We start from the raw sequence: 70,777 nt of genomic DNA, 5'->3' as shown, positions 1-70,777 counted from the left end.
CTTTGTCCAGCCTCGTGGGACGTCACCAACCCCGTGCTGGGGCGTGTTCACCCCGAGACCCCAGGGGACGTGTGTGCAGATTCTTGGAGCTGCTTTAACCACTTCGGGACCAGAGGCGACTACAGTCGACAGCCACAGATGAACGCACACAGCGACTGTAGCCGACAGCCACAGATGAACGCACGCAGCGACTGTAGCCAACAGCCGTGATGTGACTTTTCTAATTTTTCATTTATCAAAATAAAATTGCGAACATTTAAAAATAACGTCATGAAAACATATATGTGTATGTTGCCTGTTCTGATACTTACATGACAGGTAAAGCTGCCTGTAAAGTAATACAAGCTCTCAGTGCTTTCAAGCTTTCCTCGTCACACAAGAGCAAAACGGACGCCTCGTCAATGCGCAGCGCAGACCGCCGTGCGGACCGTGGGTGCCGGCTGTGGGCGAGGGTTCCCGGCCGGTGAGTGCCGGACCGAAGTGGTTAACCGTGTTGTTCTCCCCTCCCCCCAGCCCTCGGCTGTCCAGGTGTCTGGGGACTCCGACCTCCGTCCCCTGGCCCAGCAGGACTGCGGGGCACTGCCGGGTCCCCTCCCCTCACTGCGCCCCGGACAGAAAGCCAGGGAGACCCGAGCACGCGCCGTGCCTGCTGCTGTCCTTTCTGATGCCACAGTCCCCAGTGCTCGCTGCGCAGTGCCCGAAAACAAGGACTGCGTTTACATCACACACTGTGTTCCGTCTTCCAGATTTTTGCTGTGGGAGAACAAACCCAGGGCCGGTTCCTGTGATGTGGCTGGAAGCAGACATGGCTCGCTCACACATGCAGGTGCACTTATCGGAGCTTTCCTTGTCACGTCCTGTGTGTCGTGCACAGAAAATCCTTTATGTTTACTCATGTTTTCTGGCAGTACTGTCATGGTTTCATGCTATTGACACTGAACTCTTGAGGCCATGTAGCATTTATTTCAGTGAAAGATGCAAGGCCTTGGTCTAGCCTTTCACAAGTGGTTTTAGCCAATCGTGCCGACCCAAGTCACTAAATAAACCGTCCTTCCCCGAGAGGCAAAAGACGCCTCTTTTATCTGCCTGGATTCGCACGCCATCGCATGTATGCCTTGACTCTGTTCTGCGCAGATGAACCGTCCATTGCTGAAGCAGCGTAGGAAGGTTTCTCCGAGTGCGGAAATGCCGGCTCACACATTGGTTGTCACGGCGCTCCGCGGGGAAGGGGCGTCCCCCGGGACAGAGACGGGTCCGCAGGCGAGGGGCTCTGCCAGCCTCTCTGCTCTGCCACCTACCCCGTTGCACACGGCGCTCAGCCACCAGCCACGGCTCCTTCAGGAATGACACGGGACACGCATTTTCCTATTTCTACTTTTCTTTTTTTTTTTGAGACAGAGTCTCACTCTGTCGCCCAGGCTAGAGTGAGTGCCGTGGCGTCAGCCTCGCTCACAGCAACCTCCAACTCCTAGGCTCAAGCGATCCTCCTGCCTCAGCCTCCCGAGTAGCTGGGACTACAGGCATGCACCACCACAGTCCAGCTAATTTTTTCTTTATATATTTAGTTGTCGAGCTAATTTCTTTCTATTTTTTAGTAGAGACGGGGTCTTGCTCTTGCTCAGGCTGGTCTCGAACTCCCGAACTCAAAGGATCCTCCCGCCTCGGCCTCCCAGAGTGCCGGGATGACAGGCGTGAGCCGCCGCGCCCGGCCTGTCTCTCCTCTTAAAGCTCCATATTCCAGCAGGACAGAGCTGGGTCCTCCTGAAACACTGCTTCCCTTCACAGGTCCCCACGCACAGCCCGCAGCGTTTTCTCTGTCTGAAACGGCTTTCCGGTTTGCTCTTGGCGGACTCCCATTCACCCTGCACGAAACAGTTCCCTGTCTCCCTGGAGCCACATAAACCGCTCGTCTCCCTGCGGCTCACCCTGCTGCAGCGGTTTCCATTGCACGTGTAGCTCCTGTGGAGGACCGTGAACTCCCGGGAAGACAGAAATCACTTTTTTCTATCATCCTCTGATCACCGGGCAGGTGGCAGGGGCGCGGGAGGCGTGGGCTGAGCAGGCAGGTGGAGGAACGGACGTTCCGTGCGGGTGCCGGGCGGGTGAAGGGCTTGGCCATCGGCGTCCCGCTCCGCCCTGGGGCAGCCCACGCCAGTCAAGGCTTTGCCTCTGTGTCCCAGTCCCCTTCTTCTCTTCTCCTTCCGGACGACGGAATCCCACCGTGTTTCCCCGAAGATAAGACGGGGTCCTCTATTTATTTTCCCTCGAGAAGACACCAGCCTAGGGCTTATTCTCAGGGGATGTGTCATTTTCCCCTCAGAGCCTCAGCTTGCAGCACGCACAGGGCGGCCGGGACCCGACGGGGGGAGCCGCCCTTGCTGGTGGGGCTGCCCGCACCTTTCCGGTCACCTCTGGGATAGCAGCTGTCACGATGGGGCGGATGAGAAGGGCTGCTCGTGTTCTTTCCCGCTCTGAGACGACACGCACGGGTTGTGCAGACGCGCTGCGCAGCCACGCCCGCCACTAGGGCTGATTTTCGGGGTGGGGCTTCTATGGCGCAAATGCTTAGAAACCCTGCTAGGGCTTATTTTATGGGTAGGGCTTATTTTCGGGGAAACACGGTAGTAGATCCAGACCCGACTCGTGTCCTGGGTTCCTGGGGTCTACACTGATGATCCTACTCGACAGGCTAAGGTGGGAGGAAACAAACGACCCACACGGAAAGCCCGACAGGAACCAGCAGAGGTGAGCATGGTCCACATGGCTCACTCATCCCAGGCAGCTGCACGCCCGCCCGCCCGGGGCAAATTGGTCTTTCCCACGGGGTCTCCTTTCCTTTCCTGCGTTGCACCCACTGCTGATTGAAATCATTTCACGTGTTTTTCTCACTTGATGGTTAACTGTGCACCCACTAGAACTGAGGTTCCAAGACAGCAAATCTAAATAACACTTTCATTCGTCCAACCAATACTACGAGGCATCTAGTACGTGCAGGACATTGTTGGTTCTGGGGCGCAGCAGGCAGCACTATTGCAGCACCAAACCCCTGCCTTGCATGCTCTGGTCGCTCAATAAATATCAGCTGGCTCAATAAATAAATGAATAAACCAAAGGGTAGGACAGAGGTTGAGCCAGAAAGACGTACATGGGTCACACACACACACGTTGCTGACGATAAAACTGAACTCACTACTGGGCAGCTACCCAGAAGAACAAAGGACAATCTACAATAAAGACACCTGCACTCAAATTTTTTTTGTTTTGTTTTTTTTGTTTGTTTTTTTTTTTTTTTGAGGCAGAGTCTCACTTTTGTTGTCCGGGCTAGAGTGAGTGCTGTGGCGTCAGCCTAGCTCACAGCAACCTCAGACTCCTGGGCTCAAGCAATCCTTCTGTCTCAGCCTCCCAAGTAGCTAGGACTACAGGCATGCGCCACCATGCCCAGTTATATATATATATGTTCGGTTGGCTAATTAATTTCTTTCTATTTATAATAGAGACGGGGGTCTCGCTCTTGCTCAGTTTGGTCTCGAACTACTAACCTTGAGCAATCCACCCTCCTCGGCCTCCCAGAGTGCTAGGGTTACAGGAGTGAGCCACTGTGCCCGGCCCTGCACTCGAATGTTTACAGCAGCACAATTCACTATCACAAAGATGTGGAAACAACCCAAGTGCCCATCAATTCATGAGTGGATTAATAAAATGTGGTATATGTATACCATGGAGTACTATTTAGCTATAAGAAACAATGGTGATACAGCACCTCTTGTATTTTCCTGGATGGAGCTGGAACCCATTCTACTAAGTGAAGTATCCCAAGAATGGAAAAACAAGCACCACATGTACTCACCAGCAAACTGGTATTAACTGAGCAGCACCTGAGCGGACACACAGGAATTACATTTATCAGGTGTTGGGCTGGTGGGGGCGGGAGGGGATGGGTATATACGTACATAATGAGTGAGATGTGCACTGCCTGGGGGATGGTCACGCTTGAAGCTCTGATTTGAAGGGGGAGGGGGAGCATGGGCAATATACGTAATCTTAAAATTTGTACCCCCATAATAAGCTGAAAAAAAAAACCGAACTTACTAAGACAGCAGCAAAGTGCTGACTCAGACAGGCTGGGGCGTCCTGGGCAAACCGCACTGGCGCAGAGAAAAGGGGCCAGGGAAGGCCCCTCGCTGGGACTGCTGAACCCAGGCAAGAACCGTGAAAATGCTCGAGCACAGCTGTGCGCGCCCAGCGAGAAAATGCCACGTGCATTTCTTCTGCGAGCAGGGTGACCGACCACTCAGTAACTTGCCCGGCGGAGTTGATGTCAAGTGCTTTCCTTGACAGATAAACGAAAGGAAACCGGATTTGCAATGGACCACACCTGCACTGCTGATTCCTAGCAGTGGTTTTGTGTCCGGGATTTAAGGACTCTTCCCGGGACTTTTACAAACAGCTAGGAGTCGAAGTCAATCTCAAAGACAGCAAAGCGACGGTGTTTGTCAGAGGCCTTGTTGCGAGGGCTGAAATGCATTTCCTGGTGCTCCTGCCCTCTTTGCAGATGCTAATCTGATTTTTGGGGGAGGTAGTGTCAGTTCTGCAGGAAGTTCCCGTGACCTCTTCCTCCTCCTTCACCTCACGAGGACTAATGAAGATATAAACCAAATCCAGGTGGAGCAAAAACCTCGATGACTCAGGCTAACTATGGACCAAATCCGTGGTAGCTATCGCAAACCCTGGATTCTAGAGCCCTGGGATACGGTGTGGGTGTTTTTAAAAAAGCATGTTCGATAATGTAAAGTAAGTAAACCTGGTATTGAATTTTGCGAGTACCTGAGGGGAGGAAGCTAAATTAATGGCAGATTAAAACGCCTTGCAGAAGCATATTCATATCGATTTATCCGCTTAGGAAGGATAAACATTTTTTTTTCCTACAACATTACTTATACATTATTTTCTTCATTAGCTTTTCTCAGAGCACTTAGGCAGAATTCAGCCTGGGTCCAGCCCAGGCTAAATGCCAACATTGGCTTTGTGGGTCTTTTTTTTTTTTTTTTTTGTGAGACAGAGTCTCACTCTGTTGCCCGGGCCGGAGTGCTGTGGCGTCAGCCTAGCTCACAGCGACCTCCAACTCCTGGGCTCAAGCAATCCTCCTGCCTCAGCCTCCCGAGTGGCTGGGACTACAGCTTCCCAAGTAGCCATGCACCACCCCTGCCCGGCTAATTTTTTTTCTATATATTGTTAGTTGGCCAATTAATTTCTTTCTATTTTTAGTAGAGACGGGGTCTCGCTCTTACTCAGGCGGGTTTCGAGCTTTTGACCTTGACAGATCTGCCCGCCTCGGCCTCCCAGAGTGCTAGGATTACGGGCGTGAGCCACCGCGCCCCCGGCCGGCTTTGTGGGCCTTAATTAATATTGCATGGTAAGCTTTGAAAGCATCCGTTCAGCTAGCGTCGTGTGGTGGCCCCAACGTTCTCCAAGACCCTGTCAGAGACTTCTTGCCGTGTTCAGGCGTTAAGGTATTCATTGCTTTTTGCACTGTGCACCTCGCGCTTGAAGCAGTCACTTTTCTCTGACGACGGGAAGGGAAGCCAGTGGCATCTGTGAGCCGTAGAAGGGGCAAAAGGAGCCAGATGCCTTCTCTCTTCTTCTGCCTCCGTGCTGAGATTCCGCACACAGGACAGGCACTAAAGCTCAAGTCGGCGACTGTTCATTTTCCCATGGTTGAGGGACGTCTTCATGCACCTGGGATGGGAAGGATTACGCTGATGCGCGTACACAAGGAAAAGATAAACAGGTTAACGGAGCAGAATAAAAAGCCAGGAAACCGTGCAGCCCTGTGTTATGTCTCAGGGGGAAAGTGATCTTTGTTAATAAATGGTGCAGGTCGATGAATATCCAAACGGGGGACAGACATATCTTAACCGCTACTTCACCCCAGGTACTCTAGGAGGAGTACGGGTTTAGCTGTGAAAACTAATGTTTCTGGAAGAAAACATGCAGCGTCTTCATGACCTTACAGTGTATAAGGACTCCTTAAACAGGACCCGAATTCTCAATCGTAATAGGGAAAAAAAATGATAAATTTGTATATTAGTTCAAGAACTTTTCCATTCATCCAAAAGACACCATCAAGAGTGTAAAAGGGTTCAACTCACAGAGTAGAAAAAAACATTTGCGATAGATAGCCGACAAAGAACTTATTTCCATACTTATATAAAGAATTTCTAGGGATCAATAAGAAAAACACACACACAACTTAAAATGAAACTGGGCAAAAATGTAAACAGGCGCTTCACAAAATAGGATGTCCAACTGTCCAACACACATACAAAAAGGCAGCAAATCTTGCTAGTCATCAGGGAAATGCAAATTAAAAACACAAGGAGACACCATCCACACACCCAGCGGAATGGCTCACGTGAAAGACAGGCACTACCAACTGTTGAATGGGAGGTGGAGAGACTGGAACCCTCGTCCACACCCCTGGTGAGAGTGTGTATTGGTAGAACCACAAATAAAAAAGTTACTGGCAGGCCGGGTGCGGTGGCTCACGCCTGTCATCCCAGCACTCTGGGAGGCCGAGGCTGGAGGATCGCTCGAGGTCAGGAGTTCAAGACCAGCCTGAGCAAGAGCGAGACCCCGTCTCTACTAAAAATGGAAAGAAATTAGCTAGACAACTAAAAAATATATACATATATATATAAAAAATTAGCCGGGCATGGTGGCGCATGCCGGTAGTCCCAGCTACTCGGGAGGCTGAGGCAGGAGGATCGCTTGAGCCCAGGAGTTTGAGGTTGCTGTGAGCCAGGCTGACGCCACGGCACTCACTCTAGCCTGGGCAACAGAGCGAGACTCTGTCTCAATAAAGAAAAAAAAAAAGTTACTGGCAGCGTCTGCTCAGGCAGAGCAGGAGCGTATCTTGTGACCCAGCAGTGTCACCCCCGAGGGGACACATGACAGAAATGCACACACACGCTTACTAACAGACACACGAGGATATTCACAGCTCCAAACCGGAAGCTGCCTGAACGTCCGTCCGTTCGGTGGTGGAAGGTGTGAGTGAGTAGTAGCATGTTGCAACGAGTCGGTGAAATTTGAGTGAGAAGACCACAGCCAGCTTGGAAAACTCCCACGAAGCTCATTCTGAACGACAGCAGCCAGCCCGAGAGGGGACATTTACATAGATCCCCAAAACGGGCAAAACTAACCTGCAGCGGAGACCAAAGAGGTCGGGATGGTGGTTTCTCTTTGCAGGGATTCGACGGGAAGGGGCGTGAGGGAGGCCGCCGGGTGCTGGAACGTTCCGCGTTTCTGTTCCCTTGTCTCTCCCTTTCCGCTCTAAGTGCCGAGGACGTGGAGATTCCGATTTGCGAAAAGCCATCAAGCCCGGACAGCCATCATTTGTGCGCAGAACCGAACACTTACCGGTGTACGCTTAAAATGAAATCTCACTGCAAGATAGTTTATATTTTCCGGTTTATTTTTGATTATATCTGGAGAGGCAGATTTTACACGACAGCTTCAGACCCACCATTGTACGTTAACCGAGTTTTACACAGGCCGTTTGAAAAAAAGATCTAAAAATGTGCTTCGTCATTGGTTTATATAACATGTATCAAGCACCAAGGCTATGCTGAGAACTGTACAACAAACATAGAAAGACACAGTTCTTGCCTCCAAAATACCCTTCCCCTGGGGTCCCCCACGTAAGGCTTCTGCACCCGGCAGTCCACACTCTTCTATTCATAAGGCATAAATAAGGAGTTTTGTTGCATTTCTCATTATTACTTAATAAATAGATATCTAATACCCTTTCCCCCAGTTATAGCAATTACGAATTATCTTTGCCTTTAAATGCAAATGTTCGTAGTACAGTGTGCAGTATGTATTGATTTGGTGTTCACACGACTGACGACAATACCCTCGCAGGTTGGTTACATGAATAATACGAAGCATGTTGAATTCCAACACCCACAAATTTTTATGCCACTTAATGGAATCGTTCCTTGTTGGCAGAGCTTTTTCTGGTTTGTTTGTTTTTTTTTAAACAAAAAAACAAACAAACAGGGTGCCACTGCTGTTGTCTGAATAAATCGTAAACAAAACCAGCGCTGCCTTGATTCCAACGGGGATATCGGAACCACTGCACAGACTCTCGGAACGGCGGTTTGAGCACGTCTACTAAGCTAGCCTTGCAGGTTGCAACCCCGTAGCCGCACGCCCTGAAGTGCTAACAGTTTGGGGTCAGCTACGAATAGAGGATGCAAGCATGACTCCCTGTATTTGCAGGTTGAAGAAGGGAGTACTGGTGTCAAATGTCTGAAATCTGGGAGCCAGGAAACTTTATTATTATTATTATTATTTTTGTTTTTCTTGCAAGGCTGTATTCGAAACGAATTCAGATTAGGAAAGAAGATGAAGCGATTCTGAACTTCATGATTGGCTAGGGGCGTTTTATTCTAAAACAATCCCTTAAATAAGGACATCCGATTGTTTGTTTTTAGAATTCGGGGAAAGCAAAGGGAGTCCTGACAGTGCAGGGACTTCAGACCCGGGGGGATCCACAGGCGGGAGCTGCTCGCCGTGGGGGGATGGGAGGCAAGTTCTAGAGGGACAACGGACGGGTGTTCCCCTCCCAGCCCGACTCCGTCTCGGCTCTTGGGAAAGCCTGGAGTGAGCTTGGGGGGCCCGAGGCAAGAAAGGCAAGAAAGGACCCCGAGACGCCCAGGCGTCACGGAGACCCACGACCTCAGCCCCGGACTCGGCTCGGTCCGGCTGAGCACGGCGCCTTCCAGAGAAAACCACGCCCCCTTTGGCCCTCGCCGTCCAGCTCCCCCCGGGCACTGCCAGGTCTGGACCTTCCCAGGGTGTGACAATGGCCCCCTCGAGTTGGGTTTTAAAGCTACCCTGGGCTTGGGGGCAAGACCGGGTTTCTGGGGCTGCCTCGCCAGGTGTGAAAAGGGCGGAGGGAAATCTCACTGCCACGTGGGTGGCGGGGCCGCGAGTCGTCCCAGCCCATTTGCAGCCCGCTCACCCCGGGGCAGTGGCAGAAGTGGTGTGGTTTGGTCCGGCCCCCCAGGACCCTGCCTGTCAAAAGCAGGAGTCAGGGTCGGATCTGACAAGGTTGTCCTTGTCCCAGGTGCATGCCTCTCCTGCAAACCGCAGAGCAACAGGGGTTGGGGACCGCCCAGCTCTGACGCTGGGCAGGTTAGTGAACCGCGACAACAGGGAGGATGGCGGGGTCGGGACCTGGCACACAAGAGTCTGTCGGTTCGGGGGGCTGAGGCGAGACAGGGCAGCTCCCAAGGGGGGGGCCTAGTGTCCTCTTTGGGATGAGAGAAACAACCTTATTTAATGTGCCCAACCCAAAACGGAGCACCGAAAGACTAAAATTCTGACGACGGACAGTGAGATATATATATGTGTGTGTGTGTGTGTAATTTTTTTTTCCATTTTCAATGATAAACCCTCAGTGTTCCATGCTAAGGCTTAAGTTTCCGGTCACCTAGTTGAAAATCCGCACGCAAACGTGGCGACACAGACAGGCAGCGTGAAGACCTCCATGAGCAAAGGTGCACCACAGGTGAAAACACCCACCCCTCGTTGGCTAACGGCATAAAAATTTACCGGCTGCTCCTCAAGGGTGGACGAGAGAACTAGACACAGCAAGCTAAGCGTTATCTGGATTTTTTTTTTTAAGAACGGATGCTGGACTCCTAGTGCCTTAAAAATTGAGGTGCTTTCCCCAAACCTCTCCTGTAGGAATTTAGCACGTCACCCAGAGCGACTGTTCTTACGGACAAAACTTTTTTTAAAATCCCACCTTGTTATCAAAAAAAAAAACCTGTTAAGGTGGCTAGTTTCCGCCGATCCCATTTTCCTCTGACCCGTAACCACACGCTAGAACCGGACGCCTGCAAGAACCCTCCCTGTGCCGTTCTCCTCCAAGCACCACTCGGCAGGCGGGAACCGAGATCGAATTCTGGTGGAACTGCAACAGCCTCCTGCACACTGGAGAGACGTTGCCCTGGGGTTGTTGAACAGAGACGACACTAAATGGACACCAGGTGCTTAGATAGACATGTGGATAGATACACGGTTAGATAGATAGTATTTTTTTTGCACTGCTGACAAGTATCCGAGACTCTGCGATCGGTGCGGGGTGGCAGAGAAGACCTTGGTGCGTCCGTCCCGTTACTGAACGAGCTTGCCAGGTCTCTCCGAAGCCCCCCGAACGTGGCCCGTGTCAGGGGTGCAGGAAGGCCACAGCTCGAAGAAGAGGTGTCCAGGCGTGGCCGCCGTCTCCGGTCTCCAAGGCACGAGGACGGACGAGTTCCAAAGTCCTCTCCGGCCCACGCCCGAGGAGCCAGCCGTCCGGCTCTCCCGAGAGACAGAGAGCCACGGAAGTGAGCCCCTCACTGCCAGGCAGGGACGGGAGGGGTGGCCGTGACCTCCCGGCGTTGGCAGGCGGCGTCGGGGGCTGGGGGCGGGAGGGTCCCCGGCCGGAACGCGGAGGCCCGCTGGGCGGCCAGAGCTCGCTCCACGCCGGCGCTGGTGGCCGGCCCCTCCCACCCTGCAGTGCGCAAAGAGCGAGGTCCGGGACATTCCCGCGGAGATCCCTGACGGGGTGGACGTCCCTGTCGTGTCGGCGGCGAAAGGTGGGTAGCCCTTGGTAAAAAGTCGGTGGAGGAGGGACAGCACCCTCCACGACGGCACACACCTGCTGTTTCCCCGGCGACGGTCTGTCAACACCGAGGAAAAGGGAACCCACGCCTGCTACTCTCGCCTCTCCCTGCCCCCCTCGGCAACTCCCAAGGAGGCATGCATTAAACACCCTCTGCATACCTTACTCCCCGCCACGAAAAACCACCCAAACGGAAAGGATCCGAGCAATCCTCCTTTCTGATTTTTTTTTTTTTTTTGTGGCTTGGCATATTCGATCCGCACTTCCCGACAGCCCGCTGCATCCCGTTGGTAGGAAAAGGGACGCTGCACGTGCACAGACGCACCGCGTGTGGTTAAGCCGCGGCTGGCACGGGCAGGCAGGTTGCCGCCGCCGGGGCGTGTCCTTCTGGAAGACCGCCGTCCGCGCCGGCGGGGGAAGCCGCCATGACTACCTCATCTCCGCTTCAGCAGCCGGTCGCCGCGTTGCCGAGACAGCGCAGGTGCAGGGGGGGCTCCGCGGTGGCGGTGGCCTGGCCGCGCCGCCGCTCAGGACTTCATTGTGCAGATGGGCACCACGATGACCAGGACCACCGTGCAGGCGGCCGCCGCGATGAGGGCCGCCATCTTGCAGACCTTGGCGCGCCTGAACTCGGCCTCCTTGCGTTTGAGCAGAGAGTCGTAGCCCGGGGTGTAGATGTCCTCCATCCAGTACTCCAGGTTGTTGGGGTTCAGGGACTCCTGCGTCTGCGAGCGGAGAGAGGGCGTTAGAGTCACGGCGAATGCCTGGGGCCACGCTGAGGGCACCCCGACAGTCGCCGCTCCCGAGCCACCACCCGGGACCTGTCTGCCGCCCGGCTGGGGGGGACGGGGTCGCCGGACGCGGCCCCACGGACCTCCCCCCTGCCACCCGCAGACCACACCGGCCACCCCCTCCCCGGAAAGGCCGCGTTGGTTGGGACGCACGGACACCCAGGGCCGTCCACCTACGGGGCCGGGACACCGAGACTCTAGGTCCCAGGGGTGCGCAGGGCAGACGAGGAAACCACTAGAAACATTCTCTGCCCACAGGCGCTAACAACCCGCGTGCTTGGAGTGGGGCCGTCCCATCACTCTGCGTCCGTTCTCTCTTCTCGGATAAAAACTTCACTGAAAATCAAAGCCACCTCCACCATCAGCAGTCCGCACAAAACGCCAACCGTTTCAGCTTCCGGCGTCTGTCGGGGCAGGCCGGGGCGCTGCTCGCGGCCGAGGTCGGCAGACCTGTGGCCGGGGGTCCGGTCCCGCCCGGGCCGCCGCCGTGGTGATGAGTCTGGACTCTGGGGGGTGACGGGGGGGGGTCCCCAGGAAAGGCCGCCACGGACGTTTGTTTCCTGGTCTCCCTGAGCTTCTCGAACCGTTTGCAGGAGAAACATCACATCTAACCCGTGCTGCCTGCCCGGGAGCCCAGCCCACGGGCGTTGATGGCTAGAATCCGTCTCGGAGAGGGGAGGCGGCGGCTCGTGTCACGGCAAACGTGTGACAGCGTGTCACGTGAAAGCAAGGACACGCTGCGACTCCCAGGGAGGCCACTGGGATCCCCAAGCATAAACGAGACAGCCACTTCGAAGACCTGCTTACGTTGGTTAACACTATCGGCATGCACACGTTAGAAATCACACGCACACACACATGCGCGCGCACGTATACAAGCACAGGCTTAAAAAGCAAATCCTTTAGAACTCAAAAAACAGAAAGTCTGGTTGCAGGTGTTACTGGCGGAACGGCGATTCTCCGCCTGCCCTTCCAGGTCCGCTCTCCGGTCTCTCCCGCCGGGACGTCCCCCAGGACGGGGACCCCAGGAACACACGGCAGGGGCGCCCACCCTCTGGCCCCACGCGGCTCAGGCAGGGGGCGGGCAGGGCGGGGCTGGGGTCTCATTTCTGGGCTGCACGGCGGCCACCGTCACCGGCACTGCTGTCCTCGTCCAAGGACGGCCACCAGGCTGGTCCGGGTGCCTGTCCGGCTCCTGGGGGCCCCCCGGCCCTGCACTCGCCGTGGCCAGCCCTCACTGTCTGGCCTGGAGCACTCACTGTCTGCCCTGGAGCACTCACTGTCTGCCCTGGAGCACTCACTGTCTGCCCTGGAGCACTGGAGCACTCACTGTCTGGCCTGGAGCACTCACTATCTATCTGGCCTGGAGCACTCACTGTCTGGCCTGGAGCACTGGAGCACTCACTGTCTGGCCTGGAGCACTCACTGGCCTGGAGCACTCACTGTCTGGCCTGGAGCACTCACTGGCCTGGAGCACTCACTGTCTGGCCTGGATCACTCACTGTCTGGCCTGGAGCACTCACTGTCTGGCCTGGAGCACTCACTGGCCTGGAGCACTCACTGTCTGGCCTGGATCACTCACTGTCTGGCCTGGAGCACTCACTGTCTGGCCTGGAGCACTCATTGGCCTGGAGCACTCACCGTCTAATCTGGAGCACTCACCCTCTGGCCTGGAGCACTCACTGTCTGGCCTAGAGCACTCACCGTCTGGCCTGGAGCACTCACCGTCTGGCCTGGAGCACTCACTGGCCTGGAGCACTCACCGTCTGGCCTGGAGCACTCACTGGCCTGGAGCACTCACTGTCTGGCCTGGAGCACTCACTGGCCTGGAGCACTCACTGTCTGGCCTGGAGCACTCACTGGCCTGGAGCACTCACCGTCTGGCCTGGAGCACTTACTGTCTGGCCTGGAGCACTCACCGTCTGGCCTGGAGCACTCACCGTCTGGCCTGGAGCACTCACTGTCTGGCCTGGAGCACTCACCCTCTGGCCTGGAGCACTCACTGTCTGGCCTGGAGCACTCACTGGCCTGCAGCACTCACCCTCTGGCCTGGAGCACTCACCGTCTGGCCTGGAGCACTCACTGTCTGGCCTGGAGCACTCACCGTCTGGCCTGGAGCACTCACCCTCTGGCCTGGAGCACTCACTGGCCTAGAGCACTTACCGTCTGGCCTGGAGCACTCACTGTCTGGTCTGGAGCACTCACTGTCTGGCCTGGAGCACTCACCCTCTGGCCTGGAGCACTCACCCTCTGGCCTGGAGCACTCACCCTCTGGCCTGGAGCACTCACTGGCCTAGAGCACTTACCGTCTGGTCTGGAGCACTCACTGTCTGGTCTGGAGCACTCACTGTCTGGCCTGGAGCACTCGCCCTCTGGCCTGGAGCACTCACCATCTGGCCTGGAACACTCACCGTCTGGCCTGGAGCACTCGCTATCTACCTGGCCCTTCCCAGAGAGCAAGTCTGCGGCCCCTGTCCTAGTGCCTGCCATTCCCCACGGCACATGGAAAGCGAAGGGACCTAGGGGTCTCTGGAACTCTCCCAGCCCTCTCCCCCACCGAGGCATCACGTCTAAGGGCTGGTGTTGAATTTTCAGGCTATCTGGCGGGTAGAAGGTTTCGGCCACTCAGAACGCCCATGATGGAAACAAGACATCTCAACCTGGGAGAGGTCCTTAGCGTGCGGGGTGCTCGGTCCAGCCCTTCAGCCTCTGCAACAGACTCCTGCTGCAACATCCTCTGGGGGGCCCAGGAGCCTCTCCCCGCCCTGCCGGGCAGTTCCACCCCGTCCAGCCTGGCTGCGGAACGGACGTCTGCCCTTCTGCTCAACCGCGGCCCTCCCCACGAAGCTCTGCCCGGCGCGGGCACTTGGGGCCGGTCTGCCGTCCTGGGCGTGAAAGCTCTTTGGCAGCTCACCGACACGCTGGCAGGGCGAGGTGGACGCGAGCTGGCGTGCTTGGCTGGGAGACGGGGGCCCAGGGCGGGTGCCGTGGCCCCCAAGGCTGAGCCGGCGGTGCTCTCTGCCCCCCGCCCGCCCCGAAGCTACCGCTCTCCTCCCCGGTCTCCCCAGGGCCGGCGCAGGAGGTAACCGTGCGTGAACCACACACGCCAGATTTCCCCCCCGGCTCAGAGAGAAGGAAACTGGCTTCCTGTCGTAGCTGTACACACTCTACTGGGGACTGGGATTCAGCCAGCGAAATAAACTGTTTTTAATTAGTTTCTTCCATAACTGCGAGATCTAACGGCACCGAGCAGCAGAGAGCTAATAGTGAGGTTTCGGGGGACACGGAAGGTGCCTGAAGATGGTCCCCCAGTCCCTGCAAAGAGATGGAAGCAAACCCTGGTCTGGCCTCCCCACCTGCCGGAAGGTGCCGGAAGGGGAGGGGCCTGGAAGGACGGGGACTGCACACACATGAGGACCCCCCATGCATGAGTAAGGGGCGGGGAGGGGCTCAGAGCCGCACCCACTAACGCCCTGTCCGGAGCCGCCCTGTCCCATAACTATTGCCACGTAAGGGCCCACGATAAAGGAATGGCGCTGAGGCCACTGTCTGTGACATGGAGCCCGCGATGTTTATCAGAAGAGAAGTGAACCCGCGTGGAGGTAACAGAACATGGGCCTTACTGTCAACGGTCCGGCAGGAATTCAGACTTGTCTGACCTGGGGCGAGTGGCTGAGCCTCCCCGGGTTCTGATTTGCAGACAGAAGTTGGTCGTAGACACCCCTGCCCTGCGGGACGCACACCTGCTCCCAGGAGGCCACTGTGGGAAGCCACAGGACGCTGGCCGGGTCCAGCACCACCCACCAGCCCGCGAGTGCCATCTTTCTCAGCCCGGGCCCAGTGCCAGCCACGTTATATACCGTGTTTCCCCGAAAATAAGCCCTATCCATAAAATAAGCCCCAGCGGTTTTTCTAAGCATTTGCACAATAGAAGCCCCACCCCGAAAATAAGACCTACCCATAAAATAAGCCCCAGTGGGATTTCTAAGCATTTGCCCCATAGAAGCCCTACCCCGAAAATAAGCCCTAGTGACGGGCGTGGCTACGCAGCACATCTGCACAACCCGTGCGTGTCGTCGCGGAGCGGGAAAGAACACAAGCAGCCCTTCCCATCCGCCCCATGAGAGCTCTAGTGCTCCACAGGAGAGATCGGGGCCGGTGGTTCTAAAGGAAACAGAGTCGCAAGACATTCAGGATGGGATTCGGGGTCTGGAGAGTGATGATGATGTTCCAGAAGAAGACGACTTCACTCTATTTGAATCAATGAGGATGGTTGTACCATACTTAAAAAAAATAACATATCCCCTGAAAATAAGCCCTAGGGCGTCTTCTTGAGGAAACATAAATATAAGACCCTGTCTTACTTTCGGGGAAACACGGAGCGTCATTTGCAATGCTCATGGTGACCCTGTGAGCTGGACGCCACGCCCAGGACGCAGGTGCAGGACGGGCCCTCACTGGGGCAGAGCGGAGGCCGCAGGCCACGCGGCAGAGCCCTGGGTCAGATACCGGAGCCGCCAGGACCCCACGTCCTTCCTCTGCCCCACAAGGCAGCTCCCGCTGTCCTAGAGAAAGGCTGTTTCGGGGATCCCTGACACACTGACCGCCCCCCCAGGCAGTTCCACCACCTGTGCTTCCTGCCCGTGGTCATTCCAGGGCCTGGCTGTGGCCGGCACCCTCAGGCTACGTGGGGCTGCACCAGCCCGCAGGTGGGGACAGGGCGCTTCCCTCGCTCCTGCGGGGACGGGGAGACAGAGCTACTCGGAGCTGCTCCCCAGAAATAAAAGCCCTGCCTGTGGGTGAACAGAGAACACTCCCTCTAGCCACACCTGCACTCCCAGAGCTCCGGGACGGCGGCTCTTACCTGGGGCTGCTCCGTACGGAAACACAATCCTGAGCTCAGCCCTCTGTAGGGGACTGACATATATTTTCCTAGTTTAAGAATTAAAGTTAGTGAGTAATGTATGTGTCCTGCCCAGAGTGTTTGAAAGCAATGTGTTCCGGACAGGCTCCCTGTGATAAACAAGGCTGCTGCCTAGAGGCAAAACAAAGGACCTGAGCTGCAAGTAAGCAAGCTGAGCTGCCCCGCCCCACGGCATTGGGGGTCTGGAGGCCACACGATAAACACATTGTTCCTGTGATTGCTGCGTACACCCCATAAGATGGCTGGTTAGTCAATGACGGGTGAGACCCCTCAAGGGAGGGGTGACCTAAGCCAGGCACAGCTGCCGGGGTTCAGCCGAAGATCTTAGGGGGTCACCCTAAGAGAAGCTGGGGATGAGAAACGCCCCCTGTGGCTCACCTTGCCCATCCTTGCTAATCTCCGCCCTTTATCTACGCCTGGTGCCTAGAGCAACCACCTGGACACTCTGAGTCAGGGGACGTCTGCTTCCCTAAGGCTATTCCGGAATTTATGGCCATCGCTGCAATGCCTGGGCGGTTACGTACAAGGAACTAACTTTAATCTTCTACAGTATAAAAATAAAACGGACCTGGTGTATTATTACTGGAGTCAACCGTCTGTACGTGTGTCTGTGTTTTTCTTTGTGTTCTGCGTTTGTGTTTTGTGTTCTGTGTTCATCCTCCGTCCTGCAAACGGGCCACGGCAGCTCCCCACAGACATGCTTAGCCCACGCTCTACACACGGAAGGAGAAATCGGCCTGTGTCTCATAGATCAGTTCGGCCCAGGCCTCGTGAGCGAGTAACAGAATCTGCCCTGGGCACGGAGGCTCAAATGCACCGTTAGCAAGTCAGGCGGCCGGTAAATGAACAGGTGAGGCAGTAAGCAAGCAGGGCTTTCGCGCTGTTCAATGTCTACAGACAGGCAGAGCCACAGTTCCCTGTTTTAAAAGGTCTCTTCTGCTCTCTGATGGATGAGAGTTCGGGACTCCGCGGCAGGACCCAGGGTGGGGGGGAGAGAAGCCGGTCTGCACCATCGGTGACCCGTCCCTGCATTTGTTTGTCCGGCCCCTGGCCGGGCTCTCCCCCTCCCCCCGCCCTGCCCCGGGGCAGCGGGAGGCTCACCTGTAGGTCCAGGGCCGCCAGCTTGGCCTTGTCGCCCGTGTTCCGGGCGTACTCCTCGAGGGTCCAGGACGGCTGGCCCCGCTTGACCTCGGCCAGGTCCGTCAGCCGCATGTCCGTGTACAGGGGGTTGCTCTTCACGTGAGCCTTGAGGGGCCCCGGGTAGGGGTGCGGGCTGAACACCTGCTCCACCAGGAAGCCGTCCTTGGGCTGCTTGGGCAGCCGGTGCTGGGGGTGGGGGTCGTACTGCCGCTCCGCCTGCAGAAGGGCACAGAGAAGGCCGGGCCAGTGGCACGGCCGGGCGGCCGGGCGGCCAGCAGCTTTTGGACACCAGGCCCTGAGGACATGCGGGCCACAAAACGCAGTTATTGGCAAATAGGAAGTATGGAAACCATGCACCCCTGGTGGGGAGGAATTCTGCAAGAGAAGCTTGTGATAATGACAGCACCAATAGGAGCTTTTGTTTCTGCCCCAGGAGGAATTCATTTAACCCAATCCTTACGCTGTCGATACTGTGATGAGCTCCCATTGTGCAGGCAGGTAAGTAGAGTCAGAAGGACTCAGCGGACTGCTCAGAGCGCCCAGCCGGCAGGGCAGGACCTGGGGGTTAAACCCACCGCCCGGCTTCAGAGAGTCTGTGCTCAACTAGTGATCCCAGCGCCCAGCCGGGGTGGGGTGGGGACCGGGTGGCAGCCGCTGCCAGCATCATCACAACTAGCCGGGGCTGATGTCGTGTCCACCGCTGCCCAGTGCTGGACACGCAGTGCCTCCCCTCACCTTCTCATGAGCACGCCCAGGTCACGGCTGTCACTGTCCCCGGTGTGGACATGAAGGCTCAGGCCAGAGGGCCTGAAACACTGACCCACTGTCGGCAGTGAATGGCAGAGCCAGGATTTGAATCTGCTCTCTCTCGGAAGATGGAAAGTTAATCGCTGCCCACACCTGTCCTATCTAACACTGAGGAGTCGGGTTCTAACTACCGTGTTTCCCAGACAACAAGACGGGGTCTTATGTTTGTTTTTCCTCAAGAAGACACCCTAGGGCTTATTTTCAGGGGATGTGTTATTTTTTTTTTTTTTTAAGTACAGTACAACCATCTACATTTATTCAAATAGAGTGAAGTCGTCTTCTGGAACATCATCCTCACTCTCCAGACCCCGAATCCCATCCTGAATGTCTTGCAACTCTGTTTCCTTTAGAACCACCGGCCCCGATCTCTCCTGTGGAGCCACAGAGCTCTCACGGGGCGGATGAGAAGGGCTGCTCGTGTTCTTTCCCGCTCCGCGACGACACGCACGGGTTGTGCAGACGCGCTGCGCAGCCACACCCGTCACTAGGGCTGATTTTGGGGTAGGGGCTTCTATTGCACAAATGCCTAGAAATCCTGCTAGGGCTTATTTTATAAGTGGGTCTTATTTTGGAGGAAGCATGGTAGGCAGGAACCCAATATTTATACGCAACATATATTTTAATGCAAGTTTGTGTCCACTACATCTGAACAAAGAGGACTACAGGCAGATCAGCAATAATCCCCAGGAAAAGACCCCAGAGACATATGAATTCAGAGACCCTGAGGGGAACTTGGGACTGGGGTCCACGCAGAAGAGGTGGCCCAGACGGTCCTGGTGGAAGAATGGGGAAGAGAAGTCTGACAGTGGAACAGGGTCTGGCTATAACAGGTGCTCAACTAGCATGTACCGAATGAGAGACTGAATGCATCACCATGGCTGCTGACGTCTTGAGTGAGGACAGGTGGACCCGTCAGGGCAGAGCGGGACCCAGCCGGGGGTACAGAGCCTCCCACGTGGGGAGAGGTACGTGGACTTCACAGGGGCCCCGAAGGCCTGGCTGAGAATGTTGGAACTTCTTTCTGTGCACAGGGAAGAGTTGAACATAGAAGGCTCTGCAGACCCGCGACCCACGGAGCGTGGAGTTCCAGGAACGTGGATGCAGCCGTGGCCAGTGAGGGGACAGGGAAGGTGGCCGGTGGCCCAAACATCCCAGGTGGGCCGTCCTGAGAGCTTGGACCTGGGGGACAAACCCACAGGGTCTGGGAGCTACCCTGGACAGGAGGGAGCCAAAGAGGGATGTCAGGGTGGGAGGGGAATTGCTGGAACGGCAGCCCCTCTGCACAAGCGTAGTAGACGTCGTGATAAGTAGCAGAGGAGTCCGGTTTGGGGACGCTGGGTTTTGACACGCAGACAAGACTTTCGGGGGGGCCAGCCTTTGGCAGTCGAGCCGTGGGACCGAAGCCCAGAAGGTGGGCCTGGGCCGGTCACCACCACGGGAATCTCAGCCCGGAGCTGGGAGAGCCACAGGCCGGGAGGGAGAAATGGGGTCACAGGAGGGGGACAAGATTAGGAGGGCTTGTGGCACACAGAAGGCACTTTTGCCAGGCATGTCGGGCAGATGTCACTTGAGCTTGCGAGTCTTCCTTCAGGTTCCATGAGGCTCTGACACTTTGCAGGCGGTAGGTGCGGTCCGTTCAGCGTGACCCGACATTTCCACAGAAGCACCTGCCCATCTGCACCTGCTAAACGCTACCTGAGACCCAGGGCCCCAGACACCTGGCAGCTGAGAGACAACAGCCATGGAGCCAGAGGCCGGGGACCGCGTGGAGCATGTTGTCGGCGTGGCGGCACGTGCCGGGCTGGCTCCACCCTATGAGTGGCCGCAGAGAGACACAGTGCTGCAAGGCCAGGTGCTGGAGCTTTCTCTGGGGTCAGAAAAAAGACACGGCTTCTTCTCTTTTCCCTGAAACTTTCTTAGAACCCGGTTTCCCAAGGGTTCCCTTCCCAGCACCAGGCGAGGAGCTCGGCCTCCTTCCTCCTCTGGCTTTGCGGTTTCTGCAGCCCGCACCGCTGCCGTCACCCTGCCCGCTGCCAGCCCCGACCTTGGAGACCTCAGGAGGCCCTGTGGCCTGTCCGGTGGCCTTGAGACGCAGGGGAGGGAACCTAGCTGAGCGACAGACTGACACTGCCCGCCTTGGCCGGGGCCGGCTCCCCGCAGCCTGTTGGGAACGGACAGGGGCAGCCGCAGCCACAGGCAAACGAATCGTCCCTGCTACAAGGGACACGAGAAAGACAGCATTTGAGTGTGTGTGCGTGCAACGCTGGTTCTGGAACCGGCACGGTGACGTCCGCTGCAACCGTGCAAGTCACTCGCGCCCGCGGGCAAAGAGCACACAGCACACGCCGGTGCAGGGGAAACACTAAAAACGAAAGGAAGACACCACAGCAAGAGGTGCTGCTGCCTTGGTTAGTAGAACCACAAATAATTTCCTCATTTGTCTTCTTTCCTTGCCGTGTGTCCCCCAAAATAAGCCCTACCCATAAAATAAGCCCTGGCAGGATTTCTAAGCATTTGTGCACCATAGAAGCCCCACCCCGAAAATCAGCCCTGGTGACGGGGGCGTGGCTGCGCAGCGTCTGCACAACCCGTGCGTGTCGTCGCGGAGCGGGAGAGAACATGAGCAGCCCTTCCCATCCGCCCGTGAGAGCTCTGTGGCTCCACAGGAGAGATCGGGGCCGGTGGTTCTAAAGGAAACAGAGTCGCAAGACATTCAGGATGGGATTCGGGGTCTGGAGAGTGAGGATGATGTTCCAGAAGAAGATGACTTCACTCTATTTGAATAAATGTAGATGGCTGTGCCGTACTTAAAAAAATAATAATAACACATCCCCTGAAAATCAGCCCTAGGGTGTCTTCTTGAGGAAAAATAAATATAAGACCCTGTCTTATTTTTCGGGGAAACACGGTACTAATCATCGATTTATCTTATAATAATAATAATAATAATAAAACTCATGCTTGTACAGGGGAACACCATGCATCCAGTGGAGCGCTGGAAAGGGGCTCAGGGCCAGCACTCTTCCAGTCGTCTCCCCGACTGCGCGGCCTGCGCCTGCCTGTCAGAGAGGCCGGGGAGCCGCCGTCCCTGCTGGGACAGAGTCCCCTTCTGCACTTCTGCGCGGGACACTCTGCTTTCCCACCACCCGCGCAGTGCGTCCCCGCGCCCCCGCGCCCAGCACGCGCCCTGGCTGATTGACGGCAGCTCCGCGGAGCGCAGCCGGCCCAGTCCCGTCCCCCCAGCGCGGAGAGCCCGCCCCGTCTACACAGCCCGGGCCTTCTGTTCTCTTTAACGCAACCTTCTAGGCTCTGAAACTGCGCCAGGGCTGGGATGGCAAGCCGGGCACCCGGCTGCGTGACCCGAAACGCGAGTTACCTCTTTGGGTTTCCGCGGCCAGTCCTTGTCGTCCGCGGGGCCCTTGACCTCCTCGGCGAGGCCCGCGCGGCCGGCGGCGTAGGGCACCGTGCGCCAGTCCCGGGGCGAGTTGGAGGTGCTGGCGATTTTGGACTCGGTGGCGCTGTTCTCCTCCGTCAGGGACCGCGAGGACGGCCTGGCCAAGAGGCTCTTCTTCAGGGCCTTGACGCGCAGGCTCGCGCTGTTGCTGCCGCTGGCGTCCGAGCAGCCCCAGTCGCTGCCGCCGCCGCCGTCCAGCCTGGGCGCGCAGGGTCCGTGCGCGCGGCACGGCCGGGGCGAGGCGCTGTCCTCGTCCTCGTCGGACGCCGCCTCGCTGGTGGAGGAGTTGGGGTCGGCCCGCGCGCGCCCCTGGTCCGCCGGCGGCTGCTGCATCCGCTGGTCCAGCCGGCTCAGCTTGCCCAGCACCTGCGAGATCTCCTCGCGCACGCCCGACAGCGACTCCAGCTTCCGCTCGATCTCGCCGATCCTCAGCACCAGCCGGCACACGCTGGTCTTCAGCTCCTCCTCGGCGCGCTGGCTGCCCTTCTCGCCTGGGCCGCCGGGGGCCCCGCCGGCCACCGAGCCCACGCTGCGCTCCGGGGAGCTGTCGCAGTCCGACTTGGGAAGCTGGGACAGGGACCCCGTGCTGTCGTAGCAGGACGACTGCACCACGCCCGTGGAGCCACTGACGCTCATGTCGTCCAGAAAGCGGAAGATGTCGCTGATGTCGTCGCTGACCACCCCCTCCGAGTCGTCGTCCGAGTGCTTCAGGGCCAGCCTGTCGCTGTACTTGCCCCGCGCCGGCGGCGCGCACACGTCCCTGCGCGCCCGGGGCTCGAGCGCGCGCGGCTCCGTCTGGGTCCCCACGCTGCTCGTGTCCGAGCTCAGCTGCTGCCCGCCGCCGCCGCTGCAGCCGGTGCTCTTGTCCTTGAACTTTTTGGCGGGCTCGTGCTTCTCCAGGTCGACCGGGGACGCGATGTCTTTAGCTTTGAGCCCGCTTGGCTTCGCGGCGTAGCCCGCGGGCAGCAGCGGCCGTGGGTCTTGGGGCGCGAGGTACGCGGGGCGCCGGTCGGGGGCCGGGAAGCCGGGGCTCTGGGCGCCGGGGCTCGGGTAGCGGAGCTTCTCCTCCGAGGGGTTCCTGTGGAAGAAGGACCGCTCGAAGTCGGGCACCTCCTCCGTGTTCAGGCTCCAGCTCTTGGCGGGCCACGGGGTCTGCTTGCCGGGCCTCCCCGCGCAGCGCCGCGCTTCCTGGGCGCCCGGCACGGGGGTGGGCCCGAAGTACGTGGACGCCTGCAGGTCGTCCAGGCTCTCGTGCTTCGCCCGCCTCTTGTCGGGGGCCGGCGCGTAGCCGGGGCTCAGGTACTGGCTGTGGTAGGGCATCTCGAAGCTGTGGTTGAAGAACGGGGACTTGCGCTGCTCCTTGCGCCCCGTGGGCTCCCCGCGCTCGCCCTCGGCCTGGCCGGCGGGGCCGGGGGACACGGCCATCAGGTTGTGGAAGTCCTCTTTGAAGATGGTCCTTTTCTGGACGCAGGACGGCACGGCGAACGGCTCCTCGCTGGAGGCGAAGCCGTCGCCGAGGCCCTGCGCGGGCAGGGAGTCCTGGTCCGAGCCCGCCTCGCCGCCCGCGCTCATGGGGAAGTAGGTGCGCTGCATCTCGCAGGGCGGGGGCCCGGCCGCGGGGTAGGGGTCCGGGGGCTGCAGCCGGTCCAGCGATGCCGCGCGGCTCTGCGCGCCCTCGCCGACGCCCAGCAGGAAGCCGGGCTCGCAGGCGGGCACGAACTGCTGCGGCCGGTCCCTGGCGTCCACCGCCTGCCGGCACCGGGGCCGCGCGGGGCAGCCCCTGCCGAAGGGCCTCGCGCCCGGCTCGCACGCGCCGTCGCAGCCCGCGGGGCCGCAGGCGTCGGAGGGGTCCGGCGCGCGCGCCTTGGCGCGGCCCGCGGGCGGCTTCTCCCTGGCGGCGGCGGCCCCGCTCACCTGGAGCAGGTTGAACATGGTCACGATGTCCGCCGCCACCATGAGCTTCTTGGACTGCGGGCCGCCCGCGCTGCACTGCGTCTTGTCCCTGAACAGCGCGGCCGGGAAGCCCGGGTCCAGGCAGGCCGTGTGGAAGAGCGCGCTCCGCAGCCGCGCCAGCTGCGCCAGGTCCAGCCGCGCGCACAGCGACTTGCACAGGTCCTGGTAGGAAGAGGCGCTCGGCCCGCCGTCCAGCTCTTCCAGGAGCCTGGCCAGGAGCAGCGCCGCCTCCGGGCCGGCCTCCATGATTGCGCCGTGCCCCCGAGCCTACGGTGACAACATGGGAAAAGAGAAGAAGAGGGTTATTAATGAACACCCAGTGGACACATAGGAATAACATTCATCGGGTGTCGGGCGGGTGGGAGGGGGAGGAGGGGAGGGGTGTATACAAACGCAAGGAGTGAGATGTGCAACGCTTGGGGGATGGTCACACTTGAGGCTCTGACTCGAGGGGGGAGGGGGGCATGGGCAATATAGGTAACCGTAACACTTGGGCCCCCATAATACGCTAAAATAAAATAAAAATGAAAAACACCCAGGGGAATTTAAGTCACACCTGTTACGAACCACATTACAAATACAAGGAAGAACCTTGATGATTAAAAATGCATTAAGGTCATTGAAAATATTCATAATGTTTGACCTAGTAATTCTCTTCCCGGGAATCGACCTTAAAGCCACTTCAGTCCGGCGCTCACAGGCCGCGACCCCTCGCCCACAGCCGCACTCACGGTCCACACGGCAGTCTGTGCTGCGCATTGACGACGAATCCGTCTTGCTCTTGTGTGATGAGGAAAGCTTGAAAGCCCTGGAAGCTTGTTTGACTTTACAGGCAGCTTTGCTTGTCATGTGAATCGGAATAGCTAACATATACATGTATGTTTTCTTTATGTTATTTTTAAATGTTCACAATTTTATTTTGATAAATGAAAAATTAGAAAAGTCGTATCACGGCTGTCGGCTAAAGTCGCTGTGCGCGTTCATCTGTGGCTGTCGACTACAGTCGATGCTTGTACCGAAGTGGTTAAAGCAATCACCCGTGACAATGAGTGTGCATGAAGGAATTCACGGTGTTTATAATAGCAAAACATAAAACATCTTAAGTATCCAAATAATGGTAGAATGCATAAACGAAGCATGCTATGATAGTGAAGTTTTAAGACAGGAAAATTACACGAATGCATATCCTTACAATGGGACGCTGGCCGTAAGTAACGAAGAACTAGGCTAAGCCCAAGACACGATGGCTGTCAGGGCATTAGCCTGCATGAGGGAAGGGACCCAGTGTCGTGGGCGATACCAGTCAGAGACCCTCCGGAAAACAGGTCGGTGGCTGCAGGGGCTGCATGTGGGGGGAGGGGTGACCATGAAGGGGCAGAGAGAAATTTTCTGAAAAGATGGAATTATTCTGCATCTCAGTGGTGGTGTTTCTGTGACTGTACACGTGTCGAAACCCACAGAACTATACGCTAAAAAGTATGAGTTGTCCGGGCGCAGTGGCTCCCGCCTGTAATCCCAGCACTCTGGGAGGCTGAGGTGGGAGGATGGTTTGAGCTCAGGACCAGCCCGAGCCAGAGCGAGACCCCATTTCTACTAAAAAAAAAAAAATAGAAAGAAATTAGCTGGACAACTAAAAATATATAGAAAAAATTAGCCGGGCATGGTGGCACATGCCTGTAGTCCCAGCTACTCGGGAGGCTGAGGCAGGAGGATCGCTTGAGCCCAGGAGTTGGAGGTTGCTGTGAGCTAGGCTGATGCCATGGCACTCTAGCCCAGGCAACAGAGTGAGACTGTGTCACCCCACCCAAAAAAAAGTGTTTTTGAGTTTTGCTGTGTGTAAATGAAACTGTAATTTATCACTTACATAATAAAGACTTTTCACAACAAAAGAAAACTATGGTACAATATTGAGTGAAAAAACATGAAAACAAATCTAAGATCTTAGTGATATAAAATGATAAATTTTTGGAAACAAAAATGAAATAAAATAATGTACACTAAAATGTTAATAGTGGTTAAATTTGTATTGTAAATATGGAATTCTTTTCTGAATTGGTAAACACTTTTCCCCAATATTTTATCATGCAAATTTTCGAATACACAGCAAAGTTCTATGTTAAGTCACTATGCAAGGATTTTATTAGTGAACGAACACCCACATCCCCACCATCTGGATTCTGCCGTTAACATTTCACGTCAGCTGCTTTGTCTCATGCCTACCCATCACTCATCAGCAAGCTGCCCGACCTCCTGATGCCCATGAGAGCCAATTGCAGACATCTGTGCACCCCCTAAATACTTCTTCATGCATGGCATTGACCTAGATCAATAATTGTTGACAGATTTTCTTTCAATATAAAATTTACATACACTGAAGTGCACAAATCTTTTTTTCTATTTCAGCATATTATGGGGGTACAAATCTTAAGGTTACATATAATTGCCCTTGCCCCCCTTAAGTCAGAGCTTCAAGCGTGACCATCCCCCAGACAGTGCACATCTCGCTCATTATTTATGTATGTACTTATCCCGACCTCCCCCTCCCACCTGCCCCACACCCGATAAATGTTATTCCTATGTGTCCACTCAGGTGCTGATCCGTTAATACCAATTTGCTGGTGAGTACATGTGGTGCTTGTTTTTCCATTCTTGGGATACTTCACTTAGTAGAATGGGCTCCAGCTCCATCCAGGAAAACACAAGAGGTGCTGTATCACCATTGTTTCTTAGAGCTGAATAGTACTCCATGGTATACATATACCACATTTTATTAATCCACTCATGTATGGATGGGCACTCGGGTTGTTTCCACATCTTTGCAATTGTGAATTGTGCTGCTATAAACATTTGCATGCAGGTGTCTTTTTCATAGAGTGACTTTTGTTCTTTTGGGTGGATGCCCAGTCATGGGATTGCTGGATCAAATGGTAGATCCACTTGTATCACTTTGAGGTATCTCCAAATTGCTTTCCACAGAGGTTGAACTAGTTTGCAGTCCCACCAGCAGTGTAGGAGTGTTTCTATCTCCCTCCGCATCCACGCCAATATTTATTGTTTTGGGACTTTTTGATAAAGGCCATTCTCACTGGGGATGAGTGATATCTCTTTGCAGTTTTGATTTGCATTTCCCTGATGATTAGAGATGTTGAGCATTTTTTCATATGTTTGTTGGCCATTATTTTGTTGAAGTGCACAAATCTTAAGTGTGCATTGGCTGCGGTTCTGACAAGTACGTATGCCTGTGTAGTAACCAAAACCCCTGAAAAGATCCAGAATGTTCCGATTGCCCCAGAAGTTCCCTCATGCCCTTTCCTGTCTGACCACTGCTCTTCATTTTTATAGGTTGTCTTCCTTTTCTCTGTGTCATTTCCCATCTTTTCTATAATTCCCACAGTGGGCACACGCTATTTTGTCCTCGCCAAACAAGAATAAACCTTACTCTGAAATGGAAAGAAAAAGCTATGTTTCCTGATCTGAGGAGACAATTAAATACGACAAACGTTTAACAAAATTTCCTAAGAGAAGGTGAAGCCCCTCGTGGGTAGCATGGATACAGGTTCCAAGACTTGTAAGCACGTGCCAGATCACGCAAAGCGTTTGCTCCTCACACGATACTTAGAAAAGGTATTTTGATAATTGACTTACTGATTTTAAAGTTAACTTGGGGGCTGGGCATGGTGGCTCACGCCTGTAATCCCAACACTCTGGGAGGCCGAGGCGGGAGGATCACTTGAGGTCAGGAACTCGAGACCAGCCTGAGCAAGAGCGAGACCCCATCTCCACTAAAAATAGAAAAATTAGCCGGGCATGGTGGTGCATGCCTGTGGTCTCGGCTACTCGGGAGGCTGAGACAGGAGGATCGCTTGAGCCCAGGAGTTGGAGGTTGCTGTGAGCTAGGCTGACGCCACGGCACTCACTCTAGCCCGGGCAACAGAGTGAGACTCTGTCTCAAAAAAGAAGAAATTAAAAAAAAAGAGTTAACTCAGTCCACACAGCTCCAGCCCACGTTCTAGGAGAACGAATATCATCTCTGGATTAAATTTTAGCCTCCAGGCGATGGGGCTGTCTCGCCCCCGGGGGTAGCCGCCCCAGTGGGCTGCTAGAAACCTCGCCTCCCCCATGAATATCTGCAGAGCCAGGCAGACACCAGAGGCCTGCATTTTCTTGTGTGGAAAAGGAGAGGAAAAAGAAAAGGCCTTCTCAGCTTCTGTTCGTGCCCAGGGCAAGTCCCGGGAACCCCCTTCCCCCAGGCTGTGCCGCCCTCCCCGCCCGGCCCCGGCACCGTCTGGTCGGAGTGTTCTGGGTCAGGATGTTCCGGCTGGCCCACGGCAGGGACAGCCTGGCACGCCCGGGCTCCGCGTAAGCCAGCAGGCACCGAAGCCGGGGCACAGGACAGATGGGCACGGTCCAGGGAGCAGCGACGGCCCACGCACGCCGAGTTTCAGGCTTTTGTTGGCACAGCCCACGCCCGTGGACTCCCTTTCCTTTGATCCTTGGTGACGGCCCCTTTCACGTTTGCGGTGACTCTCTGGCGTGAGGAAACCAGCCTGCAGAACCCAAGGCTCTGGCGGCAACTGGGAGCACGAGACTCGAATCCCGCGCCGACCCCCAGCCCCACCACGCCCGGCACCTCCCGGGGAAACCCAAGCGTGGCCTCCCCGGGAGCTTCCTCAGCTCCCCACCCCAGGTCAAAGGAATTATTTGGAAAACCAAGGCCCGGGGTCTCCTGAAGTGAATGAAGGAAACGCAAACAGCATGGTCAATCTGAGTCATGTCACATCAAAACTGAAACTGAGGGGTCCGTGGATGGACACGTGTGCACATACGTGTGTGTGCGTGTGTGACAGCCGCTCACTGCGGGGCCGCGCCATGCAGACTCCCTACGGCACACGGGTGAGGACCAGTGAACAGGGGTGCGGCGGGAGGGGCCGACTAGAAACCAGGTCTCCGGGCTCTGCCCAGGGCAGCAGGTCCAGCCTGCAGCCGCTGGCACGGGCCGGCTGCCAGGGAGGAAGAGCACCTGCACTTGACAGATGAGGAAACCGAGGGACCGGCAGGGAATAGCCTTACAACGCAGAGGCGACCCGAGTTGCCCGGGGTCCAGCGTGGGGTTCGGGGCCCAAGTGGACGCCACCCCGGGCCTCCTGGCTCGGTTAAGGCTCAAGCTCGTACAAGGGAAGCATCCACCAGCCCATGATGGCGGCGGGGGCGGGGCGGGCTGTGGATGGCCGCGTGCACGGATGACACACAGCTCGGAGGAGGCGGCACCGACACCCCCCCAGTCTATTCAAGATGATGGAGGAAAAGGAGGCTGGAGAAGCTGCAGGGAGCAAGAGGCCAGCTCTGAGGCCGAGCCTGGGACTCCAAAGCCCAGGCTCCCTCTCAGGGACAAAGGAGCAGCGTGGAAACGTCAGCCCAGAGTCTCTGGGGACTGAGAGAAACTGCTGTGGTGCATGCATGTGCGCGCACAGCCAGACACACACGGGCTCACACTCACGGACTCGCCCCCCCACACACACACAGACACATGCACACGCAGGTTCAGGCTCACACAGACACGCAAACGCTCACAGACACTCACACAAGTACACGTATACATTCACACCGGACCTACACACACACCCATGTGTGCACACAATTCACATACATATGCAAGCTCCCACACGCACACACACTGATGCACACATATGTGGGCACACTCTCACCTGCACCCTCTCCCTCCTGAGCGTCTCCCATCTCCGTCCTCAGGGCGCAACGCTCCAAAGCCCTCAGCGCGTCTCCACGCACAGAGACGAGCTGCAAAGCCTTGCCCCAGGCGCCCGGCAGGTGCGGGAGACCCTGCTCAGCACAGCCCAGAGGGGAGGCTGCCTCCTCCGTGCAGCCCATTTCACAGACGGGCAAACGGCCTCAAGGAGAAAGCAGGCTCTGGAGTCAGGGCTGGAAGGGAGCGCAGTGGACACCAGCCTCAGCCCTCATTTCATGGGCAAGAAACTGGGGCCCGGAGAGTGCTGTGGCTTCCCAAAGGACACGTGGAGTTGGTGGCAGGGCGCACAGTGAGGAGCCGGGAGCCCGGATGGGCGGGGGGAGATGGATTCCAGCCACGCGGAGCTCTGGCCTCAGAAACCGCAGACGGGGTGGTCTGAGGGCGTCCAGGCAGAGGGCAGGGCACAGGGGTGCAGGGGCACGGGCGGGGGCGGAGGGCGCAGTGGCGGGGGTAGGGGGGGGAGGCCCGCAGGGTGGAGGGCGGGGGCGGAAGGCGGAGGGTGGGGTGGAGGGCGGAGGGCAGGGCGCAGGGGCAGGGGCAGGGGCAGGGTAGAGGCTGTGTCTGGCCAGGATGGAGCGAGGAGGTGGTGCTGGACACACAGGTATGATTTAGATCGGACACGCGTGGTCTGAACGTGCCCCCCCCAACACTCAGGTGCTGCTAACACAACAGCAGTGAGAGGCGGGACCTTCAAGAGGTGACCAGGCCTCCCCCGTGAATGGGACCGAGGCCCCTAGGAGAGAGGTTCCCGCCGGGCTCTGCTGGCCGGCTCTTCTGCCGTGGGAGGCCACAGCACGACACCCCCACCAGGCACCGGCGCCTGATCCGGGACTTCCCAGTCCCCAGAACCGTGCCCAATCAACGCCTGCTCCTCATCAGTTGCCCGGGCTCGGGAATTCTGCTACAGCACCACACAGACTAGGCCGGGGCCATGCACACAACTCTGGGGTGGGGGTCCAGACTCGGTTCTGCAGGGCGTGGGAGCTGGGAGCACTGACTGGGCAGGGGCGGGAGCACTGAGGGTGCAGGAGCTGGGAGCACTGAGGAAGCAGGAGCTGGGAGCACTAACGGTGCAGGAGCTGGGAGCACTGAGGAAGCAGGAGCTGGGAGCACTGACTGGGCAGGAGGGGGAGCACTGAGGAAGCAGGAGCTGGGAGCACTGAGGAAGCAGGAGCTGGGATCACTAACGGTGCAGGAGCTGGGAGCACTGAGGAAGCAGGAGCTGGGAGCACTGAGGAAGCAGGAGCTGGGAGCACTGAGGAAGCAGGAGCTGGGAGCACTAACGGTGCAGGAGCTGGGAGCACTGAGGAAGCAGGAGCTGGGAGCACTGAGGAAGCAGGAGCTGGGAGCACTGACTGGGCAGGAGTGGGAGCACTGAGGGAGCAGGAGCGGGAGGACTGATGGTGCAGGAGCGGGAGCACTGAGGGAGCAGGAGCGGGAGCACTGAGGGAGCAGGAGCGGGAGGACTGATGGTGCAGGAGCGGGAGCACTGAGGGAGCAGGAGCGGGGGCACTGAGGGAGGAGCAGGAGCACTAATGGAGCAGGAGTGGGAGCACCGCTGGAACAGGAGCGGGAGCCGGGCAGGCCGGGTGAAGGTGAGCGCCCAGCCCACAGGTGCCCGGCGGGATCCCAAAACCTCCTGCACGTGCACAGCCGAGGGGGGAGTGTAGGCTCCTCTCGCCGCTGCCCCGCGGTCCCCTCCGCCAGACAAGAGTCTGCGCTGTGGGAACCAGACGCTCGGCTGTGCTTCCCGCCACCCTGCGGCCGGTTGCTCATCTCTCGGCCAAGCTCGGGGAGCGATGGACGCTGTTACCGCCCAGCCTACCAGGCTAGACCGAGTGTCCACCCTTTGACCGTCTCAGGAGTTTTTAACTGCCCAAACCGCTGACATCGGATGTTAATAATCAAAGCGGAGCAGAAGGAAGAGAGATGGGAGTCGGGGACACAATTTGCAGTGCTGCTGCTCGAATCTCTGCATGGAAGATGAGCCCTGTGAATTTCATTTCCACCAACCCCCTTAAAGTCCTAGCCTTCCCTTCCTGCACCAGCCTCCCCACAATCTGATAAGAAGGAGCGATATAAACCTCGAACTGTATTAGCAAAACTCCAGCTTTCCCAAATGCCATAATACGTCGAGCTTGCAAAAGCCGAAATGAAGTGCAGAAATGTGACATGGCCACAGTGTCCTCCCTCCACGATGACAAAACACACCACTGCAGGAGAATTTGTCTGCAGCGCCCGGGCAATTCCTGGCTTGGGGTTGGCCTGCTGGTTCTGGATTTTGCTTTTTTTTTTTTTTTTGCTTTTTTTCTGTTCCAGGGTGGCGGCTGCTACTATGATTTAGTGAAACTGTAACAGGAGAAGAAATCAATCTTAGGTGTCTAAAAATTGCGATCGAGAGTCTCCTGTTGTTGCCTCCAGTGAGATTTCAGACTGAAGGGAGAACCTTTCACTACCCCCAGAGACAGCCTTCCTCCAGAGGAAGGTGCATAGGAGCCCCTTGGCACAAAACTGCCAAGAAGGCAGCAAGGAGCTGAGAATGGGGTTCTGCTCCTGTTGGTCAGGATGTACCCCGTGCAGCTCAGCCCCGGCGCAACGCCCTTGATCGAGACGTCGAGAAATTACGAGGTGGTTTGCAGATCCGGCACGAAGACAAGCTTAGAAAGCGTGAACAACCTCCCATTATGAACACCTCCGAAATGCTGGATAAGATGGATTTTTTTGTTTTTCTCCTTAATGGGCACAGCGAAGCCTGCAAGAGGACAAGCTGTACGCCCGGCGCCAGACGCAGAGAAGGGACTGGAAGTCACGGGAGTGAGCAGGAGCCGGCTCTGTGGCTGCCCTGAGCGGGTGGGGGTGTCCTGCCACGGGCAGCAGTGGAGGAAGGCCCCCCCAGGGTGGAGACAGAGTGGACACAGACGTCTCCATAGAGCTGGGAGCCCTGAAGGACCGACTCTTCTCTAGCTCAGAGGTCCTCAAACTTTTCAAACAGGGGGCCAGCTCACTGTCCCTCAGACCGTTGGAGGACCGGACTGTAGCTTTAAAAAAAACTATGAACAAATTCCTATGCACACTGCACATATCTTATGTTGAATTAAAAAAAAAAACAAACAGGCAAAAATGTGGCCCGCGGGCCGTAGTTTGAGGACGCCTGATCTAGCTCTAAGTGAAAGGATGAAATAGAAAAAAAAAAAAAAAAAATCTGCTCATCAGCCCAGGGAGAAATAAGAACACTTGTCAGTTGCTACTTGGGCTCTATGTTAAATAAAGTAAAAATTACCCCCTTATAAATATGAAACAAGGCCGACGTCTTACATATTTTAGGGCTCGAATTTACAATTCGACAGAGTGCAAAGGCTCCTGAGCTAAGAAGTTAATGGGAGAATTGGTTCCATGCTGCTACCACTGCTGGGTGCAGGCAGGAATAAGTAGCAAGCTGCTCTGAAAAATGAGAGGTGCATAGGAGCCCCACAGAGAAAAGCCGCCACGATAAAGGTGAGTTGCATTTCTAAAAAATTACAGCACGCAAGAGAAAATATTCTACAAGGAGTAAGAGTCAGCAGACAGAAATTAACCGGCAGGAGCAGAACTTCAAGAAATGCACGAAATGCAACCACAATCTAAGCAAGGTATAAATATATTTTAAATAAGCAAAGGTATGAAAATTAAAGGAAATCCGGCCGGGTGCGGTTGGTCACGCCTGTCATCCCAGCACTCTGGGAGGCCGAGGCGGGAGGATCGCTCAAGGTCAGGAGTTTAAAACCAGCCTGAGCAAGAGCGAGACCCCGTCACTACTAAAAATAGAAAGAAATTAGCCAAACAACTAAAAATAGAAAAAATTAGCCGGGCACGGTGGCGCATGCCCGTAGTCCCAGCTACTCGGGAGGCTGAGGCAGGAGGATCATTTGAGCCCAGGAGTTGGAGGTTGTTTTGAGCTAGGCAGACGCCACGGCACTCTAGCCAAGGCGACAGAGTGAGATTCAGACTGAAAAAAAAAAAAAAAATTAAATTAAATTAAATCCAAATAAAAGAAGACATCATGAGAAAAGAAAATGCAGATCCGGAAAAGAACTAAGTAGTACTTCTAGGGGAAACAAATCTAAATGAAAAACACAATGGACAGGCCGGGCGCGGTGGCTCACGCCTGTAACCCTAGCTCTCTGGGAGGCCGAGGCGGGCGGATTGCAGAAGGTCAGGAGTTCAAAACCAGCCTGAGCAAGAGCGAGACCCTGTCTCTACTATAAATAGAAAGAAATTAATTGGCCAACTGATACATATATAAAAAATTAGCCGGGCATGGTGGCGCATGCCTGTAGTCCCAGCTACTTGGGAGGCTGAGACAGGAGGATCGCTCGAGCCCAGGAGTCTGAGGTTGCTGTGAGCTAGGCTGACGCCACGGCACTCACTCTAGCCTGGGCAACAAAGCGAGACTCTGTCTCAAAAAAAAAAAAAAAAACACACAATGGACAGATTAAATAAGAGATGTAAGTGAGGAGAAAATTAGTGAACTAGAAGACAGATCTAAGGGAATTTAGCAGAATGCAGCACAAAGAGATACAAAGATAAAAGATACGAAATTGAGCTTAAGAGACATGCATATAGAAGGACAAGGTTCAGCAAATACCTGCTTGGAATTCTAGATAAGAGAACTGCAGAAAGACAATAATCAAGGCAATGGTGCCTAGAGATGTTCCAGAATTAAAAATATGGGCCAAGCGCGGTGGCTCACATCCGTAATCCTATCACTTTGGGAGGCCGAGGTGGGAGGATGGTTTGAGCTCAGCCTGAGCGAGAGCGAGACCCCGTCTCTACTAAAAACAGAAAGAAATTAATTGGCCAACTAAAAATATATAGAAAAAATTAGCCGGGCGTGGTGGCGCATGCCTGTAGTCCCAGCTACTCGGGAGGCTGAGGCAGGAGGATCGCTTGAGCCCAGGAGTTTGAGGTTGCTGTGAGCTAGGCTGACGCCACGGCACTCACTCTAGCCTGGGCAACGAAACGAGACTCTGTCTCAAAAAAAAAGACATAAGAATGCCTGGAAAAATAACCCTGCAAATAGATCTATCATATCATTGAAGGCGGCATTTCAACTCAACGAGAAAATAAACATAAACATTCGTTCATTGGTTAAGGATTATTGGACTAATTGGCTAACCAATTGGTAAAAACTTGTGAGCCCTCACTTCTTCCCATATACGAACGTAAGTTACAGATGAAATTTAAAATAGAGACTTTAAGTCAATATGTAATCTGAGGTTGTGAAGAGATTTTCCATGTAGGATCCCAGAAGTTGAAATCATTAGGGAGATCGATCCGTTGGGCCGACTTACTTTGCCCTGTCAACAAACACCAAAAAATCGGAAAAAAAAAAAAAAAAAATGGAATGCAGAAAATTCTTGCATCTTATTGAAAGCTCTTAAAAGTTAATAAGGAAGAATGAACAATCCGAGAGAAAAACTGTCAATTTATAAAGAAAGAAAGGCAGAGGAAAAAATTTACAACGTCGTAATAAGAAAGCAAAGTAAGACGGCCATTTCGCTTGCTTGCTTTATAAATCTAAAGAAAACAAAAATGCTTTCTTTCTAAAGTGGAAAAGCACTAAATACCGCAGAGATTTGCCTTATTTTATAGCCGGTATGCAGCATATTGGCTGTCCCGTGTATGACCAGGGCTGCCCTAGGGTTTCGTGGAAGGCGTGAGTCTCACGCATGAACGTGAGGGAGGATCGACCCTCCCCCTGCCTTGCGGGACAAGTGGAGATTTTTGCGGCTGTTACAGGAAATCAGCAGCAACAGAACTTGAAGATATGCATATTCTTTAAACGGAGCAAATCCGTACTTCTGTGCATTTATCTAATGCGTGTAAACAGAGTGTTACAAATATATTCTCTTCGGCGTCGCTTAAAATAAGAAAAAATCAGCAATCATTTTTCGATCCAACAGTCAATGATAAAAAGTGCAGCACACCAATGTGATAGGATGCCACGTGGCCGCCAACACTTCAGTGGTCAAAACATACACGTTGGCGAATTTAACTTTTAATGACGTATTTATTCCTAAGCGAAAACGTTCGCTACTAAATGGCATGTTGTAGCGTGATATAAAACACACACACACACACTCGCTACATACTAAAATGTTGATAACAGTTCCCTGGGTGGCTTCTTTCTATCTTTCATTTCAGGTCTGCATTACTTAAAAGTTCTAAATATGTGATTTTCTAATAAAAAACTTAACAGGAGGCCGGGTGCGGTGGCTCACGCCTGTAATCCTAGCCTTCTGGGAGGCTGAGGCAGGAGGATCCTTTGAGCTCAGGAGTTGGAGACCAGCCTGAGCAAGAGCGAGACCCCATCTCTACCAAAAATAGAAAGAAATCAATTGGCCAACTAAAAATATAGAGAGAAAAAATTAGCCGGGCATGGTGGCGCATGCCTGTAGTCCCAGCTACTTGGGAGGCTGAGGCAGGAGGATTGCTTGAGCCCAGGAGTTTGAGGTTGCTGTGAGCGAGGCTGACGCCACGGCACTCACTTAGCCCGGGCAACAGAGTGAGACTCTGTCTCAAAAGCAAAAGAAAAAAATTTAAGGGGAAAGGATTTGCAGGCAAATACTGAGAATTGGGAACTTAGGGAAGTAAATTATCCTTAACCTTATCCCTAACCCTCAGGGTCATCACGAGGAAAGGACAACGGCAATTCCTGCTCCTGGGGTCACTCACAAGGTCAAGTGGGACGCCCACCCACCCACTCACTCAGAAACGTCTACCCTGTACCTGGATCGTGTCTGGCCCGGCTTTGGCTGCTGGCACGGCAGGGGATGAGGTGGACAAAAACCAAAACCAAACTGCGCGCAGGAGCTACCGTGTTTCCCCAAAAACAAGCCCTCCCCACAAAATAAGCCCCAACAGGATTTCTAAGCACGTGCGCCATAGAAGCCTCACCCCGAAAATAAGCCCTGGTGATGGGTTCCGGACCCCTCCGGGCTCCGAGGACAGAGATTAGGATTCGAGAATCACAGCCCAGACCCAGCGACTGTCCACTCACTCCCACACCCACTGACCTCCCCCCTACACCCTGCACTGCCCATCACAGCCCAGACCCACCGACTGTCCACTCACTCCCACGCCCACTGACCACCCACCCTACACCCTGTACTGCCCATCGCAGCCCAGACCCACCAACTGTCCACTCACTCCCACGCCCACTGACCTCCCCCCTACACCCTGCACTGCCTATCACAGCCCAGACCCACCGACTGTCAACTCACTCCCACACCCACTGACCACCTCCTACACCCTGCACTGCCCATCACAGCCCAGACCCACCGACTGTCCACTCACTCCCACAGCTTCTGACCACCCCCTACACCCTGCACTGCCCATCACAGCCCAGACCCACCGACTGTCCACTCACTCCCACACCCACTGACCACCCCCTACACCCTGCACTGCCCATCACAGCCCAGACCCACCGACTGTCCACTCACTCCCACACCCACTGACCACCCCCTATACCCTGCACTGCCCATCACAGCCCAGACCCACCCACTGTCCACTCACTCCCACACCTTCTGACCACCCCCTACACCCTGCACTGCCCATCACAGCCCAGACCCACCGACTGTCCACTCACTCCCAAGCCCACTGACCACCCCCTACACCCTGCACTGCCCATCACAGCCCAGACCCACCGACTGTCCACTCACTCCCACACCCACTGACCACCTCCTACACCCTGCACTGCCCATCACAGCCCAGACCCACCGACTGTCCACTCACTCCCACACCCACTGACCACCTCCCTACACCCTGCACTGCCCATCACAGCCCAGACCCACCGACTGTCCACTCACTCCCACGCCCACTGACCTCCCCCCTACACCCTGCACTGCCCATCACAGCCCAGACCCACTGACTGTCCACTCACTCCCGCACCCACTGACCACCTCCCTACACCCTGCACTGCCCATCACAGCTCAGACCCACCGACTGTCCACTCACTCCCAAGCCCACTGACGTCCCCCCTACACCCTGCACTGCCCATCACAGCCCAGACCCACCGACTGTCCACTCACTCCCACACCCACTGACCACCCCCTACACCCTGCACTGCCCATCACAGCCCAGACCCACCGACTGTCCACTCACTCCCACACCTTCTGACCACCCCCTACACCCTGCACTGCCCATCACAGCTCAGACCCACCGACTGTCCACTTACTCCCACGCCCACTGACCACCCCCTACACCCTGCACTGCGCATCACAGCTCAGACCCACCGACTGTCCACTCACTCCCACACCCACTGACCACCTCCTACACCCTGCACTGCCCATCACAGCCCAGACCCACCGACTGTCCACTCACTCCCACACCCACTGACCACCCCCTACATCCTGCACTGCCCATCACAGCCCAGACCCACCGACTGTCCACTCACTCCCACGCCCACTGACCTCCCCCTACACCCTGCACTGCCCATCACAGCCCAGACCCACCGACTGTCCACTCACTCCCACGCCCACTGACCACCCCCCTACACCCTGCACTGCCCATCACAGCCCAGACCCACCGACTGTCCACTTACTCCCACGCCCACTGACCACCCCCTGACCACCAACTCCCATCCCCCACGCCCACTCACCACCTCCGCCCCACCCCGCCCCCACGTTGACAAGACTCCACTTTCTCCACTTCGACTCCCTGGACAGATCCCTCTCCTTGTTTCTCCAGGTTTTCCTTCTTACCGCTATCTGTCAATCATACAGCCTGCCAGGATGTTCTAGAGGCTTCCATCCTCTTGGCCTGTTGATCTTTTCTTGTTTGTTTTTTCTCAGCCACCTGCTACTTGAAGCCTCCTGAAGTCACCCTAAAACGTGCAGTTTTAGCATCTTCCATAAAAGTTTCTTTTCCCCCCCTCAAAATCCCAGGATTATCAGAGAGGCTGCAAAAGGGGAACCACACCCGCCACTGCCGGTCGGAACTGCTCACCAGAACACAGAGGAAGTGGCAGGAAGGGAGGGCCGGGGACGGAAGGTACACTGAGGCAGACGCTCGAGTCAGAGTTGGGTGAGGATCGGCAGCTAGAAGCTCTGAGTCCCACTGGCCACCGCCCGTCCTGTCCACTCACTCCACGCCGAGGGCACGGGGCAGAGCTCAGAGCACCAGGAAAACCCGCAGAATCGTGTTCAGCAAAGCATGCTCTGGGGGCGGTATTAAATAACACACGTGCACACGCGTGTGCTCCACTGAGCAGGCGGTTTTCTGACTTGGATAACTGATGAAAGAGCAGCACGCCACACTGCCGTGACGCTGGCCGCTCAGCTCATTCTGCTAGCGCCCCTGGCCTCAACCGCAGGCTCGCAAAGCACCTTGCGTTTATCGCCTGGATTTTAACGGACATTTCTCCCCGACCAGCGAGCACATTTGTCAGCTTCACTGTCTTCTCATTGAACTATTAAGCCAGCATTTTTTTAGCTAACACACCAGGCTTTGGGTTGTCACGCGCCCTTCCCTAAGGGACTGGCCTGAGTATGCTAACAAAGGAGCTCTCCAACCGGTCAAAATGACGGCCACGGTCCATCACGCCGAGGTCCCAGCTCCCGGGAAGCCCGGTCTCAGCACCCACGGGCTTGCTGGATAATACTGCCATCCTGACATGTTCTGACATGATCAAAACCCAGTGTGCTCCAAAGTCCTTCCCGTGATGCATCAGCCAGGGTAGGCCAGGTTATGCTGCGACAACAAACAGTCCCTAGGTTTCAGCGACTTAAAGCATCAACGGTTTGTTTCTTTTCCGAGCCACGTCCAGGGTGTGTCGGCTAGAAGCTCTGCTCCACGCCACCCTCGGTCTGGGCTCAGGCTAAGGAAGGAGCCACTTTCTGAAGCTTTGACTCTCACCGGGGCAGAGGAAAAGGGAGACACTGGTGAGGCACCTGCTAGCTCTCAAATGCCCCTACCACCTGCCCGGAAGAAGACAGAGCCGGACCTTTATGAACAGAATCAAAATCTACCACATCCGTATCCCTTATTCCCTCTTGAAGCGATCCACTCCCAGCGCTAACTTGAATTATTTTAAAGGTTTTCTTACGATGAGCCAAAACCCGCCTGCACCAGGCAGTGTTCTAGGCTCCGTAGACACAGCAACGAATAAATCGAAGTCTGAGGTTTGCACCATGGTGGACCCATCCGTCCTCGTTCTTCCAAAATCGGTTTACTCCCTCTTCTTTTCCTCGTCCGTTCAGCAAGCAGTTACTGAGCACCTGCCCACACGCCAGGCTCCATTAAGCTCAGAAGGTCCAGGACCGAAAAAGTTACGGCCCTTCCGGAACCCACATCGTAGGGGTTTAATTAGCCATCAAGGAAGACCAGACGCAGGCGAAAGGTAACGTGGAAATTTATGACACAGAGCCAGATGACCGTGACATTTCACTGGAAACACTCAAAGAGGGACTATGCCCTGTTGCAGAGAGGCGCGTTCCGCTGGTTCTCAAACTGAATCCGGAAGCGCCCTGCGGGGTTCCCTAGAAGCCGCACTGGCAGGGGACAGGCTGCCATGGCCCCCCGGCTCTTCAATCCATTTCACACACTTAACTTTTACAATACGTTTCATTTGAAGGGCTCTACTCTCGAAGGGGAAAAAAGTCAATGACCTAGTCTGATGTCCGCTCATTTTCTATTATGGGAAAACAAACAAGCAGGACAGGGAAGTCACTTTCCAAGGTCATGCAGGGAGTCAGGAATACGCCTGAGTCTGGAAGCCAACCGCCCCTGCCTGCCGTCAATTCTGCATTCCTCTTTCCTTTCTTCTTTCTTTTTTAACCACTTCGGGACCGCGCTCACCGGCCACGACACCTGGCCCACAGCCGGCACTCACAGTCCGCACGGCGGTCTGCCCTGTGCATTGATGACGCGTCCGTCTTGCTCTTGTGTGACGAGGAAAGCTTGGAAGCACTGAGAGCTTGTCTTACTTTACAGGCAGCTTTGCTTGTGATGTAAATTGGAACAGGTAACATACACATAAATGTTTTCTTTATGTTATTTTTAAATGTTCACAATTTTATTTTGATGAATGAAAAATTAGAAAAGTCATATCACGGCTGTCGGCTAAAGTCGCTGTGCGCGTTCATCTGTGGCTGTCGACTGTAGTCGGCGCTAGGCTGTGCAGGTTCATCTGTGGCTGTCAACTACAGCTTCCACTGAGCTGTGCATGTTCATCTGTGGCTGTCAACTACTGCTGTCGCTGGGCTGTGCAGGTTCATCTGTGGCTGTCAACTACAGTCGCCACTGGCCTGTGCAGGTTCATCTGTGGCTGTCAACTACAGCTTCCACTGGGCTGTGCACGTTCATCTGTGGCTGTCAACTACAGTTGTCACTGGGCTGTGCACGTTTGTCTGTGGCTGTTGACCGTAGTCAGCACTAGGCTGTGCAGGTTCATCTGTGGCTGTCGACTACAGCTTCCACTGGGCTGTGCAGGTTCATCTGTGGCTGTCAACTACAGCTTCTGCTGGGCTGTGCACGTTCATCTGTGGCTGTCAACTACAGTCACCACTGGCCTGTGCATGTTCATCTGTGGCTGTCGACTACAGTCATCACTGGGCTGTGCACGTTCATCTGTGGCTGTTGACTACAGTCGGCGCTGGTCCCAAAGCGGTTACACTTGGAGTCTGCAGGACAAGCTCCCTAAACAAATATTTGAACGTCCGTGGGAAAAGCTCGTCTGGGCGTGAGCACCGTGTCCACAGAGGACTCCGAAGCCTCCTGGCTAGAGGGAGGATGCACATCGCCCTGCCTGGAGCAGACAGCAGGGCCCCCCTTCCTCCTCCTGCTCAGCAAACCCCTGCCCAGCAGGTGCAAGCAGAAACTGCAACACTGGCCCATCTGGGGAACCCTCGGTGAGAAAACCCCAGACGGCTTCCGCGTGCTGTGCACAGGGGCGGGAGGGCGCCTCAACCTCATAGGAGCATAAACGTTTCAGACAGAGGATCAGAGAGTTAATAAACACAGAGATTTTAGAGAGACACATCGATTTTGCCTCAAGCACTGGCCAGGAAAAAAAAAAAAAGGACATTACATATCCAAAATTCCACAGGAATGTAACACCAGCAAAGCAATCTTTGTTCTTCCAGGGCTTCCTCCCCAAATCCATCAGAAATGCCAATAAACTGCTTGATCTGGCCTTTCACTGTCAACTGACATCTGTTCTCATGTAGTCCCAGACCTACACAAATCTCTCAGACACAATAAAAAAAATAATAATAAAAATTAAAAAAAGCTTTGTTTACGAGACGTTTAAGGTTTTGCCTCCAGGCTCCAGTAACCCAAGAAAAATCTCTAAATTTGCTCTTCCTGCAGACCGGACACCCTCTGCCCATCCACCCTCCTCTGATGTACGCGAAGGAAAAGCCCTTAAAGGGCCGCACGGTTCCAGCCGTCCTAATCTCTCCAACCCACTTATCTCTCATTTCAGCAATCCCAGAAATATCGCTGACCGGCTGGCTCTGGGTGAGCCGCAGCCTGGAGCTCAAAGGCGTCCTGTGGCCTCAGCAGCCAGCGCGCTCCTACCTGCAGGGCGGGCTCCGCGGTGCCGGCGGGCGTCGGGGACGCGGGAAGGAGGCCCCCGTGCGGCCCCTCCACCGGGCAGCCTGCGCGCTGCAGGAGGGGCGCGTAGCTGGCCACCGCGGCGGCTGACAACTCTTCACGCCATGCGTAAAGTCACAGCGGAGCCCAGCGATGGAGCCTCCAGTCCCAGCCGCCTCCCAGCCAAATGGTCCTCACGCACAAGGGAAACGGGCGTGGAGGCTTTGAGGTAGCCCTGTGCCGCTGACAGCAGACTCTGGACTTTTCCTCTCCCCGTAGGTCCTCACCAAGGTGACTCGGTCCCGCGCACAGAGCTCCGGATCCCAGCTTACCTCCCCACTGTGTACACAATCTTCCAGCAGGAGCGCGCTGGCATGGGCGCCAGCGGAGTTGCGCGCTCCAAGGCCGCGGGAAGCGCCCGCGCCCCGGAGGGTGGACGCGTGGCTACCGCGGTGGATTCCGAGCCCCCGGGGGTGGGGGGGCCTTAGGGGTGGCGGCGGGGCGGGGACGCTGCATGCGCACGTGCACGAGTTGGTGTGAGCGCGCGCGCGCTGCCCGCCGGCCGGGCCCCGCGTCCGTGTTTTCGGGCAGGTGAAGCTGAGCGTCCTTATCTATCCTCGGGAAGCAGAGCGCCCCCACCCCGTGTCAGCGTGGCGGGAAACCTCGCTGTAAGAACTGGGTGCCCCGCCGGTCCATCCGAAGTCTGTCCAGCTTTCCGTCCGCACTTGGTGCCTCCCCCGTGTCTGCGCGCACCGCTTGCTGGGAACTCAGGACGCGGCTTTCCGGAGCGGATTCGCACGCAGCCAGGGAAACTTGCCTCATATTGCACGGTCTTTCCGTGGCTTCTTTCCCCGAGTCCTTGCTCTCTCCGCACCAGTCGCTGGCGGGCAAGGCCAGCGCGGCGCACACCTTTTCCGCCACCGCCCGAGCGCAAGGAAGGGCCGGCGGCTCCGCGGCCCGCAGTGCTCCAAGCCCAGGCAGGGAGGCGCGCCCGCGGCCCCCGACCTCACAGCCCCGGCGCGTGTGCACCGAGCCGCGGGCACCCCGCGCACACCTGCTCACACGCACACGTGCGCTCCCGCCCCCCGCCCGCCCGGAGCTCCCCGAAGTTACCTGCGAGGCGCTCCCGGCGCAGGGCCCACGCCGCCACGGTCTCGCCTGCCCCCGGCGGTCCGCACGGCCTGCTGCGCCGCGCCCGCGGGAGGCTCCGGAGCCCGCGGAGCCCTCGGGTCCTGGTCGCCGGCAGCCCTGGTTCCGCGCTCGGGGCTGCACCCCAGGGACTGGGGCGGCTTCTGCCTCCGCCGCCGCCGGGGGTCGGGTCTGCCCTCACCTGCGCCGCGCCCACCTTAACCTGGCTGCAGCCGGGGCCAGGGCCGGCGCGGCGCGGCCGGGGCGCGCGCTCAGACTCCTCCGGGGCGACGGGTAGCCGGCGCGGGCTCGCATGGCGCTGCGACTCGGGGGGCGGGGGGGCCTCCGGTATGCGGCCTCACACCGCACCCCCAGCGGTCCCAGCCTCGGCCTTTGTGTCTCGGCGGGCACCCCCGTCATCGGCTCGGAGGCTGGGAGCGGTGCGGGCCGGGCACCAGGCGGCGGGGAGCCAGGCGCGGCTGCTCCATCGTCGCCCGCCCGGGGCGCGCGGGCTGTCGGCGCGCACCCTGGGGACCGAGGGGCGGGCCCGGGGAGGGGCGCGGCCGACGAGCCAAGGGGCTGCCCTGCCAGAGGCTGCAGCCGCCGAAAGCTGGAGTCGAGCGCCACCAGCCCCGGGGAGGGGGAGGCGACGTCCGCTCGTTCCTGGTCGCGGCCACAGCGCTGCGGGGAAAGAGCGGAGGCTGCGCGCTGGAGGGGGGTTCGCGTCTCCCCACGCCCCTCGGCCGAAGGTGACTGCGGCCCCCGGCGGCCAAGCAGGCCCGGGCGGTGTCCTCAGCAATCCTTCCCCGGTGCGCTCTGGGGCCTGCGCTCTGCAGCTCTTCTCCAGGCCGGGACGAGGTGGCCACTTCGCTCATCGATTTCCCCTGTTGGCCGGTTAAGTGCTACCCACGTTGGAAAGACCGGGGCTCGCCCGACCGCCCCTCCCCAAACACACACACGCACCCGAGCCCTGCGAAACCGGGGTGGTGCGTTTCCCAAAGTCTGCTGGATACGCGGCTCAGAGCTGCCTCTTTGCAAGTCACCCGGAGCTGCAGTGGGGCCGGAGCCCGGCGGCCGCCTCTGGGGGCACCGTCTCTACGGACCCTGTCCCTGCGGGTGGGGACGCGCACGCGAGCAGCACTCGGGGGTCCCCGTGGCGAGGACCACACAGACTCAGAGTTTCACACCCCGAAATCGCATTGCAAAAGGGAAGCAAAACCTTCCCCGCACCGAGTCGCGGAACGGAGCGCACCGCCGCGGGGACAGACCCGCGCGGGCCTCCCTCCCCTCCCGCGCTGTCTGACGGGGCTGGCGACAGGGCCCTGAAAGCGAACCTGCTAACGAATGGATACTTTAAATACTGCCTCGTCAGCGTGATGAGCGTTGACACCAGGTTTTCCCAGAGCTCCTCTCTGCCCGAGCCTTAAAATCCATCTCCTTTACTATTACCTTGTTGTGAAGCAAGCTCGAACTCAGCGGGGAGGGCAGATGGATTTGGAAAGGCGACCTGGCTAGGAAAGAAGGTGACTCGCTGCACCTGGCCCCAGGCTGTGACCCGGTGGCCCTGAGGCTTGTGGGCAGGGGGGCTGGAGCCCAGGAGCAGGTGCGGCCTGCCCAGGTAACCAAAGACCCTCAGGCTCTCCAGGGGCCTCCTTGCCCTCCGAGTTCGCAGAACAGGTTATCTGAGACCTAAACAAGTACCTATTTCCTCCAACTCGGGGGAACAGTCGTTCCCACGTGGAGCAGCTAAGGACAGGAAGCCGGGTGGTGCCTGCCTTGGCCCTCCTCGGAGTTTTACCGTCCTTGTTCTTTTCCCCTGTTTGTTCATGAACCACGACCACAGAGACCAAGTTCTAGAAGGAAGAAAACACATCGTTTTCTAATGCTCAGCATGGGTAAAAATCTGCTTGTTCTCCCTTAGTTCAGCTGAGGTAGGTAGGCTAGAGGTTTACTTATTTTTTTTTTTCTGGAATAGCCCTTTTGGAAGACAACTTTTTAAATTTCAAACATTATAAAAGGAAGACGCAGAGCGTGGCTCCCCCGCCCTGCAGTCGGTCACCTGCAGCCGGAGGTTGTCTGCTGGTGCTCACAACTGGAAAGGCTCGCCCGGCTGCCCTCATCCTCCCAGACACCCGCCCCGCCCCGAGCCCTAGGAAGCAGCCCCTCACCTTCTGCTCGGCCGCGCACCCCACTCCGGGAGAGACCCAGAGCACCTCAGCCAGGTGTTCTCCGCCCGAGCCTTCTCTGGGAAGCGGGTGGGACCGACTCCCTCCACCTTTCCGCACACGCGTGGGCACCCTTGTGCCCGGCCCACCCTGCCCTCCCGGGGAAAGGTGAGGGTTACCTCGCTGCGCTACTCACTGAGAGAGAATGATAACACATTATGTTCTCCATTTATCCACAGACCACGGCACTGAGTTTGGGAGGGGCGTGGAGGGATGGTGCACGTTTGTGGCACTGTGCTCCCCCCAGGATAAGTGACTGTTTTTGGTCTGGGGGACAGAAAGGGACAGAAGATGATGTGGGGGCTGGGCACTGGGCCATAAAGACAGGAATGGACTCAATATCCAGAAACCTCCCAGCCTCCACTTTTCCCTCTACTTCTGGAGGAAATTCCACACAGTTCCCCAAATTTCACTTTATAATATCACTTCCTCCCCTCCCTCCCTCCCCTCCCTCCCTCCCCTCCTCCCTTCCCTCCCTCCCTCCCCTCCCTTCCTCCCCTCCCCTGCCTCCCTCCCCTTCCTCCCTCCCTCCCCTTCCTTCCTCCCCTTCCTCCCTCCCTCCCCTTCCTTCCTCCCCTTCCTCCCTCCCCTTCCTTCCTCCCCTTCCTCCCTCTCCGTCCTCCCTCCCTCCCCTTCCTTCCTCCCCTCCCTCCCTCCCCTTCCTTCCTCCCTGCCCTTCCTTCCTCCCTCCCCTCCCTCCCTCCCCTTCCTTCCTCCCCTCCCTCCCTCCCCTTCCTCCCTCCCTCCCTCCCTCCCCTTCCTTCCTCCCCTCCCTCCCTCCCCTTCCTCCCTCCCCTCCCTCCCTCCCCTTCCTTCCTCCCCTCCCTCTCCTCCCTCCCTCCCTCCCTCCCTCCCCTTCCTTCCTCTCTTCCTCCCCTCCCTCCCTCCCCTTCCTTCCTCCCCTCCCTCCCCTTCCTTCCTCCCCTCCCTCCCCTCCCTCCCTCCCTCCCCTTCCTTCCTCCCCTCCCTCCCTCCCCTTCCTTCCTCTCTTCCTCCCCTCCCTCCCTCCCCTTCCTTCCTCCCCTCCCTCCCTCCCCTCCCTCCCTCCCTCCCCTTCCTCCCCTCCCTCCCTCCCCTTCCTCCCTCCCTCCCCTCCCTCCCTCCCCTTCCTCCCTCCCTCCCCTCCCTCCCTCCCCTTCCTCCCCTTCTCCCTCCCTCCCCTCCCTCCCCTTCTCCCTCCCCCTCCCTTCCTCCCCTCCCTCCCTCCCCTTCCTCCCCTTCTCCCTCCCTCCCCTCCCTCCCCTTCCTCCCCTTCCTCCCCTCCCTCCCTCCCCTTCCTCCCTCCCTCCCCTTCCTCCCTCTCTCCCCTTCTCCCTCCCTCCCCTCCCTTCCTCCCCTCCCTCCCCTTCCTCCCTCTCTCCCCTTCTCCCTCCCTCCCCTCCCTTCCTCCCCTCCCTCCCCTTCTCCCTCCCTCCCCTCCCTCCCCTTCCTCCCCTCCCTCCCCTTCTCCCTCCCTCCCCTTCCTCCCCTTCCTTCCTCCCCTCCCTCCCTCCCCTTCTCCCTCCCTCCCCTTCTCCCTCCCTCCCCTTCCTCCCCTCCCTCCCCTCCCTCCCTCCCCTTCCTTCCTCCCCTCCCTCCCTCCCCTTCCTCCCTCCCTCCCCTTCCTCCCTCTCTCCCCTTCTCCCTCCCTCCCCTCCCTTCCTCCCCTCCCTCCCCTTCTCCCTCCCTCCCCTCCCTCCCCTTCCTCCCCTCCCTCCCCTTCTCCCTCTCTCCCCTCCCTCCCCTTCCTCCCCTCCCTCCCCTTCTCCCTCCCTCCCCTTCCTCCCCTCCCTCCCCTTCTCCCTCCCTCCCCTCCCTCCCCTTCCTCCCCTCCCTCCCCTTCTCCCTCCCTCCCCTTCCTCCCCTCCCTCCCCTTCTCCCTCCCTCCCCTCCCTCCCCTTCTCCCTCCCTCCCCTCCCTCCCCTTCCTCCCCTCCCTCCCCTTCTCCCTCCCTCCCCTCCCTCCCCTTCCTCCCCTCCCTCCCCTTCTCCCTCCCTCCCCTTCCTCCCCTCCCTCCCCTTCTCCCTCCCTCCCCTCCCTCCCCTCCCTCCCCTTCTCCCTCCCTCCCCTTCCTCCCCTCCCTCCCCTTCTCCCTCCCTCCCCTCCCTCCCCTTCTCCCTCCCTCCCCTCCCTCCCCTTCCTCCCCTCCTTCCCCTTCCTCCCCTCCCTCCCCTCCCTTCCTCCCTCCCCAACAGCACCCAAGCATCCAACCACGTCCAGGTGAGTTGGGCAGCAAAAGGGCGAATCCAGGCACTAAAGCAGGGCCTGACACAGCGGGAGCCCAGGACACCTGCCAGATGACCCGAAGTTCCCGTGAAAATCGCTCCACAGGATCTCACCCGTTGCCAAGTCCCCAAAACTCACTGCCAGGCCCGGCACACAGCAGGCGCTCGGCACGTGTTTACAGGGCCACCTCTGCACGCCCAGGGCATTTTACCCGGGCAGTTCCCAGCCCCAACCCGACACTGACCTTACAGCACCCTCTCCGTGGAGGAGGGATGCGGCTTGTTTCTTTGTTTACCGTGACTCGATCGCCACTTTCTCCACGGGACTGGGCGTCACAGGGAAATTGGCTCTTAACACAGCGCAGCGGAACGGTGCCGGAACAGCGGGTGCAGGGAAGGAAGGGAAGCTCGGTGGAGAAAGGCACTCGGGAGAAACCCACGGGCGCCGCGCTTGGATGGCTGGAGCTGCGGGCGCCACTTTGTGATCAAAGCCGCCTCGCTCCAAAGTCTGGTGACGGAGCCTCTTCTGAGATTCCCGCGGTCTCCCTGGAGGGGTCTGGATTTCCGGGATAAACAGGGATATTTTTCAGGGTTGGCACCCAGGGGCACCCCTCCGGGCGTCTGCCGAAATAGCCGTCTCCCGGATCGTGCGGGGAACGTAGGCTGCTGGGCAACCAGAATCATCTAGAATTATCCCCCCTGCTAAGCAGAGGAAAGACAGGTTTGTCGGCACCGACGGGGCGTGGCGTGCGTCCGTGAAAACGGTGAAAACTCCGGGTGCCGTAGCTGTGCCAGGCCCGCTCTCGGCTGCTCCTGAACGCCGGGACGTCCACGTTCTCCTGTCTCCTCCCTGTGCAGAGACCCCACGCTGCTCACGGGGCGGCCTCCCCTCCACGCCGTCCCCACGACGGGTGCTCGCTGCGTAGGGGCGTCCCAGCCACTGAGACTCCACCACCGCCCCCCACGTCCCGCAAGCTTCAGGCAAGCTCTGACCACCAGGCAACCCTCCCTCTTCTCTTTCTTCCAAACAGGATTTTTTTTTTTCCTTTGAGACAGAGTCTCACTTTGTTGCTCAGGCTAGAGTGAGTGCCGTGGCGTCAGCCTCGCTCACAGCAACCTCAAACTCCTGGGCTCAAGCGATCCTCCTGCCTCAGCCTCCCGAATAGCTGGGATTACAGGCATGCGCCACCATGCCTGGCTGATTTTTTTCTATATATTTTTAGTTGGTCAGTTAATTTCTTTCTATTTTTTTTAGTAGAGACTTGGTCTTGGTCTTGCTCTTGCTCAGGCTGATTTCGAACTCCTGAGCTCAAGAGATCCTCCCTCCTCGGCCTCCCAGAGTGCTGGGATGACAGGCGTGAGCCACCACGCCCGGCCCCAAACAAGGATTTTCAACGTTTGCTCCAAGGATATGCTGCCCTCCTTGGGGAAGGGCCCCAGACTTCCCAGGCGGGTGTCCCTGCTCGGGGTCCCCTTCACCCCATTTGCCTCCGACCACCTTCAGACCCCCCCCCCCATTCACTTTCCCCTGGTTTCGTCAGAGACGGATTCTGTGTCGATTTGTCCGTTATCTGAGTCCTTATAGGGAGGATCGCTCCGGATCAGGAGTTCAAGACCAGCCTGAGCAAGAGCGAGACCCCGTCTCTATTAAAACTAGAAAAAAATTAGCCTGGCATGGTGGCGTGAGCCTGTAGTCCCAGCTACTCGGGAGGCTGAGACGGGAGGCTAACGTGAACCCCGGGGTCGAGGCTGCCGTGAGCTGTGGTGATGTCCTGCACTCCAGCCCGGGTGACAGAGTGAGGCCCTGTCTCTACAAAAATAAAGAAAAATAATAATAATAAAAAAAAGATTTTCCTTCACTTCCTTCTTTCATCCAGTGTCCCTGAGGCTAAACGGATTCTCATTCATGCACAAATACTCCATCTTTAGTCTCTGGAAGTTTTTAGAATTTTTTTTCTCTTTATCTTCGATGTTTTAAAATTCCAGTGCAATTTGTCCAGGTGTTGTTTGTTGGTTTGTTTCTAATCCATCATGCTTGGCAAACAGCAGCCTTTTCAACCTGGAGATTAAGGTCTCTCCATAAGACAATTCTTAGCTTTCTCCCCCAGATCTTGGGTTCCCCGCACCCCCATTCTTCCCAGTCCTACCTGCTTAAAGCGCTGCTATATGGATCTCGGAAGCTTCGGGTTTATTCTTCACGTCTCTGAACCTTCCCTTTGTGCCCCGTCTTTTTTCCTTTTGTCTGTGGCTTGAGAGCCTGCCTGGTTCTCAATGAAAGTTCAATCTTTTACAGCTTATTAATTCCTCCTTCCATTCTAGCCGTCCTTCTCTCTATTCAGCTCGCTTTTAGCATTCGTGTTTTTATTTTTTTATTTCCAAGACCTTCTTTGCTCTAAAATGCCTTTCCTACACCCAACTCTCTGCTGCCTGGGGGAGGGGTGGGGACGGGACACAGTTGTGCAGAGAGGCAGGACGAGGCCGGGCCTTCTCACCACGGAAGGCTGCAGGGGTGGGGGGTTACCTGCGCAGCCGAGAGTCTCGGGGGCAGCTGCTGAACCCAAGTCTCTCCAGGTCCCGCCTGAAGTCTGGCAACACCCCCTCCCCATGATGGTGGCTGTCCCCTCCAGTTTAAATATCGGTGGAGACCGTTTCGAGTGGCGTGGCTTCTGAGAGTCCCCCAGGACTCTTCTGGGAGGAAGGGGTCCTCGTGAGTGTAAAGCTGGCAGAAAGAAGGGGAGAGGCAGAGAAACACTGAGGGAAGCAACGTGGCTCTGTTGAGCGTTCCCGGGCGAGGTCCGCGGGTCCCGGGAGAATGGGGCCCGAGAAGTCATGCCCGTTTGACAGGGGTGAGGGCTTTTATGGTGCCTGAGGCGGGCCGGGGGCATTTGGCAGGAAGAGCTGGGGAATCTTCGCTGTGAATCCATAACTGGCGGTTATCAAGAGATGGGAGGGGCTGGGAATCCAGGAACTGAAACCCGGGTGCCGGCTCCAGGGACCGAAACCTCTCTTATCTGGGTGAACGTCCAGACAGGAGTGGCTATCCTCTACCTTAGCTGGGCCTGGCAGTTATTTTCGTGGGTCTCGTGGGCTTCTCCCTCTTTCTTTAGGGAGGGGAGGGGGTGCCCGCCACCAGCCTTATGATGAGGAGCTTTTATCAGCGGAGTCTGAGGACAACACAGGGGCAGGGGATGTTCTCAGGGGCCCTTCACGGATGCAGGACCGAGGGGACCCGGTGTGGCCTGCAGGGGTGACCGCTTTGTGAAAGACTGTGTTCTGTTGTTTATGTGGAGTTCGGGGACAGGCAGGGGCTGAAACCATCTTTACTGCAGTGTCTTTGAAGGACAGTTTATGCCTAAACGCCTTGTTTAGGCACCGTCTGTTTTTAGCTCTTAACATTACACTTCCCTTGGCCGGGTGCGGTGGCTCACGCCTGTCATCCCAGCACTCTGGGAGGCCGAGGCGGGAGGATTGCTCGAGGTCAGGAGTTCGAAACCAGCCTGAGCAAGAGCGAGACCCCGTCTCTACTATAAATAGAAAGAAATCAGCTGGACAACTGAAAATACATAGAAAAAAATTAGCCGGGCATGGTGGCGCATGCCTGTAGTCCCAGCTACTTGGGAGGCTGAGGCAGAAGGATTGCTTGAGCCCAGGAGTTTGAGGTTGCTGTGAGCTAGGCTGATGCCACAGCATTCACTCTAGCCTGGACAACAAAGCGAGACTCTGTCTCAAAAAAAAAAAAAAAAATTACACTTCCCTTGTGGCTTTGGGCAAACATTTCACCTCTCTGATTCCATTTTTTTTCACCCGGGAAAATGAAGAATCTGGGCAAGATAACATTTACACTTCTTTCCATCTCCACTCTAACTGCAGCTGCGTGTGACCGCCACCGCGAGTCCCCTCCTCCGCCCAGTTCCCATCAACAGCTCACAGCCTCCCCCCGTCCACTCAGCGTCACATGACCAGAGCCACCCCTGCCCAGTGCCCGCACCTGCCCTTGACATGACAGGAAAATCTCGTGAGCTCGCACGCTCGGCGCTATTTTAGAACGTATGACGATTCCACGACTGCACCAAAGTTTATCTTTGCTCGGTAAAAATCATGACTTCGTGGGCAGGGCAGCCCCTCTGAGCGCATGCTCAAAATCCCTTACCAGGGCCGGGCGCGGTGGCTCACGCCTGTCATCCCAGCACTCTGGGAGGCTGAGGCGGGCGGATCACTCCAGGTCAGGAGGTCGAAACCAGCCTGAGCAAGAGCGAGACCTCGTCTCTACTATAAATAGAAAGAAATCAGCCGGACAACTGAAAATACATAGAAAAAAATTAGCCGGGCATGGTGGCGCATGCCTGTAGTCCCAGCTACTTGGGAGGCTGAGGCAGGAGGATCGGTTGAGCCCAGGAATTGGAGGTTGCTGTGAGTAGGCTGATGCCACGGCACTGTAGTGCAGGCGCAGAGTGAGACTCTGTCTCAAAAAAAACACACAAAAAAATCCCTCCTGAAGTAGCTGGGTTTCAAGTCCTTTGTGAGCATTTTCTTTCTTTCTTTTTTTTTTTGAGACAGAGTCTCACTCTGTTGCCCTGGCTAGAGTGAGTGCCGTGGCGTCAGCCTAGCTCACAGCAACCTCAAACTCCTGGCTCAAGCAATCCTCCTGCCTCAGCCTCCCGAGTAGCTGTGACTACAGGCATGTGCCACCATGCCCGGCTAAATTTTTCTATATATATTAGTTGTCCAATTAATTTCTTTCTATTTATAGTAGAGACGGGGGTCTTGCTCTTGCTCAGGCTGGTTTTGAACTCCTGACCTCAAGCGATCCGCCTGCCTCGGCCTCCCAGAGAGCTAGGATGACAGGCGTGAGCCACCGCGCCCGGCATACGAGCATTTTCGACACACGCTTTTGTGCCTGCCAGGAACCAGCTTTTAACCCAGAGCATCAAACCAAGTAGGCTGGTGTCCGGACTCTGCTCCCAGCCCTGCTCTGTCCCCCCCTCCCCGCTCTTCCCCCCCACAGCCCTGCCAGGTGAGTCTGCCCCACACCTGCAGAGATGAGAGGGTGGGGGACCACACTCCGCAGGGGATGAGACAGCAAGACGGGAAACCCCGGTCCTGCAGCGGCAGACGGAGGGCGTCTAACCACACGGTGGGAATCGGCCAAGGAGGAGCTCTCTGGTTATGAAGGAGGAGGACCCCCTTCCGGGTGGCATTTGCCATCCAAAGCCAGACACCGATGCACCATTTCTGCCTGGCACTTTGGGGGCAAGGCCTGCATTCGGGATCCGTGTGCAGAAGGGAAAACAATATTTGCTATTATTTTCCATAAATTTTTTCTTTTTCCTTTTTTTTTTTTTTTTTTTGAGACAGAGTCTCACTCTCTTGCCCAGGCTAGAGTGAGTACCGTGGTGTTGTTGTTTTACCAGTGGCCTATTTTTGTTTTCTTTTCTTTTGTTTTTTGAGACCAAGTCTCACTGTGTTGCCTGGGCTAGAGTGCCTTGGTGTCAACCTAGCTCACAGCAACCTCAATCTCCTGGGCTCAAGCGATCCTCCTGCCTCAGCCTCCTGGATAGCTGGGACTACAGGCATGCGCCACCATGCCCGGCTAATTTTTTTTTTCCCTTTTCTGTTCCTAATTTGCTGGGGAATTTTTTTTTTTCCATCATGAATAGAGTTGAATTTTGCCAAACGCCCTCTCTGTATCTAATGAAATGACCGTACGGCTTCCCCCCTTTTATCGTGCCAATACGTGCACCACGGATTCCGCCGGCTGTGGTTTTGTTAGGGCCGAGCTGTGTCTTTCCTCCCTGCTCTCTCACCATAATAATCATCAGGGCAGAAGACGGCGTCTGTGACCAGAAGTGGGTGGGTCTTCCCTGACACATCACGGGAACTCGCATTAACTCACGGGAGCGGCCCACGGAACTTGGGGAGACGCACTCGAGCGCGTGCCGGTCTGTTAGGAAGGACTTCACGAACCGTGCAGATTCTGACATGCAGCGCAGGGCGAGGTGCAGGCAAGGGCATGGAGGCCCCCCGTGCCCGGCCTGGGCACCGCCCGCTGGGAACCCCTGGTGCTCCGCTGTGGGGAAGCTCTCGGGCCCGTCCTCCTGGGCGTGTACGGGCGGCATGTCACGGAGTGATCAGCCCCTGGCCTCCAGGGCAGGGGCAGGACCCTCTCCGGAACGAGAGTCTTAGGACCCGCAGTGGGAAAGGCAGGGAGGAGCGGAGTCCTGCCTGGGGGTGGGTGAAGGAGGGCGGGGACGGCCAGAGAGACTCTGCTTCCTAAACCCCAGCACCCCCAGAATTTAGGGGTGCAGCAAAAGACTGCAGTGACGACCCTGGGAGCTATAAGCAGGAACTGTGAGTGAAAACACACACACACACACTACAATTCCCCATCCCGTCAACGGCAACCTCAAAGATTCAGCCCATGCTCTCTGAACACAGGGGCGCTACTGGAATTTGCAGCTTAGTTTTCTCAGCCTTGCCGGAAAGCTCTGCGTGTTGTCTCAGACTGGACGTGCTCGAGTTGTAGGCGCCTTCGGGGGCCCCCGGGTGCTGGCTTGGGGCGCTCAGCGTGTTTGTCCTGGACCGCAACGAAACCCCCAGGGGGTTTCCACATCCCCCCACCCCCGGCTTGACGGGGTCTGACTCACCCCTGAACTCGGACTGCGCCCGCAGACACACACAGGCGCACAGTAGGGCCTCAGGGAACATTTACGACGTGAAAACGGCTGGTTCCCCGGGAGGCCGCAGTACGGCCCCGGCACGCTAGAACCCCCTCCCGGCAACTGCCGTCCTCGATCTCACTCCCGCGCTGTGGACCCCCCGCCCCTATTCTGAGCACCGACACGCAGTTCAAACGACAGTCCCCCTGGGGCGCCTGCCTCGGTTTGCCTCTTGCCTGCAGCTTTCCGCCCTCCCCGCCACTCTCACGGCTTCAGCCCCGGCTACATCGCACGCCTGGGCGTAGCGTCCCTTTTCCGTTTCGCTGTTTACGCGTTCCTTCCAGGAAAATTGCCGAGCATTTGCTACCCGCCGTCCTCGTGGGAAGAGAAGGCTCAAAGGCAGCCGTGCGAGTAGCCGAGTAGCCGGACGCTTGGTCCCGGGGATTCAGTGCAGAGGTCTTAGCGTACGGATTAGGGACTCCCCGCATGGGATCTCAGAATCTGATTCTGGCTGCCTCGAGAGCAAAGAGAAATTGCTGGAAGGCTGTGGAGTCGCTCGCAGGAGAGGAAGGAAGACAGGAAAGCCCGGCGTGGAGAATCCGAACGTCCGGTGGGAACAGGTGCACGAACCCCAACGCTTGCCGTCCTTTTGCTTCGCCCCTGGTAATGCACATTTGGGGAGGGGCTGCGCGGATACCCCACGTGCCCCACGGCTCAGCCGGAAAAGGGCAAGATCCAGTGAAACAGCCCCCAGGGTAGCACCCACGGAGGACAGTGGGAGCTGGCTGCCGTTCTCCGTAGAGCATGGTTGGGGCGCCCGGCAGCCACAAACCACCGGTGTCCTTCACGGTGCTGAGTGCCCAGAGACCTACCGGACGTCAAAACAACCTGGAGGGTCCCATTCCATCGCCGAGTCAGACTTGCCACCTGGAAAAGTCACGGCGGGGTTGGCGTTAAGCCGTCCCCACCCCTGGATCACGCTGGGACAGGCGCTGCCCGGGACTCAGGTATGCCTCCTATCCCACCTGTGGTAGCTCATGAAGTTCTGCTAGGTCAGGAGCGACCTGAGGTCCGCTCCCGTGTCCCCCGTACCTGGCTCAGCACCTGCACTCCAAACATCCACCTTCCATGCAGCTGGATTTGGGCAGGGGAAGCTTCTCGCCTGGACGGCAGTTCAGGCAGTTCTCACTGCAGACATCACCCAAGGGGGTCCCTCCCTCAGAGTGAGTCCTGTGTCTCTAAAAAAGACAAAAACAAAAATGAAAAGCTCAACCAAACACGGCACTGTGTTAGGACTTGGTGAAACGAGGGCAGTAGGCACAGCAGCATCATCGGATCACTCCGTTCTGGGCCGCGTGCTCGAAGATGCTCAGCACAACAAACGCAGCGGAAGGCAAGACGGGCAGCCCTCCCCACCCCGGCCCCTGCGCAGGCTGGTCCCGGCCAGCCTGTGAGCGGCGGGAGGGCGCCTTCCACTCACGTTTCCCGCACAGCGAGGAGCCGGACTGGGGGCCCCACGCGCCGGGAACCACTCACCGCTCCGCCAGCCGGGAGACGCCACGGTGCGGGGTCTGTTCGAGGACGGCCTCCTCCCGCGCGGCTTCAGGAGACCCTGGGTGGCACCAGAAGGGCGAGTCAGTCCCGCGGCCCAGCCCTCCCCGCCAGAGACGCAGCCTGAGCCAGGAGAGACGTGTGCCCCTGAACACGCGGCTGTCCCGTGAACACGCGGCTGTCCTCATGAACACACAGCTGTGCCCGTGAACACGGCTGTGCCTGTGAACATGTGGCTGTCCCGTGAACACACTCTGTGCCTGTGAACACACGGCTGTCCCCGTGAACACACCACTGTGCCCGTGAACACACAGCTGTCCCCGTGAACACACCACTGTGCCCGTGAACACACGGCTGTCCCCGTGAACACACCACTGTGCCCGTGAACACACAGCTGTCCCCGTGAACACACAGCGGTCCCCGTGAACACACGGCTGTCCCTGTGAACACACAGTTGTCCCTGTGAACACACGGCTGTGCCCATGAACACACAGCTATCTCCATGAACACATGGCTATCCCCGTGAACACACGGCTGTCCCTACAAACACATGGCTGTGCCCGTGAACACATGGCTGTCCCCTGTCCCCGTGAACACATGGCTGTCCCCTGTCCCCGTGAACACATGGCTGTCCCCATGAACACACAGCTGTCCCCGTAACCACACGGCTATCCCCGTAACCACACGGCTATCCCCATAACCACACGGCTGTCCCCGTGAACACAGGCAGCAGCGGGCACCCTGCGGGAGGCGACCCTCTGTAGGGCCCACAGAGCTGACTTTCTGACAGTCTGGGGGAAAATAAAACGTTCTCTGTCGGCCCTGTGGTCTCCGCCTTCACACACCTTACCGTGTTTCACTGTGGAGTCTGAGGGGTGGCGGGCGCATCCCGCTGTCCTGCAACAGCAGGGCTCTAGACCTTTCTCCTTCTTGCGGAACTGAAGCTCCGTCCCCATCAAAGGCTGAATTCTCCTCCCTCCAGCCCCACCCCAGCCCCGCACAGGCACAAACCACTTCTCTTACGCCTGTCTTCTCCCCCCTGCTGCCTCTGAGCCCAGCCCCTGGCATCTACATTTTCATGCAAATTCCCCCCGGGTCTGGTGCCTGAGACCCTGAGACCGGGGTGGCTGAGAGCAGGGACGGTGGACCTGCCCGGCAGCCCCCGCCCCCCACCCCCCGTGTGTGCTCTCCCAGCCTCTGTTTCCCCACCTGCAACAAACAGTGCCCCCCTCACGAGGATGGCTGCGTGAATCAACCGTGCATCTTAAACTCATATACAACAACAGGCGGGAACAAGCACTAAATACATATTAAGGTGCGCTGGTGGGGACCGCTAGCTAACGCGGGCTTCAGTTGCTAACGGGGCGCTCACCTATAGATTTATGGGGTTTTTTGTGGGAAAAGGACACACCAGGGAGAACCAGACGGCCCGTTTCGGTCCAGCACAAGAGCGAAGAGTGGCTTTTACATTTTTTAACATAAAATGCAAACAAGACTGTTAGCCTTTCAACAGAAACAGCTGGTCAAAGGGCCGGGGATGCTGCCTTTTGCCAGCAAAGCCCAACACGTTTGCTGTCTGGGTTGCGCAGGGAAATCTCGCCTGCTCCCGCGGCAAAGCAACCGAGTCAAAGTAAGCGTGTGGGTGGCGGCCCGCCGCGGCCTGGCAACACGGATCGGGGAAAGCGAGGCTCGAGCCCGACCTCCTCCCTCTGTGGGTGCCACACCCCACACACCTCCTCCTTATCCGGCACATGGAGCATTCTAGAACCGGAGACCCCAAACCGAGTCCCAGCCAGGGTTCCTTACGCTCTCCTGGTGCTGTCGGCATGTCCCAACGACATTCCCGACTCCGGAAGGTGGGGCCACGGCGGCACTCCCTGGGCCCGGGTGCAAAGTGCCACCGAGCTCACTGTCACCCACAAGCGACGCCGACCAGCTGCGCAGACTCCCCAGGCGCCTCCAACCCACGGCCACGGGGCAGCACGAGCCCTCAGAATGTTTCTCGCCGGCCCAGGGCTTGGCGTCACGCGTGTGCTTCACTAAAATACCTCGATGTAGGGGACTGACACGTATCTTCCTAGTTTAAGAATTAAGGTTAGTGAGTAATGTACGTGTTCTGCCCAGAGTGTTTGAAAGTAATCTGTTCCCGACAGGCTCCCTGTGATAAACAAGGCTGCTGCCTAGAGGCAAAACAAAGGACCTGAGCTGTGAGTAGCAAGAGCAGCCCCGCCCCACGGCATTGGGGGTCTGGAGGCCATATGATAAACACACTGTTCCTGTGATCGCTGCGTACACCCCATAAGATGGCTGGTTAGTCAATGACGGGTAAGACCCCTCAAGGGAGGGGCGACCTAAGCCAGGCACAGCCGCCAGGGTTCAGCCGAAGATCTTAGGGGGTCACCCTGAGAGAAGCTGGGGATGAGAAATGCCCCCTGTGGCTCTCCTTGCCCATCCTTGCTAATCTCGGCCCTTTATCTATGCCTGGTGCCTAGAGCAACCACCTGGAGACTCTGAGTCAGGGGACGTCTGCCTCCCTAAGGCTATTCCGGAATTTATGGCCATTGCTGCAATGCCTGGGCGGTTACGTACAAGGAACTAACTTTAATCTTTTAGAGTATAAACATTAAACGGACCTGGTGTATTAGTACTCGAGTCAACTGTCTGTATGTGTGTCTGTGTTTTTCTTTGTGTTCTGTGTTTCTGTTTTGTGTTCTGTGTTCCTCCTCCGTCCTGCAAACGGGCCGCGACACCTCGACTTATCCCTTTTGTGTAGTTCTCTGAAGAAACACATATGCATTTGTCAAAAATTTTAAATAAAAACTCATTATATCAAATTGTAAATTTCTAGTTGCCTATGACTCAGATTTGAGTGTAAGATTCAGATTCAAGCATAAATCAAATGCATCTCATTTTTAACTTACACACATTTTATCCCACAGGTATGTATACCACATTAGAAATGTGTGAACCCCCGATTTAAAAATCCCTCACAGAATGAGTCAGGCGGATGCCTTGAAGTTCCTTTCAGCTGCATGAGTTGGCTGGTGAAAAGAAAAAGAAAAAAAAAAAAACCTCGATTTGATCATTTCACAACCTACACAGGTAACAAGACATCAGTTTGCACGCTGTAAACGTGTGTCGTTTTTATTTGCAATGAGAATTTGATAAAGCCGAGAGGTGAGGAAAGAACATTCTCGGGACAGACAGTGGTGTGTGCCTTAACCTGTTGTTGATTTTAATCTCCATTATTTTGCTGTTAAAAAAAAAAAAAAAAACCTGTGACCACGTGTGAAATGTCTTTACTGAGTTCTGTGAGTTTTTCTAGTGAATCGCTGAACCGGAGGGATGGTCTTGGAGACCCCCCAAACCTGCAGAGCCCCGGCCGCATGCATTTCTTTTCTCCGTCTACGGGCACGATGGGCCAAACAGGGACAACCTTCCACATCCTCGAAAATACCAAACTGGCACCCGCAGTGGACGCAAGGCTCTGGGTGGTCCCTGGAGACAGAGGAAGGGACTGGTTACCAGGCAAGCAAGGGCTGGTCCAGGTGAGCGTGGGCGAGGCTAGGAGCTAGGTGTGCCGTGGCGGTGAGGCTGCTGGGAGGGCGTGGTTGTCCGTTTTTGGAAAGCCGAGCCCCAGGCAGCACCTGCAGGGGCGTGGGGGGTACAGCAGTTGGAACAGGTGCATCCCGGATGTCGACTCCTGAACCCATCCTGGTGGTCTTGGTGCTGGTGAAGCTCTGGCATTCTTGGAGAGAAGACGTAAATCAAATCTTAGGGATGCCCTTGTAGCTGACTCTGGCCAGTGGGAAGAAAGGACATATTCTTGTGGTAGGAACAAGGGTCTCCGGTACCCGTGAAAGAGAAGTTCCCTTGTCCCCATGTGTGCAAACACTACTCAGTAAGCAGGTGGTCTAGCCAGAATTCAGGATTAGGGGTGGCAGGCAGGACAGGTGTCTGGAAACACCACTAGCTATGCTGGCGGAAGTTTGGGTGAAGCGGAGTTAGGACACAGAGAAAGCAGGGGTACAGGGTTCCTGCCAGGAGCTGTGGGGATGGAGACTGTCAGCTTCTAAGCCAGAAGAGGGGAGCACACACAGGAACTGTGCCGTGCGGAGCAGACAGGACAACTCTGGCAGTTTGGTGATGCCCGAGGGCCACCGTGGCCGGGTGCTGCTCGCCGGCCAGGCATCCCCTGGGACAGCAGGTGAGCCGAGCGAGCTGGCAGGGCGCTGACGTGGGCGTCGCAGGTGGCAGCTCCAAGCAGGAGCTCAGTTTACCCTCACAGAGACCTGGCGAGCCCTGCAGACTGACACAGAGCCCAGGCAGCCCGTGGTGCTCTGGCTAATCAATGCAAGAGTCACCCGGGAAGACCGCATTTCGAATTGTCCCCTGTGTGGCAGCCCACACGCTTGGACAGCTCAGGGCAATCACAACAGCGAGAGTCAGGGGAAAATGAGGGTGCAGCTCTGACGTGGGCGTCCCAGGTGGCAGCTCCAAGCAGGTACAGCCGCCAGCCAGAGAGGGCGGGGCCGGCCAGGGCTGTTTTGTGTCTCGGGAGATGAATCTTGGAGGACCGGCGGGGGGTCCGGCCAGCTGTCGGCCTCCCTTCCGGGGGCGACGCCCGCTCAGCTGCTCGCTTCGTTTCGGCTCTTGAGTCAAGAGCGAGAGCCCAGCAGGCCAGTGAGCCCACGCGTGGCCACACGGGAGCTTGCACCCTGGCCGTGGCGTGCACCTGCTCCTGGGCAGACCTGCCGTGCGAGGCGCTGAGACCCTGAGTGACTCCATGTCCCCAGCTGCAGCACACAGACCCAGGCAGGGCGGGGCTCCTTCCTGCAAAACCCAGAAAACTCTGAGCCCTGGTCCTGGGGGAGGTGTGGAAGGGAGAGCTCCTCCCAGGCAGCGACTTTGTATACAATGCCAGTGACTTTGCAGATTGGGAAACTGAGGCTCAGAAAACTAAATTGTTTCCTGGTTGGTGGCAGAACTGGGCACCTCTTGGCTGTGGTGCAATGTGCTTACCCCACAGGCTGCTCTGACAGCCCCGAGGGGCCGGGGAGCTCTGGGAGGGAGGGGGGAGCTCTGGGAGGGAGGGGGGAGCTCTGGGAGGGAGGGGTGGTCTCTGGGAGGGAGGGGTGAGCTCTGGGAGGGAGGGGTGAGCACTGGGAGGGAGGGGTGAGCTCTGGGAGGGAGGGGTGAGCACTGGGAGGGAGGGGTGAGCTCTGGGAGGGAGGGGTGAGCTCTGGGAGGGAGGGGTGAGCTCTGGGAGGGAGGGGTGAGCACTGGGAGGGAGGGGGGAGCTCTGGGAGGGAGGGGTGAGCACTGGGAGGGAGGGGTGAGCTCTGGGAGGGAGGGGTGAGCTCTGGGAGGGAGGGGTGAGCTCTGGGAGGGAGGGGTGGTCTCTGGGAGGGAGGGGTGAGCTCTGGGAGGGAGGGGTGCACTCTGGGAGGGAGGGGTGAGCTCTTGGAGGGAGGGTGAGCTCTGGGAGGGAGGGGTGCACTCTGGGAGGGAGGGGGGAGCTCTGGGAGGGAGGGGGGAGCACTGGGAGGGAGGGGTGAGCTCTGGGAGGGAGAGGGAGCTCTGGGAGGGAGGGGTGCACTCTGGGAGGGAGGGGTGCTCTCTGGGAGGGAGGGGTGAGCTCTGGGAGGGAGGGGTGCACTCTGGGAGAGAGGGGTGAGCTCTGGGAGGGAGGGGTGCACTCTGGGAGGGAGGGGTGAGCTCTGGGAGGGAGGGGTGCACTCTGGGAGGGAGGGGTGAGCTCTTGGAGGGAGGGTGAGCTCTGGGAGGGAGGGGTGCACTCTGGGAGGGAGGGGGGAGCTCTGGGAGGGAGGGGGGAGCACTGGGAGGGAGGGGTGAGCTCTGGGAGGGAGAGGGAGCTCTGGGAGGGAGGGGTGCACTCTGGGAGGGAGGGGTGCTCTCTGGGAGGGAGGGGTGAGCTCTGGGAGGGAGGGGTGCACTCTGGGAGAGAGGGGTGAGCTCTGGGAGGGAGGGGTGCACTCTGGGAGGGAGGGGTGAGCTCTGGGAGGGAGGGGTGCACTCTGGGAGGGAGGGGTGAGCTCTTGGAGGGAGGGTGAGCTCTGGGAGGGAGGGGTGCACTCTGGGAGGGAGGGGGGAGCTCTGGGAGGGAGGGGGGAGCACTGGGAGGGAGGGGTGAGCTCTGGGAGGGAGAGGGAGCTCTGGGAGGGAGGGGTGCACTCTGGGAGGGAGGGGTGAGCTCTGGGAGGGAGGGGTGCACTCTGGGAGAGAGGGGTGCTCTCTGGGAGGGAGGGGTGAGCTCTGGGAGGGAGGGGTGCACTCTGGGAGAGAGGGGTGAGCTCTGGGAGGGAGGGGTGCACTCTGGGAGGGAGGGGTGAGCTCTGGGAGGGAGGGGTGCACTCTGGGAGGGAGGGGTGAGCTCTGGGAGGGAGGGGTGAGCTCTGGGAGGGAGGGGTGCACTCTGGGAGGGAGGGGTGAGCTCTGGGAGGGAGGGGTGCACTCTGGGAGGGAGGGGTGAGCTCTGGGAGGGAGGGATGAGCTCTGGGAGGGAGGGGTGCACTCTGGGAGAGAGGGGTGAGCTCTGGGAGGGAGGGGTGCTCTCTGGAAGGGAGGGGTGCTCTCTGGGAGGGAGGGGTGAGCTCTGGGAGGGAGGGATGAGCTCTGGGAGGGAGGGGTGCACTCTGGGAGAGAGGGGTGAGCTCTGGGAGGGAGGGGTGCTCTCTGGAAGGGAGGGGTGCTCTCTGGGAGGGAGGGGGGAGCTCTGGGAGGGAGGGGGGAGCACTGGGAGGGAGGGGTGCTCTCTGGGAGGGAGGGGTGAGCTCTGGGAGGGAGGGGGAGCTCTGGGAGGGAGGGGGAAGCACTGAGAGGGAGGGGGAGCTCTGGGAGGGAGGGGGGAGCTCTGGGAGGGAGCGGTGAGCTCTGGGAGGGAGGGGGAGCTCTGGGAGGGAGGGGTGAGCTCTGGGAGGGAGGGGTGCACTCTGGGAGGGAGGGGGGAGCTCTGGGAGGGAGGGGGAGCTCTGGGAAGGAGAGGGAGCTCTGGGAGGGAGGGGTGCACTCTGGAAGGGAGGGGTGAGCTCTGGGAGGGAGGGGTGAGCTCTGGAAGGGAGGGGTGAGTTCTGGGAGGGAGGGGTGAGCTCTGGAAGGGAGGGGTGCACTCTGGGAGGGAGGGGTGAGCTCTGGGAGGGAGGGGGGAGCTCTGGGAGGGAGGGGGGAGCACTGGGAGGGAGGGGTGCTCTCTGGGAGGGAGGGGGGAGCTCTGGGAGGGAGGGGGGAGCTCTGGGAGGGAGGGGGGAGCACTGGGAGGGAGGGGTGCTCTCTGGGAGGGAAGGGTGAGCTCTGGGAGGGAGGGGTGAGCTCTGGGAGGGAGGGGTGAGCACTGGGAGGGAGGGGGGAGCTCTGGGAGGGAGGGGTGAGCTCTGGGAGGGAGGGGGGAGCACTGAGAGGGAGGGGGAGCTCTGGGAGGGAGGGGTGAGCTCTGGGAGGGAAGGGGAGCTCTGGGAGGGAGGGGGGAGCTCTGGGAGGGAGGGGGGAGCTCTGGGAGGGAGGGGGGAGCTCTGGGAGGGAGGGGGAGCTCTGGGAGGGAGGGGGGAGCTCTGGGAGGGAAGGGGAGCTCTGGGAGGGAGGGGTGAGCTCTGGGAGGGAAGGGGAGCTCTGGGAGGGAGGGGTGAGCTCTGGGAGGGAGGGGTGCACTCTGGGAGGGAAGGGGGAGCTCTGGGAGGGAGGGGGAGCTCTGGGAGGGAGAGGGGAGCTCTGGGAGGGGGGAGCTCTGGGAGGGAGGGGTGCACTCTGGGAGGGAGGGGGGAGCTCTGGGAGGGAGGGGAAGCTCTGGGAAGGAGAGGGAGCTCTAGGAGGGAGGGGTGCACTCTGGAAGGGAGGGGTGAGCTCTGGGAGGGAGGAGTGAGCTCTGGAAGGGAGGGGTGAGCTCTGGGAGGGAGGGGTGAGCTCTGGAAGGGAGGGGTGAGTTCTGGGAGGGAGGGGTGAGCTCTGGAAGGGAGGGGGGAGCTCTGGAAGGGAGGGGTGAGCTCTGGGAGGGAGGGGGAGCTCTGGGAGGGAGGGGGGAGCACTGGGAGGGAGGGGTGCTCTCTGGGAGGGAAGGGTGAGCTCTGGGAGGGAGGGGTGAGCTCTGGGAGGGAGGGGTGCTCTCTGGAAGGGAGGGGTGAGCACTGGGAGGGAGGGGGGAGCTCTGGGAGGGAGGGGTGCACTCTGGAAGGGAGGGGGGAGCTCTGGGAGGGAGGGGTGCACTCTGGAAGGGAGGGCTGAGCTCTGGGAGGGAGGGGTGCGATTGCATAGGTAGGGGTGTGCTCTGGGGCCAGGAGGGGCAGCTCTAATCGCGTAGTCGAGGGTCTGGGCTGACTTGGGGATCACCCAGCACCCAGGTCCCTCAAACCAGCACAGGGATCATGGGCAAATGGAGCCGCCCATCACCCGGGGCCAGCAGAGCCAGGTGAGCGGCCGCAGCAGCACCTGTCCTCTCTGCCCCTGTTCTGGGGGGACCAGACCCGGCCGCCCAGCCTGGGCACCCTGGGCAGGGAGCAAACCTCCGTGACCTGTTCCAGACACAACTGCCCCCAAAGGGCTGGAGATGCACCGGAGTCCCCAGAGGGGACAATCAGGAGTGTCCCTGCAGGTCACCTGCTCCCTTCCATGGCCCCAGAAGACCTTTAACCTTCATGCTGGTCTGCTAAGGGCGCATCCCCGTGCCTAAGTGAGCAGGAAACAAGACTAAGAGATGTTCGAAGTAGCTTCTGCCCAGTGTGGGGTCTTCTCCTTTTGTTTCATGGGGTGCTCGGCCCCATTCCTTCAAGGCTTTGAAGGTTCCTGATTCTCCGGTATTTCATCCTCGCCCGAATCCCACCCGCAGCTAGGCAATGCTGCCACCTGGCGGGGCACTCCTGGCACAGACACCCAAACCAGGGGTCCCAAGTGGCGCTACCTAAAAGAGGACTTCCTGCAAGGACAGCCCCTGCACAGAGATTTGAAAGAGAACCAGTTCTACCGCGATTCCCCGAAAATAAGGCAGGGTCTTATATTTATTTTTCCTCAGGAAGACACCCTAGGGCTTATTTTCAGGGGATGTGTTATTTCTTTTAAGTAGAGTACAACCATCTACATTTATTCAAATATAGTGAAGCCGTCTTCTTCTGGAACATCATCCTCACTCTCCAAATCCCGAATCCCGTCCTGAATGTCTTGTGACTCTGTTTCCCTTAGAACCACCGGCCCCGATCTCTCCTGTGGAGCCGGAGGGTTTTGCCACCGCTGCCTGTCCTGCTTAGCAGCCGACTCGTCCCGGGCCCACAGTGCACGTGTGTGGAATGTGCTCTGCACCCTCCAACGGTCCTCCAACAGTCTGGGGGACAGTGAACTGGCCCCCTGTTTTAAAAGTTTGAGGACCCCTGCTTTAGAGTCTTGTGGTCATAGGAAAATTGTTAAGTTTAATTTCCACATCTATTCACAGTTCTGATATAGAGATTTTTAATGGAGTGATCAATAAACATAAAAAGTATTACAGTAGCCTAAAATTGTGTAATAGAAGGGACATGGAAAAATGAATTCAAGAAAATAAAAGGATGATATAAAATTTCTTAATGTTAAAGAAGAGTTTGTTCGTGCACAGTTTTTAACGGTGATGGTTTGCCATAAATTGCTACCAGAGTCTCCTCTGCTACTACTTTAAAAATGCGTAAGACTTTAAAAACTTGGCCAGGGGTGATGGCTCACTCCTGTAATCCCAGCACTCTGGGAGGCTGAGGCAGGAGGATCGCTAGAGGTCAGGAGTTTGAGACCAGCCCGAGCAAGAGTGAGACCCTATCTCTACTATAAATAGAAAGCAATTAATTGGCCAACTAAAAATATATAGGAAAAATTAGCTGGGCACGGTGGCACTTGCCTGTAGTCCCAGCTACTCAGGAGGCTGAAGCAGGAGAATGGCTTGAGCCCTGGAGTTTGAGGTTGCTGTGAGCTAGGCTGATGCCATGGTAGTGTAGCCCGGGCAACAGAGTGAGACTCTGTCTCAAAAAAAAAAAAAAAAAAAAAAAACTTACATACTTAAATATGTCTAAAAATGGTTATGAAAGCGTGAATTAACAATCTGAAGTATCCGTGACTGCTTTCGCGTCTGCACGATTAGTGGTGTTTACAAAACACAGGCTCAAAGCACAGCCGGAGGACACCCAGCGCAACGTGCTTGCAGGTGCAGAAACGAAAGCGAGTCAGCTAAAGTCAGAAACACGAAGGCTCCGTTCCCACCCGTCCCCACCGTCCGATGGGTCCAAGGCTGGCGGTGAGCTGGGCCTCGAAGAAACCCACATAGAAACACCCAGAAACGGTGGGTCTGCTCTTTACAGCTGCTCAGACAAACGGGGAGAAAGCTCACTTTTCAGACATAACCTGAAATTCGACCTGAAGAGACTGGAACACACCGGGCTACATACTGCAGAGGCTCGGACGAGAGAGGGCAATGCTGACTCTGTTCAAGTTTGATCACCGAGCCGGGAAACATAACCCAGGGTCAGGCTGGGGAGAAAAGGGACAGGAGGAGGAGTCCCGGAGGTGTGGACGGAGACGGGGAGCTGGCAGAGCAGGTGAGGTTCCCCAGGACACTGCGTCCGTTTCACTCCATTCAACACACCTGGATCACACCTATCATAGACTCCACACCTGGATCACACCCATCACAGACTACACACCTGGATCACACCCATCACACACTCCACACCTGGATCACACCCATCACAGACTACACACCTGGATCACACTCATCACAGATCCACACCTGGATCACACCCATCACACACTCCACACCTGGATCACACCCATCACAGACTACACACCTGGATCACACTCATCACAGATCCACACCTGGATCACACCCATCACACACTCCACACCTGGATCACACCCATCACAGACTCCACACCTAGATCACACCCATCACAGACTTCACACCTGGATCACACCCATCACACACTCCACACCTGGATCACACCCATCATACACTCCACACCTGCATCACACCCATCACACACTCCACACCTGTATCACACCCATCACACACTCCACACCTGGATCACACCCATCACACACTCCACACCTGGATCACACCCATCACACACTCCACACCTGGATCACACCCATCACAGACTTCACACCTGGATCACACCCATCACAGACTTCACACCTGGATCACACCCATCACAGACTCCACACCTGGATCACACCCATCACAGATCCACACCAGGGTCACACCCATTACAGATCCACACCTGAGTCACACCCATCACAGATCCACTCCTGGATCACACCCATCACAGATCCACTCCTGGATCACACCCATCACAGATCCACACCTGGATCACACACATCACACACTCCACACCTGGATCACACCCATCACAGACTCCACACCTGGGTCACACCCATCACAGACTCCACACCTGGATCACACCCATCACAGACTCCACACCTGGGTCACACCCATCACAGATCCACACCTGGGTCACACCCATCACAGATCCACACCTGGATCACACCCATCACACACTCCACACCTGGATCACACTCATCACAGACTCCACACCTGGATCACACCCATCACAGACTCACACCTGCATAACACCCATCACAGACTCCACACCTGGATCACATCCATCACAGACTCCACACCTGCATAACACCCATCACAGACTCCACACCTGGATCACACCCATCACAGACTCCACACCTGGGTCACACCCATCACAGACTCCACACCTGGATCACATCCATCACAGACTCCACACCTGGATCACATCCATCACAGACTTACACCAGGATCACACCCATCACAGATGACACACCTGGATCACACCCATCACACACTCCACACCTGGATCACACCCATCACAGACTCCACACCTGGATCACACCCATCACAGACTCCACACCTGGATCACACCCATCACACACTCCACACCTGGATCACACCCATCACACACTCCACACCTGAATCACACCCATCACAGACTCCACACCTGCATCACACCCATCACAGACTCCACACCTGGGTCACACCCATCACAGATCCACACCTGGGTCACACCCATCACAGACTCCACACCTGGATCACACCCATCACACACTCCACACCTGGATCACACCCATCACAGACTACACACCTGGATCACACCCATCACACACTCCACACCTGGATCACACCCATCACACACTCCACACCTGGATCACACCCATCACACACTCCACACCTGGATCACACCCATCACAGACTTCACACCTGGATCACACCCATCACAGATCCACACCAGGGTCACACCCATTACAGATCCACACCTGGGTCACACCCATCACAGATCCACTCCTGGATCACACCCATCACAGATCCACTCCTGGATCACACCTATCACAGATCCACACCTGGATCACACACATCACACACTCCACACCTGGATCACACCCATCACAGACTCCACACCTGGGTCACACCCATCACAGACTCCACACCTGGATCACACCCATCACAGACTCCACACCTGGGTCACACCCATCACAGATCCACACCTGGGTCACACCCATCACAGATCCACACCTGGATCACACCCATCACACACTCCACACCTGGATCAACCCATCACAGACTCCACACCTGGATCACACCCATCACACACTCCACACCTGGATCACACCCATCACACACTCCACACCTGGATCACACCCATCACACACTCCACACCTGGATCACACCCATCACAGACTCCACACCTGGATCACACCCATCACAGACTTCACACCTGGATCACACCCATCACAGATCCACACCAGGGTCACACCCATTACAGATCCACCCCTGGGTCACACCCATCACAGATCCACTCCTGGATCACACCCATCACAGATCCACTCCTGGATCACACCTATCACAGATCCACACCTGGATCACACACATCACACACTCCACACCTGGATCACACCCATCACAGACTCCACACCTGGGTCACACCCATCACAGACTCCACACCTGGATCACACCCATCACACACTCCACACCTGGATCACACCCATCACAGACTTCACACCTGGATCACACCCATCACAGATCCACACCAGGGTCACACCCATTACAGATCCACCCCTGGGTCACACCCATCACAGATCCACTCCTGGATCACACCCATCACAGATCCACTCCTGGATCACACCTATCACAGATCCACACCTGGATCACACACATCACACACTCCACACCTGGATCACACCCATCACAGACTCCACACCTGGGTCACACCCATCACAGACTCCACACCTGGATCACACCCATCACAGACTCCACACCTGGGTCACACCCATCACAGATCCACACCTGGGTCACACCCATCACAGATCCACACCTGGATCACACCCATCACACACTCCACACCTGGATCAACCCATCACAGACTCCACACCTGGATCACACCCATCACACACTCCACACCTGGATCACACCCATCACAGACTCCACACCTGGATCACACCCATCACAGACTTCACACCTGGATCACACCCATCACAGATCCACACCTGGATCACACCCATCACAGATCCACACCTGGATCACACCCATCACACACTCCACACCTGCATCACACCCATCACAGACTACACACACACCTGGATCACACCCATCACAGACTACACACACACCTGGATCACACCCATCACACACTCCACACCTGGATCACACACATCACAGACTCCACACCTGGATCACACCCATCACAGACTACACAACTGGCCGGGACCCCCAGTCCCACCTGGCTTCACCATCCCTCTGGGCCGATGCACCTTTGGCTTACTTCGGCAACTTCCCTCCCCACGCCAGGCCCAGGGTCCACCTCTCTGCCACTTCTCACCGTCACCCCAAAAGCGGCCGGCCCGACCCTCCAGATCAGAGGCCTCTTGTGTGGGTTTCATGAACACAGTCTCGTGTGCAAAGACTCAGATGTGAGATGCATTCGTGTACATCACAGCATCCTCCAAACCTACCTGGGGAGCTCGACTTTAAAATGTGCGCCCTAATTCATCCCAATTTTCTGTGTGCTTGGTCCTGCTGAAGCAGGGCCCCGGGGCGAGGTACTGGGCGAATGGAAAGACACGTTCTTGGGGATTTTAGGGCCCGACACTTGCAGGAATTTCAATGCGGGCAGGTGAATGCTCTTTCAGTCTGATCGTGGTCAAAGCGTGAACAGTTTGGCTGCCGCCCGCCTGGAGAAGTCGGCTGGGAAAATGTCGCCGATGCCTGTCTCGCGCCCTGCGGCCGGGCAGGGCCAGCACCAGCCGGGCGGCGTGGATCTGCGGGCGGCAGCTCAGGAGAAGTGCGGGGCAGGCGGACGCTCACGAGAACGACTGTTGCAGCCACAGACGCACGAGAAGCCCAAGCAGATATTCTGTAAAAAAAGACACCTGCACTCGAATGTGTGTAGCAGCACAGTTCACAGTTGCAAGGGTGTGGAAACAACCCAAGTGCCCGTCAATCCATGAGCGGATTAGTACAATGTGCTGTATGTGTAGTAGGGAGTTCTACTCAGCCACACAAAAAAAAAAAAAACAACGGTGATCTAGCACCTCTCGTATTATTCTGGATGGAGCTGGAGCCCATTCCACTAAGGGAAGTATCCCAAGAATGGAAAAACCAGCGCCACATGTACTCGCCAGCAAATTGGTGTTAACTGACCAGCACCTAAGTGGGCACATAGGAATAACATTCATCAGGAGTCAGGCAGGTGGGAGGAGGAGGGCGGAGGGGATGGGATATTCACACCTAATGAGTGCGGTGTGCACCGTCTGGGGGATGGTCACGCTTGAAACTCTGGCTCGGGTGGGGCGAGGGCAATATACGTAACCTAAACATCTGTACCCCCGTAATATGCTGAAATAACCAAAACCAAATAAAATGTGCAAAAGGGGCCGTGGCTTGAGC

The 70,777-nt window shown here is 57.2% G+C and overlaps 1 protein-coding gene across 1 annotated transcript; it reads right to left on the bottom strand.

Moving 5' to 3' along the window:
* Positions 1-11,122: 11,122 nt before the first annotated feature.
* MINAR1 (membrane integral NOTCH2 associated receptor 1) lies at positions 11,123-23,993 on the bottom strand. Its single transcript, XM_020289079.2, has 3 exons — positions 21,717-23,993; positions 17,495-17,749; positions 11,123-11,403 (listed from the first exon to the last, which is right to left on the bottom strand). The coding sequence occupies exons 1-3, from the start codon at positions 23,991-23,993 to the stop codon at positions 11,206-11,208; spliced, it is 2,730 nt and encodes a 909-aa protein (XP_020144668.2). The 3' UTR covers positions 11,123-11,205.
* Between the last annotated feature and the right edge of the window lie 46,784 nt (positions 23,994-70,777).

The sequence above is a fragment of the Microcebus murinus genome, chromosome 7, assembly GCF_040939455.1.
Source record: "Microcebus murinus isolate Inina chromosome 7, M.murinus_Inina_mat1.0, whole genome shotgun sequence".
Lineage (NCBI taxonomy): Eukaryota > Metazoa > Chordata > Mammalia > Primates > Cheirogaleidae > Microcebus > Microcebus murinus.
The sequence above is the reverse complement of the archived record's forward strand: the minus strand, read 5'-3'. Positions and strand labels throughout refer to the sequence as shown.

Bases quoted from the DNA above. Each gene is read 5' to 3' on its own strand.
- MINAR1 (XM_020289079.2), bottom strand. From the start codon at position 23,993: ATGGAGGCCGGCCCGGAGGCGGCGCTGCTCCTGGCCAGGCTCCTGGAA. The intron at 17,750-21,716 runs GTAACTCGCGTT...GCCCTTCTGCAG, and splicing joins GGCCGCGGAAACCCAAAGAG to GCGGAGCGGCAGTACGACCC. The intron at 11,404-17,494 runs GTGAGCCTCCCG...CTCCGCTCGCAG, and splicing joins TGGCGGCCCTGGACCTACAG to ACGCAGGAGTCCCTGAACCC.